The sequence below is a fragment of the Melospiza melodia genome, chromosome 13 (genome assembly GCF_035770615.1).
Source record: "Melospiza melodia melodia isolate bMelMel2 chromosome 13, bMelMel2.pri, whole genome shotgun sequence".
NCBI lineage: Eukaryota > Metazoa > Chordata > Aves > Passeriformes > Passerellidae > Melospiza > Melospiza melodia.
In genome coordinates, this window is record NC_086206.1 from 6,890,747 (window position 1) to 6,948,676 (window position 57,930).

At 41.9% G+C, this 57,930-nt stretch overlaps 1 protein-coding gene across 1 annotated transcript; it reads left to right on the top strand.

Annotated features, from left to right (window-relative positions):
• The first annotated feature begins 340 nt into the window (after positions 1-340).
• Positions 341-57,255, top strand: VAT1L (vesicle amine transport 1 like). Its single transcript, XM_063167672.1, has 9 exons — positions 341-632; positions 6,704-6,833; positions 10,584-10,799; positions 21,106-21,248; positions 23,343-23,446; positions 24,166-24,221; positions 25,850-26,044; positions 52,335-52,418; positions 54,398-57,255. Exons 1-9 carry the CDS (start codon positions 403-405, stop codon positions 54,494-54,496), a joined length of 1,257 nt encoding a protein of 418 aa, XP_063023742.1. The 5' UTR covers positions 341-402; the 3' UTR covers positions 54,497-57,255.
• Positions 57,256-57,930: the final 675 nt, after the last annotated feature.

Genomic DNA, 57,930 nt, shown 5'->3' on the forward strand with positions numbered 1-57,930 from the left:
TGACAGGACTTACTAAAGCTGCAGGAGGGGAAGTTGAGGCTGGTCATCGGGAATCATTTCTTCACAGAAAGATGATTAGACATTGGAATGGACTGACCGGGGAGGTAGTGGAGTCCCCATCCCTGGAGGTGTTTAGTGACTGGACGTGGCTGTCAGCGCCACGATGACAAGGTGGAGATGGGTGACAAGGGCGGACTGTGTGATCTCAGAGGTCCTCTCAGCCCTGGTTCTGTGGTTGCTGCCGGGGGCCGCTGCGGGCGCTGCCCGTGCCGGGCGCCGCGGGGGCGGAGGGCGCTGCGCAGCCGGTGCAGTGCGGCGGGCGGGCCCCGGCGGCTCCGCGGCCATTCCGCACGGCGGCACCGGCCTCGCAGGCGGCACCGCGGGAGCCGCCGCAGCCCCGCCATGGCCAAGGAGGGAGCGCAGCGAGCCGAGGAGACGGAGCAGATGATCGACAAGGAGGGCGGCAGGGAGGCGAACGAGGGCGGCGCGGGCGGCAGCCTGCGCGCCGGGGACGCCAAGGAGATGCGAGCCGTGGTGCTGTCCGCCTTCGGGGGGCTCAACAAGCTCCGCGTGTCCAAGAAAGCCATGCCGGAGCCGCAGGAGGGCGAGCTGAAGATCCGCGTCAAAGCCTGGTCCAGTATCGCCCCTCGCCCTCTCCTTCCCCGGGGTGCGGGCGGGTGCGGGACCCGCGGGGCCGGGCATCCATCCCTGCGCTCGGAGCGGGTGCGAGTCCCGCCGAGCCCCGGGGCCGGGCATCCATCCCTGCGCTCGGAGCGGGACCCACGGTGCCCCGGGGCCGGGCATCCATCCCTGCACTCGGAGCGGGTGCGGGACCCGCGGTGCCCCGGGGCCGGGCATCCATCCCTGCGCTCGGAGCGCTCCCTACGAGCAGCCCCAGCTCCAGCTCCGGCTCCGGCTTCCCTCACCTGTGGCTTCCCCGCGGGGCAGCCCCGCTCCCGGCCCGTCCCTGCCCGGCTCAGACCCGAGCCCGGGTTCCCGGTCCAGGGCGGGCAGCGGGGTTCGTGTGCGTTCGGCAGCGGTGCGAAGGCAAGGAAATTGTCAGTGGTATTTCACGCTACCAGCTAGGAGAAGGAGGGGGGAAAGCCTGGCCAAGTGCATTCGGGGTTTGGGCTTCTGTGAGAAATGTGGATGCCAGATTGTGCGTGTTGCTCAGCACCTGTCTCTTTCCCTTCTGACACACTGGTTGTTGTTTTTCTCCTGGGAATCACTCACTTAAGTCAGCATCCTTTTTCATCGGAGCTGCTGTGGCAGCGTGGCCAGAGCTCGGGATAATTTCCCAGTGCTAGTCCCTGTGTCCAGGTGACAAGTGGCTACTGTCTGGCAGCATCCTGAAACATGCTTTCCTATATGGCTTTTTTTCTTTCTTTTTTATTTTTTCTTTCTTTTTTTTTTTTTTTTTTTTTTTTTTTCCAGACAAGCAGAGCAGACTCTTCTTCCTAGATTGCTGGTTCTTAGTGCACATGTTCCTTTGTGAAAATATGATTAATTTTTTTGAGTGACAGAAGCCACATTAGGATCTTACTACACAACTTGATGTTTACCAAAGACTGAATTAATTTTGCCTAGGCAAGGATTTATCTTCTGTTGTCCTTTTCTGCTGTATGAAAACATGGTGCTTCTGGAAGATAAATTCCAAGGTGAAGGCTAAGTTGTTTACTTTAGAAGAAACTTGTGTTAAAAATGTTACTGCTATGGGGGAGTGAGCTTGTTTTGAATCATGTATCGGTGGATCTGCTTCAGATTTGGAATATCCTGGTAGGTTAAGGTAGCTTAGTGTCTTGACCTGTTCAGATGCTGTACTTTCCATTCTGTTCTTAATGGGGCTCATAAAGTTTGTGACCATTGTGAGTATTCCCCCTACCAACGTGTTGCCTATGAAAAATAGTGATATCCATTAGTGTGCATGAGTACTAGTAAATAATGGGTGGGATTTTTTGCATTCACATTTGATATTGGTTTTTTTTCCTCTCTACTAGCCACAATGGGAAATGCAAGAAATTCTGTGCTAAGTGAATAGAATTAATGGTTCTTGTTTCCTGTGTGTTTTTTTCCCAGCTATTGGGTTAACAAAAGTTAACATGCAAAACTAAAAATGTTGTTAGCACATGGATATATTCCTCTAAATGTGTCAGGGATTTACAGCATTTTCAGGTACCTGTATGAATTCCACTTTCATGAAACCAGTAGCTGTGCATGTGTCACAAATAGCAAGCTACCTGCACAAGAACACTTGGCTGTAAAATGGAATTGTGCAGCCACAGCTGCAGCTGCTCCCCAGGGCTGCAGTGTCTGTAGGGCTGTGCGAGTTGCAGTTGTGCTGTTTGACATCAGCAGAGCTGCTCAGCTGCTCCACAGGTCACTGCTGGGTTGCACAATGCCCCCTGTGTTTTGGGAGCTTCCCTTCCTGCTGCCTCCAGGCTGGAGAGCATCTGCTTGTCATTCCTGACTGGAAATGGCCACAGGGCTGAAATGTCACCAGGTCACCAAACTGCGCTTCCAGGCAAGGCAAAATCAATTTGCTGATGCTCTTGATGATGGACTTGGGAGACAGAGTGAGAAAGGGGCTGGCTTTGCCCAGGGCAGCGTGCACAGGTTGATGTGGGCAGTGCTGAGCACACGCAAGATGGGTTGTTCCAGTCATCAATACTTCTTACAAAACGTGTGTTCTGTTGAATCAGTTTTGTAGTTGACCACCACTAGAGATGATTATTATTATTTTTTGACTCAACAAATTGATGGAGGAAAATAAGCTTTATTTTAAGAAGGATGTGCACATGCTTGATAAATAATATACACCAGTGGAACAAGTTCTGCGTGGTCTCTGAATTCCCAATTGAATCACACGTTTAGACCCCTTAAGTTGTGTGTGTACACTTCGTAGTATGGCACTAGAAATGGAGGATATGCTGCTATTAGCAATAAGCCAGATGAATAATTCTTTTGAAGGTCTGGAATATCAGTGATCCAATTGAAAATGTGTCAGCTGAGATGAGTCATGTGTTAGGCTCATTCAGTGACTAAGAAATGGAACAGCCATCGATGTCCAAGCTGAGTCATAGCTTCTGCATATTTCCTGAAATCATTGCTGATTGATAATGATGAAGCTGTTGAAACTCCTGTGTTTGTTTGTGTTGTAATTTGCAGGCAGCAGAACGTTGGGATGCAGAGTGATGAAAAGATGAGACAAGTAGCTGGAGTGAACGGAAGCTGTATTTCAGATGGGCTGTGTGAATAAGCAATGGTGTATACCATGATTACCTCGCTCTGTTGTTCTTTTTTCTCTTATAATTATTTCTTCCCTGTACTGCTGTACATGTGCATTATGAGGAATGAGGCAGAAGTGACCCTTCTGACTTCGTGACTGTGAGATAAAGGCACTTTAAAAAAACTGGAGCAGATAAAAGAAATACTGAGTGTAACCGAGTAGTGGAAGAGAATCAGTGTTGCTCCTAAAGGCAGTCTGTTCATATGGTCCTGGTTTCTGCATAAAAAGCATGAGACCTGATAATTTTAAACCTTTCCTTTATGTATAGACATGGTTGGTTTTGTTGGGTTTTTTTTTTATTTTTAAGATTGGGTGGTTTGCTGGCTGTGGTTAAGAGGAAGGATTTTAAGAATGCAAAACTCGATGGTCCTCTTGCTTGTTCTGTGGCTTTTCATTAATTTCAGTAATTAATTTTAGTGGATTTTTACAGTGAAATAAGAAAGATCAAAAGCAGCATCTCTCCAAACCGTGTCATGGAGTGTTCTGCATGATTTGGGATTTTGAAATGGAAGGTATTGGGCATCCTCAGGGGTGTGGGATGGAACAAGGGGAAACAAATTGACTGTTCCTTTCCATACTTAAGAAAAGGGAAATAAAAATGCAGCAAAACTAAACCACAAATATAGAGAATAATATTCAAGGTCCTCAAAAGGACCTGGTGTTAAGGTAGAGTATTGCAGACTGAGAAAGTCAGATTCAGATTCAAGAGTAATTCCATTTTTGATAAAATCTGCCTCCAGTAATGCACAGTTAATCCAGTCTGTGCAGGTCACAGAGACATCCCTGCTCTGTCACAATTATCAAGATCAGTACATTGACCCTATGTCAATGTACTGATCTTGATAATTCATATCCTTCCCTATTTTCATTTGCATCCAGCTCTTGATTTAGGATTAAAAACATGCTGTGTACTGTTTGTCACTGCATTGCTTTGCCTTTACACTTCTCCCTCTGCATATGCCCTTACTAAAGTTCAGGAGTCACTTTTTGTGGCTGTACACCAGAGCAGGCTATCCTGGTTTGCAGTGGTACAAGAAATAAATTGTACTTAATCCCTAAACCTACCACTCTTCATGAGACATATTTTCTTGTGTTGTGTGCAGTCAAACTTTTCCTGAGTGTGCTGTTGACTGAATCCCAGTGAAAGAGCTGGGTGTCTTGGGTGCAGTTACAAAACTTGCCATCCATCATTAGGCCCCATTCTAAGGAAAGAAAAAAAAAAAAAGCTGAGTTGACCAATACACCATAATCATGCTTTCAGATCTACTGATCTTCAAATTTCTCCGGTAAAATAAAACTTCTGTCCTTCCTTCAACATGGAGAAGAATAGGAATAAAGGCATGTCTGAGAGAAGCAGGGATGCCACAACATGTAAGAATAAAGGAAGTGAAAGTGAATGAAGAAGAAATTCTCTATAAAGTGACTAGAAAGTATTAGAAAGCCTGGTCAATACTCCATGGTTCAACTAATAATTAAAACAATAAGAACACATGTCTTGATTATTGTTTACCTTGTGTTTTGCTTTTTCTTCCCTTATCACACCTGTTCTAGTGTGAGGCCTTGTCAGTTCATTGTAATAGAGATGAACTCCCAATATAATTTTGCTGTCCTTTGTTCTTCTTTGGGTAAAAAACCAGATGAAAAAGAAATGGAGCTAGGACAGAACAGAACTGCCAGTGTTCTGTCATTAGATGCAGAACTGAACACGTGCCTTTTCAAAAACCGACAATTTACTTCATGAGAAGGAATCTGTTTATGATCAGTGTCATGAGCAAAGAGCAATGGCCTCTGCATATCCACCTGTCTCCTTCTTGCCTACTTGTTATGGCACCACGGGGTGTGTTCTGCCCAGATTGCCACATCACAGCCCTGCCTCCAGCTGCCTTTTCTTGCAGGAATGTAGGGAAAAGTTAACTTTTTGTAAAAAGCTTGCAGTGTGGAAAGATGCATTTAAAACACCATTGCTGAAATTAATGTACTCAGACAGTGGTTGCCACCATCAGTGCTGTGGGGTTTCTGAGTTTGTGGTTTGGTTTGGAATTTTTGTCTGTTTGTTTGTTCCTCTTCTACAAACAATGGCTGCCTTGCAGGCATTTTGCTATTTGGAATTTCTCTTTCATATCAACATCACAGTGGTGATGTAGGAGTGGTCTTACCCACTGGAGAAGATGAGATATTTCCAAAATAATTTCAAATTTTCCAACTTAACTGTGAGAAAACCCCTCTGAACCTTCCATATGGTTGATATTATAAGCTTTGTGTATGAGTATGGTGAAAGTTGTGGGTTGAGGTTGCTCTAAACCCTCCACCACAATTCTGAATGCTTTCATTTGGTGGGATCTCCTTCCCCCTCCCCAGTGACCTACATCCCACGAATCCATGCTGTTGTGCTGGGGCTGGGTGTCTGCTCTGCCTGGTAATTTGTTGGGTCTGTTCTGTCTGTGTCTTGATTAGTATCTGACTAAGGCTGCATCTCACAAATCCTTGTGCCCATCAGTAATGTGATGTATCCAGGCAGTTGCTGGTGTCACATGTGTGAGCAGGACTGGCTGTGTGCTTGGCTAACCATAAAAACAGGGCTGTGTTTTGGAGCAGTGGATAAATGCTGAAGTGTATTTCAGCTAGTTAGGAGTTTTAAAGTTTTAACTATGGCATTAAGGCCAGTAATCAATATATGCACATAGTAGATAAGTGGTGCCTTTTTGCTTTCTTTTTCTTTTTCTTTTTCTTTTTCTTTTCTTTTTTTGTTCCCTGTGGCTGCCCAGAAAACCACAAAATTTTCTTTAATAAAATTGCATACAAAAGACAATACAAAAGTGCTTTAGGATTTTTGCAAAGCTGAGACTGCAGGGAAAGACCTGTATTTTTTTCTGAGCATCAAACCTGAGGACTTCAAAGACCTTAATAGCTTTTGAAAAAATGTACAAGCATGATCCAGGAAGGAACAGTTTTAAAACAAAAGCCTATCTGGTGCTTAGCAAGTTCATGCCCGAGTTTGGAATCCTGCCTGAGACAAACACAAGATGCATTCCTGGGGTCACAGTTAGACCATGTAGCTCCTAGTCCAAAATAACTATAATGTGTGAGGCCTGGGGTTTTCTTCTTAAATTGACCTGGCTTTCCTTGCCAGCTGGTAGTGCATTGGTAGCAATCAGTGTTTCAGTGTATTGAATTCTGACATGCCCTGGGTGACTGCTGAGCAGTCTGGGGCTGCTGTGCTGTCCTGGCACGTGCACCCTCTGCATCCCAAGGCTAAGCATCCCAAGGGTGGGAATGTCTGCTGGCTCCCAGTGACCCTGCAGAGCCCAGCTCTTAATGCTGCCCTGGAGTTCCCTGGCTGTGCCATCACTCAAGGCTTCCTCCTCTACTTTGATCTGTGGTAATAGTCTTGATTTGATTTTTTCCTGTGTTTTACAGTGGTTTGAACTTTATTGATTTGATGGTGCGACAGGGGAATATTGACAACCCTCCTAAGACTCCGCTTGTTCCTGGCTTTGAATGTTCTGGAATTGTAGAAGCTCTTGGAGACAGCGTGAAAGGATTTGAGGTAATATTTTTTTTTTTAATTTTCAAAGTGAGAGTTATAAGTCTCATATAAATAATCGCCAGTTTCTAATCCCTTCTGCTCTGCCAGTGACAGCAGTCTTCACCACCCTGTTGAGATTTGAAAGGTCAATTTTTCCTTGCTGCTTCCCAAGCGTGAGAATGCCCTCTTGAATTAGTTTCTGAATCCACCACTGTCATCTCCTTCAAATCCTTCCTGAAAGTCACTTGTGCCATGTGCACATCCTGATGGCTAAATAGGAACTGGAAAGCAGGAGTGATGTCCTTTAATGAAATGAAAGAAATTAAGTTAACTTGTTAGGTTTCCTTTCTTGGCCATGTTTCCTGTCATCACTGCTCTTTTACTCAAAGCCCAGGTGCTGCTGATTCTGGTTGCAGCTTTTGATCTCGAGTTAACAAAACCCTGCTTACAGTAAGCATTGCTTCCTACAACTGTGTGCATTAATGAGGTGCAGATTAAATTAGGATTCTCATTCTGGATATAGAACTTAGTCTGATTGCTCAGGAAAAATATAAATTTCACCTGAGAGGTTGTGGTAAATCACAGATATTTGATGTATATAGCAAAGTTGTCATAAGTGGTTATGGACTCTGGTATCTCTTATAGCATATAAGCAGCATTTTGTCCTGCCTCCTATTCTGTTACTGATACTAAACATCTGTATTCACTGCAAACTTGCATTTTATTACCTAAGTAGGTTGAAAATTTTGGAAATAAATCCTGAGTTAATACATGTCAATCCTATCTTAGTTATTTGCAGAGTCAGTCATGTCAAAAGGTAATCAAGTTTTCTGAATTCTTATTATATCTAGATCTTAAGAAGATATAAATATTTTTATCTAAAGACAAATTTTTCTCTTCTCTAACAGCTAAAATTTGTCAGTTGGATGAAAATAATGGCCAGTTTAGTTTCAACTATGGTGTCAGTGGTGAAATCTTCTTAGGGGATTTGTCTCAGTTCCCTTCCTGCCCCATCTCTGCCTTGAAGCAAGTTCCAATCTTTCAATGTATTTTGTTACAAACAACAACTGAATGATAATTTTGCCGTTTGAAAACCTTTTCTGCTCCAGTAGCTGTGCTCTGGCATCTGTACTTCATAGCTGTGCTCAATATCGAAGAATATCCTCTGAAAGGAGAATATTCTCTAGAAAGCCTCTGCTCCACATCAGCACTCTCATTTTAACAGTTCTTGCTATTTTAAAGGGCATCATAAGGCTGCAGCATATGGTGCTTATTTGAATAACACTGCACCTGAGTGAATAAGTGAATATAACTGTGTCTCTCTTTAGGGTGACACCTTTGTTCTGACTGTGGAACACCCTTGTGCACTGGTGTACTCCTGTCACTGAAACCAGCCCTAGAATTTCATTTTTTACACACAGCCTTCATAGCCATGGTTGTGTTTGGGTGCTCTAGAAAAGGGCCCACACTCACAGTGACAGCTGTGCATGGGTATGAGTCCATCAGCAGGAGAACTTGCTGTGAGGATGATGGAAGAACCTTCTCTTGATTTCTTTATGGAGTTCTTGCACAGAGTAGGGGCTCACCAGATGCTTGGTGTCTCCTTGACATAGATTGTTACCTCTGCCCACAGTAATGGCAAAGACTGCACACCCTGTATCTTCTGACCTCCGTTGCCTGCATAGATCTCTTCCAGTTCAAGCCCTTCTAAAATAGGTGCAATGCCTATTCCTTCTCCATTCAAAGAAACAGCTGCTTTCTGATGGTAACAGCTGTATCAGGCTTGGTCTCTCTCCAGTTTTGGGGATGATTCTCAAGAAGTGAGGTCTAATCTGACTAGGCTCTGGATAGTGTCTGTGGTAAAATGTGGTATTTAATGTTACCAAGAGGTGCCTTGGGAATCACCAAGAGGGGCTTCTCTGCATTCTTTTTGGTAATCATTTGTGATTTATGGCAAGGATATAGGGCATATTAACATCTGCACTAATGAATCCTAGCAGACTTTCTATTTTAGATGCTTCTCTAAGAGCAAAAGGGAACCACAGAGTGATTACCAGCGAGGCATTGTTAATTTGAATGTTTTTCAAAAGGAGGAAGCATTTCACTGAAATTGGAATGACAGCTCTGTTTCAGCATTATCACTCTAAAAGAGACAACCCTTCAGAACTGTCAGCAGCCCCTTAGCTTGGAGCAAACCTGCAATATCCCACAGCAAAAGTGATGACTCAGGAGACCAAAATGTGCTTGTGCTGTAAACATTTGCCTTAAGGCAAAAGTGTTGTGCTTTACTCCATACCTGTAGTTCCTGAGGCATTAGAGAGCATTGGTAGAGTGTGAGAGAGTATCAGGCAGATGAGCAAAGTTATTTTAGAGGGACAGCTGCTTTAGCTTTAGTTAAAACACAAAGGCCTGGAGTTGATGCTCTTCCTGTCTCATCCTGTGGCTCCACTGCAGAGCTCCTTTCATGTTAAGGATGTTTTGGTTGGTGTGTTCTAGAGAGGCATAGGATCTAAGGCAAGGTGAAAGATGCCATGGAGTTGCTGGTGGTGAGGAATTATTGAGTTTGTAAGCGTTGTGCCTGTGAAGATTTTAATACACACTGGCCACACATTTGCTCACTGTGGCTGTCCCTTGTAGACCCAGCAGCCCAATTTCTGCTTTCAGGTGAGTGTTGCTGTCCAAGTCTGTTGTGCCTCAGATTTTATGAGCTGAGACCATTAGCAGATGGCAGCTAATGTTTGTTACTCTTGTCCATCTGAGAAGAGTCAGTGTCTCTGCTTTAGAAACCTGCAGCTGCCATGAAGGCACATACAAACAATGGAGCCTGATGTGCCTGGACCTCTGAAGGGCTCCTAGGAGCAGCCAACTCTCTCTAATATTTACAGGAAGCCTTTTCTTCTCGATAGTGAATTATGCTTTCACTACCATATATTTTCAGAAGAAACTGAGCAGAGAAATGTTGCACTGAAAGATAATATTTCACTGCTCCTTTAAATCTTGTCAAATTCACTTTGTAGATTTAACAGTGCCTTAAAATCCAAAGGTGTAATTTTTGATGTTTAAGGTGGCTTATTTGAAGTTGTAGAACTAAATTCTGCTCTGACACATGGCTTTGGAGATTACAATCATGGCTATATCTTGGTGGAATCAGTTAATAAGAAGATAAAAACAGAGAGTGGGTACAGATGGTGTTATCTTCTGAATGAGAGCTTTTGCCACCCTTTCATGTGCTCCATCTACCACAGCACAAGGCCTTCCCTTCTCAATCCACAGAGAGGAGAAGTAGCTCTAAATTAGTGTGAGGACTGAGAAAACAAAGCAAAAATTATCTTAGGTATAATTTTCTTTATTCCATGCTTCTCACCAATATAATTATAACCTTTCCCCCTCATCTCTTTCTCTTTAGCAAAATTATTGCTAAGAATGCTGTTTTCATTCTTTACATTTGTTATTTGGGAGCTCTGCTAGCAATAGGTGATCTGTATTAATGATGATAGAAGACTGCTCTATCACAGAAGAGTGGAGCAAAAAAAAAAAAATAAAAGGAAGAGGTGGCTTTAACTTCTTTTGGTTATTTTTGTTGACATTAAAAACAGTAAAAGCCCAAAGCTGAACAGCTTGATGGCTGTTTTTCCAAAGATGTGGAGCACCACTTTCCTCAGTCAGGCAGTGTCCCACAACTTGAACAGGGGATTTGCAGCTCTCACAGTTTGCTCTCTACTGTCTCAACTGCAGTCAGATCCTCAGCGTTGTTCTCTTCCTTGTTTGCAGATTGGAGACCGAGTCATGGCTTTTGTGAACTACAACGCTTGGGCTGAAGTCGTGTGCACCCCAGTGGAGTTTGTCTACAAGATCCCAGATGACATGACTTTTTCTGAGGCTGCTGCATTTCCCATGAACTTTGTAACTGCCTACATGATGCTCTTTGAGGTTGCTAACCTGAGGGAAGGCATGTCTGTGCTGGTTCACTCAGCAGGAGGAGGGGTGGTAAGTTGGAACTTCTCTTCCTTTCCTGTCCCTGAGTAACTGAAAGTCTGATGGATCCTCATTCCTGAAATGAGCCAGAACCTGCAGTTGGATGTGATGTTCCTCTGTGTGAGGGATTGCACTGGGAGGAACTGCATCTTTCTTCCCATCAAAATGCTGATGGGAATGGTTGGCAGGAGCTTTTGGTGAAATAAAAATGTTATGGCTCCAGACTCTATGAAAATAAATCTCATGGAAAAGCCCCTAATTGGTTGTCAGCAGATCAAGGATCAAGCATTGTCTCAAATATTGCATTCCTGAAATTACACATGTTGTGCTTCTATGTTAAAGAAGGGTGTAGTGAAAAGAATAAGCTCCCTGCAAAAGGTATTTATATGTAACCATAATCCTCTTTATAGTAAATGTCCCTCTTGGAACACTCCTGCATATACAGTGTGTGAGTGTGTGTGGTGCTTTCACTGTGAAAGATTTTCTTTTCCCCTTCTTGTAGAGGGGTTGAAAGCAGTGAAAAGTTGTCATGTGAGCCCTGAGGAAAAGGTACAAATATGAAATTGCAGCCAGTGGTGGCTGCTGCATGTTGTAGCTTGGATCATTCCTGAGGAGGCATTGTGTGGCACAGGCAAAGGATGAATTTGTGGGAATACCAGGCCACACTGTGAAATAGAGAGTCAGCATTTTGTGCCCTCAGTTCCTTGAAGTATCTTTTAGGAAAAATCTCTTTCTTTTGAAGGCATTAAAGTTTTGTGCAAAACATTGTGATATTGACTGGGGAGTTTGTTTACATTTGAAATTACGCAATCCTTTTTCCTAAGACAGATTTTATGAGCTGACACCATTAGCAGACAGCAGCCTTTGAAACTGGAGTACCTTTTCTGTGTTCTTGTTATGCCTTATTTATGCTAAAATAATGTTCTGTTTTCTGCTGAGGTCTGGTGGGCAGCCCCAAACACGCCAGCCTTAATTCTGTGCCCTTAGCCCTTCTTTCAGGTTCTCATATAAATGAGGGCTGTAATCAAAGGAATAAATTCATGAGTTCCCTGTACAAGGTATTTTTAGGCAGCCATAATCCCAGTGGCAGTGAAGGGTCTGTCCTGTTGGATGCTGGTGTAAATGACTGGAATTTATAATCGTATTACAAAGCACAGCCCGGCACAGAGGCTGGGGCTGGCTATTGTTCTGTAGGGTTCAATCTCCTCCTGTGGAATTCAGGGCTGCTAAAGCAACATGAGGCATTCAGGGGAATATTCCACAGCAATCAAAGTCTCAGCTGTAGCTCTAAGGGCATTTGCCCACCTGGCACTGCACAGACCCTGTGTGGGCTGAGCATACAGAATTAACCCCAAAGCAATCCCTGCATGTACCTGTGTATCTAGAGAAGTTGAACCCCTCCTCCTTTTACAGATTCCTGTGTTTCTTTCTGATCTCACTCACCTCTGTTATTTCCTCCTCCTTATCCTGAAGGGCTGGTGATGCTCTGTTAATGCCAGTTCTCACACCCCTTCTGCTGTAGTGTTCCTGGAAGTAGCTGCTGGCTTCCTCTCTGATCCCAGCTCTTCCATGGGCAGCTTTTGGCTGGTCCTCTGCTGTGGCTGCTGCAAACCTTCTCTGGGAGAAGCTAGCGGAAGGATGGGTCCTGCTTGGCTGCCAGGAGAACAAGGAGACATCAGATCCATCACTTGCTAAGCAGTTAAATGAAGCAGAGTTCCCAAGGGAAAGGGCAGACCTGCAGGAAGAGCAGCCAGGCTGGCAGTGAGGGATGCAGGGCTGTGCAGGATCCAGGGGGACTGTGAGGAAGAGGAAGGCAGGGCTGGCCAGCCTGCAAGCCAGGGTGCTGATCACTGTGCCAGGGCAGAGATCCTCACACAGCCCCTTGTTTCTTCTAAGGGACGAGCATGGAGAGCAAGAACTGAAAATTTTCCCATTGCTTGATAGGTTTACCAAGTAAAATATCATTCTGAAGATGTGTGGATTTTTTTTTCTTTCTGCTGAGCAGACATAAAGATTTCAGAGGGGTCTGTGTTATTCTAATAATCTGTCTGTTAATCCTTTGAAAAATCTGACAGCTTCAGATCGAGCACATCATTCCCACAAAGGTCTTTGTTAATGAACAGAAAACTGGCACTGAAGCTGCTATAAAAGAGTTATTTTTGTGCTGTTGCTTTAATAGATAGAATGCCCTTCCCCACTTTAAGCAAATCTGTCCAGTTGGTTTCTAAATGTCAGAGAAATTCCAGAACACTTTAATGAGACAATAGGCTCCCTGTGGGACTAGAGGTTTCTAATTGTTCATTTCTCATTATGCAAGATCATTATTTTAGCTGCTTCAGGCAGTTTATGAAAAAGAATTTGTTGCTTCGAAAATGTTTGTGAGGTTCTTTGTTCTGGCCACTCAGTCCTCTTTAGGAGGATCCTGCAGCTTTTTCAATAAGTGGAGACAGGGAAAATTCTCTAGGACCTTTACTCTTGTGTATTATCTCAGTTTATTTATGTGGCCTTCTTTTGTTGATAGATACTTTTGGTAGTGAGGTATCTATAGCAATTGTCTTCTCATCTGTGTGATTAGTAGCTTTAATGTCTGCCAGGATGCTTTAGATAAGTCAGTTTATTTATTCCAGAAGTTCCAGGGGACAGCAGAAGATTAGGGAGAGAGAAAGGAAACATACCAAGATAAGCTGCCTTGGGAAAGGTCTCATGTGGTGTTGGGAGGTCCCCAGGAAGGGGTGGGAGATGAGAATTTGACTCCATGTTCTCAGAAGGCTGATTTATTATGATATGATATATCATATATGATATATCATATATCATATTTATTATATTATAAGACATTATATACTAAAACTGTACGAAAGAGAGAGGATACATCAGAAGGCTAGAAATGAATGAATAATAAAACCTGTGACTGACCAGTGTCCTGACACAGCTGGTCTGAGATTGGTCATTAAATCAACACAATTCACATGGAACCAATCAGAGATGCACCTGTTGGTGAGCACCCTCCCTCCAGACCACATTCCAAAGCAATCAAATAATTATTGTTGACATTTCTTTTCTGAGGTTTCTCAGGAGAAAAATGCTGAACACAGAAGATTTTTCAGGAAAGGGGCTGCTGTGGCTCTCCTGGCTCTTGTTTCCCCCTTGGGGCAGGGGCAGTGAAGAGAGATTGACTCTCAGCTCCCACCCTGGGCAGGGAAGGAGGCTGGGGATGTTTCAGGATTCTCCTCAGAGAGCACAGGGCAGGCTCACAGTGCCATTCCAGTATTCCCTTGGGCTCTGACAAGAGAAGAACACTTTTCAGGTCCTGCTGCTGACTCAGATCTAACAAAGTTCCCATTTGCTCCCCTTTCAGGCCTCTGCTTGGCAGGATGCTTGGAACTTCTGATTCAAGTGTTAAATTGAGTAGCTGGGCAGTTCAGTAATTAACAAAAAATAGAATTGTCTCCTACAAATAGAGTTTAAATGCTTTAAGCTGCAGAAACGTTCAAGTGCCCTTCTGAACTGCTTGCTAAATCAGGGAGAAAGCCAGCTAACATTAACATCATAAATACACATTAATGCTTAAAATAATGACTTTGCAAGAACATATGACTTTCTGTAGGACATCTATTGGTCTGACTTAACTGAATAACACTGCATTTAATGTTTGAAATGACTGTAAGACAATGGAAGAGCAGCTCCCTTCACAAATACACTCCCACTTCTCTCTGAAGGGAAGCAAAGTGACAACTAAAGAAATTACCCCAAAAACCTGAGGAGCAGTGTGCATCCTGCTGGGACTGCTCTGCCCCAAGAGACAGTTAGTTCTTTAAAATAAAGACAGATCTCTATGTCAGTGCATTCAGTGCAAGTCACAGCACAGGCTTGTATGAGATCATAAAGTTGTGCTCACAATTATTTGTGTAAACTGTTGAATTAGTATAAATACAGGACTGTTGTAGTAAAAGAAAATGAAAAAAAACCATGACGCTTTTCTCCTTGAGCTTCAATAAATCCAGTTCCCATTTCTGTGACATCTACCTGGAAAATTAATTCCTCCAGGGCTTTATATTTGTGAGAGAGAGCCATTATGTCCATTTTCTTGTTTGTTTGTTCTTCATGTACTTCCTATTCTGAATATTTAGAGCACAAAGCTTTGGTTATTTACCAAGATTTTGTAAACACCAGTCTCATCACTTAACTCCTCAGACTCAAGGCAGAATTATTATTATTTAGCATTATTATTATTTAGAATAATTATTTAGCAGTTTGATCTTGCAGATGCTAAAAATAATCCACCTTCCATGCCGGAGCATTGGCTGCTTCTCCTGAAGCTGCTGTCTGACCTTTCCTGTCAGGCTCAGCAGCAAAGGAAGTGCAAGCAGAGTAAGTTACAGATGCAGCTCTCATGTTTGAATTTGAAGGGTAAATCTGACTTGGCAACAGATTTAGGCCATCCTGGCAGGATTTGTTACTGCTTGGCAGGAGCCCTCTTTTTTATTGTGTCTCCCCTGCATAAATTGCAAATATTTGAGGATGTGTTCCCAGCTGAATCACTGAAGTGGTGATATTTTATCTGACAAAGAGCTGGCATTTCTTAGTGAATCCAGTCACCTGCTATCACAGACAGCATATAGGAACCCTTGCAAGAGCATGATCTAATTTCTTCCTGAAAAAAACACCTCAGTGTTTATCTGTTCAGATTCTCTCCGCTCTGTCTTACCCAGTGAGAAAACTTTCCAGGCCTTATTCATGGCCAGTTCTTTTAGAGTTAATGTATCTTTTATTTAATGATGTTATCCATTAATTAAAATTGGGTCCTCTTTCTTCTCGGGGCACTTCTTTTAGATCTTTTTGGTAGGATATATATGTTTACAGCTACAAGCAGCTCAGCATGAACTCTCTCCTTGGCCTGTATTTTTCAGGCTGCAGGCAGGTTTGTTTGCTCATATACTTTTTTTTGTAAGGTTAGATGTGTGTTTCCTGGGTCATCCTTCAGGCAGATGTGGATGTGTTTCCTGGGCTCTGAGCAGCAATAAGGTGGTGGGAGAGCCAGATCCTGTTAAAAGAGATCTCACAGCATTCCTGATCCTTTTAAATATTGCATGGGTAGGCTGCTCTGTCTGCACTTAGCAGGGAGGAGCACGTTGAACATCACTGCAGTGTTTGAGGCAGAGCTCCCTGAATGTGAGGAGTTGGAATTGACTCTTCTCCTGTGCTGGTCCAGGCCAGCCCACTGTGCCAGGGATCAATCCAGCCCACCTTGCTGACACCTCACCTGCTACCAGGGCTGCACTTGCTGCTTTCAGATTAGCAGTTCAGAGCTGTTCAGCACTTGATGAAGAGCTTTCCTCTTGTTTCATCTCCAGCATCCAAGGAAGGGATAAATCAGCTCCCACACTGTGTCACCCTGTCTGGGCTGCTCCAGGTGCCCAGCTGCTGGAGCCAGGCAGGGCAGTGGAGCCTGAGCTGCTGGGAAAGGCTTTGAGGCCATGGATGTGCTCCCTCAGCAGCACCAGAGCGTCCTGGTGCCACGGCCCAGCCCATTTCCAGACCCTGCCTCAGAGCACAATCTGCTCATCAAACACAGAACCCAGCCAGCCATGCACAGAAGGCAGTTTCCCCGAGCAGAGCAAGCTGCAGCCTTGGAGAGCCTTTCTGTTGGCCTCTCTGAGCCCTGCACTGCAGAGGACGTGTCCTGTCCCAGGTCCCAGGCAGTGCTCAGCTCTCCCCTGGCTGCTCTGCCTGTGCAGGTGGAGTTTTGGCAGAGTTTTGCTGGGGTGGCTCCCCTGAGCTGCAGAGGATTTGTGCCCCATGGAGATCCAGCCCTGAGGTTTTGATGCAGCTCAGCTGCACAGTTTTGCAAACGGGTAAGAAAAACACACCCTGCTAATTGTTGCAGAAAATGTTTTGAGGGTGAAAGAGATCATTATCTCAGGGTCACTCTCCCCCTGCCTCCTCTCCAAAACTCATCTGTGCTCTGCTGAGTGTAGCAGATGCTGCCTTATGCTTGCCCAATAATCACATTTTAGTTTGTCCACTCTGCAGTGTTCACCCAGTGTTTGGTTTCCAATTTCCCCTGCTGTAATTGGGAAATGACACCTTCAGGAGATGAAATGTTGTGTATCAGACTCCACCTAACACCAGAGAAGAGTTTTCCTGATGCCACAAGATCAGTAGATGATTCCCCTTGCAGTTTTCTTTCTGTGTTTGAGTATTTCACAGCACCTTCAGGTATGCTTAGGTGGAATGAAAGCATTTTGGAACTTGGATTCTTCTCACATCCAGTTCTAGACAAGTTTCTTGTGCAAGATTAAGTCTGAATGCTCTTTTTAAAAATGCTGTAGCACCTTTAGGCTGCAGAAATACATAACAGAAATGGTAATTCTTTACTGATGCAGTTTTGCAGGGTGGTATCTTTTACATGGTTTATTCTCTCCTGCTCCCAGGCTGCCCTCAGTTTCCACAGCAGCAAAAAGATGCTTTCTTGGAAGGATTCTTCCCCATCCCTGCTGTAATTCAGTGTGCAGCTGCAGTCAGGCTGGTGGCATTACATCAGACCCTTTTGGAAAGCCACTCACTTGTACACCTTATTTATATTTCATCCAGCATTATGTTTGTGTTAACAAGGTAATTAGATTAGTAAGTTTCATTCTGTTCATGCTTTCTATATTGACTTTTAAATATTGATGACTTCTTTTCTTTGAAATTGTTGAAATGCCCTAAACAGTCTGTTTCATTGTTACTGCCTAGAAAACTGCTTTGCCATTCTTTTAGGTGATTATCTTGGTATGAGAACTTTCCACTCCTGCAGGCTTAGACTTGGGTTTTAAAGCAATGGAATGTGAAGAATTTTTTTTCCTGGATCTAAAACTACTGTAAGGCTATAAATTTATATTAATTTCTCTAATAATAATATGTGTAGATTAGGTTGAACATACTGGTTTTATGAATCCACAGGATACCTTGAAAAGGAATCCATCAAGCAGACTGTGAAGCTGGGGAGGCATATCCAGCATTAGCAGACATCCTTCATTCCACAAGCTATTAATTTCTTTAATCTCAGCTATTCAATCCAAGCCATTAATTTCTCTAAGGTTTCACCACATGATGTTCTGCCTCACTGGGAGTGTTCAAAAAATGTGTGGATGTGGCACTTCAGGATGACTTAGTGATAAAACGTGGTGATGGTGCTGGGTTGGTGGCTGGACTTGATGGTCTTGGAGGGCTGTTCCATCCAGAATGACTCCGTGATTCTGTGATAAGTAGAATATGAAATATATGAGTATATTAAAGGTGATTAATTCCACTTTAAGGGAATATTGTGTAACCATGTCTGTCCCTTCAGTGAACCACCTGATTTATTTTCTGTTCCCAAAGGCTGCTAAATTCCATTAAAGGTAGCATTAATTGTCCAACTGATAATTATTTTTTGCCATTAAAACTTACTAGTTTTCCTAGGATCAGAAACAGGAATCTGGTCAGTACTTCTGTGTGGAAATTGGCATTGTATATGAAAAAATTAGATAAGTGAAGAATATTTTTCAACCTGTGCTTGTGTAATTTAGCATCCTCTTGGAAGGTTTTGGAGTTCATGCACCATTTCTGCTCACATGGTTCTTGCTCCCAAAGGCAGAGAGGCTGATAGCAGAGTTGGTGTGGTTTTGCTTGGGCAGGGAGGAGACAGAAAAGCCTCATGTCCCTGTTTGCCACAGGGCAGTGGTCAGGATCCAAGTGAGGGGACAGGGCTTCAGCAGCAAAACCCTTTGTGGATGCTTCATTTGTAAATCATGGCTATTCTGAGCACTGGTCTCAGTATTTGTAATTAAAATGTGTAACCTGCTGAACAGTGGTGACTAATCCAGAGGCAGCTGCATGATTTGAGGGATTAGAAAGGAGACTTAAGAGTGACTTGCATAGCCACAGTGCTGTTTTGGAGCTTAGCTGAATTCCACAGAAATTAGGGAGATGGTTGAGTTCATAGGTTGAGTTCAGTCCTGTTTTGATGGGGAAAGTGTGAACGGTCCAATTTCACCTTTTTTTCCTAGATTTCTGATGGAGAGACTAAAAATACTTTGCACAGAAATAAGTGTCAACTTCAAATTAAGATTTCAGAAAACTGCAGAACAGTGTTTTGTGGAATTCCTTCAAGACACTTCACCCAATTATAAAAGAACTGGTCATATGAGTCAGTTGTAGGCTTCAAATACCTACAGAAAGCTGGAAGGTATTCCCAGCTGATCTGGGATTTTAGATAAGCTTATCTTTGTGGGGAGGGAGAGGTGTACTATGGAGTTTGAGTCAGGATGAAAAGAGGGTATTCACATCCCAGTGTTTTTGTGCATTTTCCTATTCATCTGACTGTCAGTTTGTTAAATGTTAATCGTCTTCTACAGGATAAAAATCAACACGATTTCTTCTTGAATGTTTGACCTTTTAAACATTCAGTGGTTTTGATTCAGGATATATTCATTAGCCCTTCTCTGCCCAAGTTAGATTGAAAATGCAGAAAACTAATTAGAGAATAGATCAATAATGTCAGAATTTCATTCAACTACCATGCATTATAAATTACTGATTTATCTAAATCACTGTGGGTGTTGGGTTTCTGCGAGACACAGAAAGGGAGAAAAGAGGATTGGTTATGAAAATTACTAAGAAAAGAACAGCTACAAAATCCCCATTTTTTTTCTTTTAATTCTATATTTCATTATTTGTGGAGGCTAAAATCTGGGAATGGTTTAGAATGAGATGGTAAGTAATAGAGAAATGAAATATTAGAATAGTGAAACATTTTCTTCTTCTTGAAAACATTGCATCTTTCAAGATGAGGCCCCTCAGGACTGGATTTTTCTATGATTTTTGAGAGGAACCCAGGAAAATGATGGATAATTTTTAAAAGATGAGGTCAGTTTTGATTTGGGGTTGGATTTACCATGCCAGGAGTAAACATCATTACCTGTGAGCCTCTCTGAGCTGCTGGACAAGCTGTTCAATCTGCTGTAGTGTTCCATCCCTCATCTGCAAAGCAGGAATGAGAATGATCCCTTCTCTTGCTCTCTTTTCTGTGTGTGTTTGCTGTCTAAAGGATCCCCTAAGCTGTGCCTTGCTGAGCAAGCATTCACTGAGTACCCCAGCAGGAAACCACTCTGAAATTCCTGGGTCCCACCATATAAATAATGGCCTTGCCCTCTCTGGTGATGCTCAGCTTGGAGTTACATTCAGCAGAATGCATTGAGGATGCCAAGACCTCCAGGGTATGCAGGGTTAGCTAATTATCCTGCTTTAAATAAAACCCAAGTGCTAATGACTGGGATGTACAACTAATAATCAGGGTTTCTGGTTGGAGGGAACAGAAATGTGTTTGTCCCTGGGTGGTTTTACTAGTCATGCATACAGTTTACAAATGACAATCTTTAGGCTGTAGATGTAAGTAAGAGTCTGCTGAATTCAATCTCAAAGGTTTTTTTAGAATGACAGTGCCATTTTTTTTAACTTCTGGGTATATCCATGTGACTGTGTTGGCTCCAGTGGAATAATGTGGTTGCAAGAAGAGCTAGGGTGTGGCTACCAAACATCTGGTTTCCTCTTGTTGGTGTTTTAAGAGTAGAAAAAAAACCCTAGGGTCATAGTAAGATGACCTTTTAGGATGGCTTTTGAAATCTAGATGGCTCAGCTGTTAAGCTTCCCTTCTCTCAGCCTCATGAAATTAGAAGTTAAAATTCAGTAAAGGCCTTCTGGGGCCCAAAACTGGAAACTCAAAGTACAGAGATCTGATTGCACAAATTCTTCAATGCCCCAAGTGCTGCCTAAAGACTGGCATTACATCTCATGGACCCCACTGGGTATCTGCCCAGACCAGGAGGAAGAATGATTTTCCTGGACATGCTCTGGGCTGTTTTATCCCTTTTGCTGTTTTATCCCTTTTGCTGTTGATCAGTTTTTTCTGGGGCCCTGCCTAAGCAGACCTCTCTTAGTGTGACTGGGGGCTAGTCCTGCATTTTGAATAACCAGTATTTTTGCTGTTATCAATAAGAGGTAAAGCAGATTTTCTTTATTATGCAGGACTTGTTACAGCAACTTGCTGTCTCCCACTGAGACCATAAGGAGACATGATCTTACTGTATTAGGACTGCTTTGTCTTCAGAATATCCTTGTGATTTAGGTGTCTTCTTTCCTGTGGCTGAACTGCATTTCAGTGGAAATAAACGAGTTTGGGAAGTGCTTGCACATGCTTGGTCTCGGGTTTTGCTGTGTCAGGAGTGAATGGGCAGCTGCAAAATCTGTCAACCAATTTCCATGCCAGTGAACTAACATAATAATGTGTTTGCAGGGTCAAGCTGTTGCTCAGCTCTGTTCAACCATTCCCAATGTTACTGTTTTTGGAACAGCTTCATCTTTCAAACATGAAGCAATCAAAAACTCGGTAACTCACCTGTTTGACAGGAACGCAGACTATGTCCAAGAAGTAAAAAGGTAATCTTGTGTTTTCCTGAGTCAGGTCTGTATGGTTATCTGGTAAAGTACTATGAAAGGCACCAGGCTGATCATATTTATGGGAAGAGACTACATTTATGAGTTTGGGAGCTGTAGTTTTTTCCAGTTATTCCATCTGTCCACTAGGGACAGGATAGTAAGCATCTCCCTATGTCTTGAGAAGCAACATGAAATTTTTCAATCCCTGTCCCTATTTGGACATCTGTTGTGAGCAAAGTAAATTAATTAAGAGAAACTGAAGGTCTTAACAGAACGATGTCCTTTACCTTCATTTGCATATGTACTTGCTCACTGTAATGCACCAAATAAGATGTTTTCAGTGAATTTGTAAGGTATCCAGGTTTTGGAGTTCTCTGGTGTGCTTTTATCTGCCTGGGTTTTTATCCTCTGCCAGGGATTGATATCAGAGCACATGATGTCTGCTTTAATTTCAGAGCCTTAGATTTTGTTTGTTTGCATTCAGATTAAAATCATCCTGTTGCCTTTTGAAGTCATGGTGTGTGTTTCTGTTTATGTGCTTTCAAACACTTTGTTTTTCACTTTGTCTAGCTGTTGATACTGGTGTTGGTGGAGGTGGCAGAACTTCTCTCTGGGCTGTTAGCACTGCAGGCTGTATTGCAGGAGGAATCAGGGTGGGTACAAGAGATAAAAACCATGGGTGTAACAAGGTTAGATTAAACAAGGTGATATTAGTTTGTGCTTCTTTCCTGGCACAGAGGTGTTTAATACCAGCTCAGTGAGAAGTCCTGATTGCAAGGCAGAAGTGGCACCCTGTAGAATGTGCCAGTACCCTGATTTGTTACTCAGATCCTTCCATTTTCCCTTTGCATTGAGAAGATTTTTAATAAACCTACAGCAGTAATTCTGAGAATGCTGCTGTGACAAATTGTCTCTTGGCAGTGGCAAATCTCTTGGTTTGATGGATATTAGCTGTGTGCTGTGTCCTGCTTCAAGTGTTCACTTCTTAAAAGTCTGGTAGCAGAAGAGGATGGAGCTGTGATGGAGAAAGGACAGTGATAGGAACCTGCTTTATTGCAGGCCACTGGGGCACTCAGCAGGGAGAAAACTCAAAAAACAGAACAAAACCAAAGCAACCACCAGTGATTCCAAACAAATGAAAAAAATAAAACAAACGAAAAATCCTTAAGAGATGTTATGAATGTGGAAATGTTCATAGGGGATGAGGAGTCAGTTCAACCAGGGAAGGCACCGAAAGCTGTTTCATTGTAAAATTTTTATTTCTTTACAGTGGAGGCTCATCCAGTGGCCTGAATAGAAGCAATTTATTCTCACAAATGTGGCAGCAGTAGCAGGGAGTGAAGTTGCCTGGTTTTGCTGCTGTTTGTAACCAGTGGATGTCTGGGTCTCACCTTTGTTTTGTGAGGAAGCTGAAAGATGCATTACAAGCCTAAATCGGGATATTCAATATATTTTTTTTTCTTCTTTAGCATCATATTGACACTGCATTGACTAAGCTGTTGGAAAGTTATAAATATGCAAACTGTTTATTGAAACAGTACAAAATGGCCTGATTGGGCTGGATTTCTAGCTCTTGGTGACTTCTCTTTATGCTTGATTTAAGTTTTAGCTGATATCTAGCTGATAAAATATCTGAAGAAGAAGACTCTGCAAATAACTTTATGAGTAACTTTGTATGAAAAGAAATTAGGATAAGATCTATTTTCTCACAAATTCAGAAAAATAATATTAGATGTGAATAAGGAAAATATCCTTTTTCTCTATTCACAAAAAAGCATTCTCTGATATTTCGTTCAGTCAAAAAAGAACTTTGTATCTGTTGCCTTTTGATAATATAGTTTTACTGAAAGCCCTGAAAAATGGGGAACAAGATGGTTTCCCCCTCTTTAATGCCTAAGAGGCATGAGATGGCTAGCTGAAAAACTTGCACTGTGCCACTGAATGAGTCTCAAATGTATTTTGATGAGGGTAAAGTTTTCACAGCAAAGCCTCAACCTTAGAGTCCTTTCTAAAGTACCTGGGAAATGTTGGCATTTTGTTAACAACCAGCCCTGTGTACCTTACTGCAAAGTAAGAGATTTTTCCTTGTTTTAGAATCTCAGCAGATGGAGTAGATATTGTTTTGGACTGTCTTTGTGGAGAAAATACTGGGAAAGGCCTCAGTCTTCTCAAACCACTTGGGACTTACATTTTATATGGTGAGTGGACAAAAGCAGGTACACATTCCAAAACTAAAGTTTTGCAGAGCTTAAAAGCATCCATACCCCTTCTTCCAGAACTGGTGATTGACATGCTGTGCTTGCTCAGTTTGATCACTCCAGTCAAGAGTTTTAGTGAAGCTGACCATGGACTAAATTATTGATAAATAAATGGTAATACAAAAAAAAAAGAGATTTAAAATAATATTTAGAAAAGTAAATCCAAAATTGAAAGTGAACCTACAGTACAGATGGTTAAGCATCATTGGGTGATACAAGAGAGGGATGGTAGAAAGGCTGGGTCTCTCATTCTTGCCAAGGAAAATTCCATGCAGTTTTTGTGAGAGAGAAGCGTGAAGGACAATTTCAGGAAGAATGCTGTTGGGAAGGGATGAAGCTGAAGGGATTGCTGTGTTTATGTTTATGCTCACAATCCATGAGCAGTGCTGTGTTTATGGGAAGATGCCCAGCAGAACCTAACCTGTCCCCAGTTTGATAGATTGTCAGTGCCAGCTCAGAATTCCTGTAAACCTGGAGGGCTTTGTTGCCTTGCCCTCTTTGTTGTTTTTTATTCTCAAAATATTTCTACTAATCTCATTTATACCTGGGCATGTTGTTTTTTTCTCAAATATGAATCATAGAGATGATTTTACATGTACTAAATGGTCTGCTGCAGCTTGTAATAATAACTTGTGTGTGAATGTGCTCATCTTTTACAGGTTCATCTAACATGGTTACTGGGGAGACAAAAAGCTTCTTCAGTTTTGCAAAATCAGTAAGTGTCTCTGTGATGATGCTCTTTCCTCTAACTTTGGTCTTTTCTGTGGCATTTTCATCTTCGTCATTTTCATTTGTCTCTGCTGAGTTGTTCTTCCTGATGTTGTGTTTTTGTGCCATGTTTCCTCCTGGCAGCACAGCTGGACCAGAACTGGATCTGTGTGCATTTCACATTGCCATTGAAATTGTCTGTGGCACACAGAGCTCTTACACAGCAAAGTTTAGACTGCATTATTTATTTACTCGTGGCAAAATATCACATCCATGGGTATGATTAACTGTACCCTGAAGGGTCCTTGTATCTGAAAACACTGTTAGGACCATGCAGTGAATTAAAGGAGATGTACCTCTTAAATGGGCCTGTGCCCAGTCAATTCCAGCTTTTCAGAAGTTTGTTTCATACAGAAAAGCATTTTTCAGTTCTCCATGTTCAAGTGACATCAAAGAGATGATGATGTGGCATTTGTTTCCTAATTGATGATGTCAACAAATGCAAAGTTCAAATTTTTTTTTCTTCAGCTTTCTACAACAACTTTGCAGAAATCTTTGCAGAAATCCTAGAGATCAAAAGTAGGACAAATAAATCATATAAACTGCCAGCAAGAAATAAGTTAACCAAGAGTGAAAGCAATTCCTTCATACAGGAAAAACATAAGACAGATGTTCAGAAAAGACTTTTCCCTATGATCTTTTTGCCAAAATCTCATTTAGTGCGTCCAGCAACACCCTCTTCCCAGGAGGAATTGGCCTCAAAAGTCTCTGTGTAGCTGAAAACAAGAGAAGCCAGAGCAAGGAGCTGTTCTGTGCCTCCTACATTGTTTTAATGGTTGTAGTGGGAGGATCCCTGTCATTGTCACACACTTGTGACCAAAACAAGATAATCATTGCTATGCAGCCTTTTTACTGGTAATGTAAGAATATCCAGATGCATTTAGTGTGTAGACTAGGTTGGCCCAATGAAATAAATTTCAGCTGAAGTCTTTTTCAGATAGTATTGCTATTTATTGACAGAATAAATATGAATAAATTGAAGGAATAAAAAAACATACAAATTTTGTCTACAATTATAGCTAGTTTCTTTATGTAATTATGCTGCAAAATTAACTCATAAAAATTGTATGAAAATTCTAATTAAAAATTTACCCATTCAAATGAAATTTGCAGGGAAGTGGCATCTCTCGCTGTAAATGATGCTCTTGGGCTAAATGAAATAAAATCCTTTCATCAGACACTGCGAGGTATGCTCAAGTGTCATTAACATAATAATGGATGTAAAGCTGATAGGCAGTGCCTGGTTCCTTTGGTTCTGGGCAGAGTCAGGGCCAGGAGTGGCCATGAACATCTGGGCAATCCAAACTCCTTGCTGCCAGACCCTCCTACAAACCCAGATGTGTTCCCATCCCTCTCACACCCTGAGCTCCTCCTGCACGAGGTTGTGTTTTACTCCTGCTTGTCAGTCAGCTGCACCCTCCCTTTCCTCATCCTGGAATCAAATCCTTGCTGCTCCTCCTGGCTGCTGCTTCGTGAGTCATTTATCACATCTGCACAGGCAGCTCGCTTGTGAACTTCCCCGCACAATTCTAGAAAAATGTTTTTCTAACCATGCTGTTGTTTATTGGTTCCCAGTGGTGGCAGGTTGAGAAAGTAAATCCCATCAAGCTGTATGAGGAGAACAAAGTCATTGCTGGGTTTTCCCTCTTGAATCTGCTCTTCAAACAGAATCGAGGTGGCCTGGTCAAGGGTGTGATGGACAAACTCCTAAATCTATATAACAGTAAGAAGATCAAGCCTGTGGTTGATTCATTATGGGCTTTGGAAGAGGTAGGAGTCCTCATTTTGAAATTTCTGAAAAATAATCACTTTTAGAGGTAAAATCATATTTAAACATGTTTTCTAGTTATTAATGTCTTCTGCTTTTCAGTTTGTGCCTAAGTTGCCTCTAGAGCCCCTGCTATTTGTAAGATCCAAGATCCAAAGTTATCCAGATATTTCTCTACTAAGTGTATATTTATTGAAAATGCTAATAATAAATGTGTTTTTTCAGCCTTAGAAAACCTTCTTTTTCCTAAGTGCATGAAGCACATGACTAACAAGTGCAGAGTGAAACGCAAACAGTGGAATTGAAAACAAGTTAGATTTTTTTCCCTCAGAATGCATTTTAATACAGAAGCTTTAGTTTCAGTGCCACAGTTGTGCTAGCAAACCTTGGAAGTTTGCAGGTTTTCTGGCAGTTACTGAAAATGTGTCAAAGACAAATCAGAACTCTTAAGTGTAAGTTGCAATTGTGGACTGTGGATTTCTTATGGTTATTTTTAAAATTCCTCTAAATGCTCAGCTCTCCTTAAGGACATGCAAAGAAAGCAAGCTGCTGCCATCCTGGGCAGTTCCAAACCCCTTGTCAAAACTATAACATTTATAGTGATGCTGATGAAGGAAGAGAAGTATTTTTGGAGGTGTGAACAGACATTACCACATGAAGAAACAACACAATTATAGAGCAGCAGCAGGTTAATACTCATGGTTTCTGTGTGTGTGAGGTGCACTGAGCCTGGCACATCACTTGGGCTGTGTCTGTGATGGCTCTGCTGAGTGGGGTTGTGTCTGTAGTGTTGGATTTCACTGCTCAGAGGGTGCTGCAACAAAATCCTGTCTGTGGTGGAGCACAGTAGGAGGTGTTACCGTGAGGGAATAGTAACCACCAGCAGGCTCAGTCCACGAGCAGTGCTGTGTTTTACTGAGACTGTGGCTGTGTTTTACCAGGATTGTGAGCTGTTTTCTGAGCCAGCGTGTCCTGTGCTGTCCCTGCAGGTGCCCCAGTGCATCCCAAGGTGCCTCTTCGTGTGGCAGAGCTGCAAAGGGCCCAGCCCCTGTGGTGGCAGCTTCCCCAGGAGCCCCTTCTTTTCCTCTGAAGGGTCTGCCTGGGGCCACAGTGTCACAAGAGCACCCAGGTGTGGGATCTCAGCACCTCAGGATGGAGGTGCAGAGTAGCCAAGAACACCCTTGGGGGGCTCGGGAGTCCTGGAATGTTGCCAGAAGTGTCTGGTGGCTGGACTTTGATCCTACACAGGAGACGACACCTGTATGAGGATGGGAGGATTTCACTGGGGTGAATGGTGAAGGGATAAGTTAATTAGAGTGTGAGACACAGGGTTTAGGATTTCTGTACAGGAGGGTCTCAAGAAGTAAGATGGAGGAATTGGGGCGTGTCCTGTCCTTCTTCTTCTTCTTCTTGGCCTCCATCTTCTGTGGTGATGTTGGCGCTTTGGGATTGGTTATTACTAGAAGAGCACCGGTTAATAAGGGTAGAAGGTATTGGGGAAAAATTATAAATATTGTATACGTAACTTCGGGTATAAAGATAAGTGACCACCCCGGGGGCTCTCAGTGTGCTCATGGCTGGCTGCTGTGCAGACCTCTGTCGGGCTGAAAGAAAATCTTTTAGATAAACAATTAATAAACACCGAGACCGAGAAAAGATCAGAAGTCTCTCCTCGTCCTTTGAAGCGCCGGGCTGTCCAAGGCCACCCTGGGCCTTTCCAGGCCACCTAAACAGCCAAGAAACCGACACCCAGGGGCACTGGGGACACTGAGGGCTCTCCTTGGCACCCACCTGCTCCAGGAATGGCAGCTGTTGTGATAAAGAGCAGCTGCTCAGGCCAGACCAAATCCTGTGCTGCTGCCTGAAAGGGAGAGCCCTTTGCAGAGCAGCATGAACCAGAAATAGGAGCAGATTTATGGTTTTGATGTGTCTTTTTGAATTTAATTATTAAGTAAGCTTATGAAGGAGCTTAAAAATGTAAGTGGCACAGGTCTCTAGACAGGCATTCTGCAATTTCTTTGTTCATGTAAAATACATACTTTTCATATACTGGTGAGTAAGAGAAGGATAATTAAAATAGTAACAATAGCTTAAAGAATACTTGATTGAGGACATGCCATAACATGAAAAATTGCACATGGCAGGCTGATCTCAATAGTCAGCATGATGGGAATTTGTTGGGAGAATTCTGTTTGATAACATTTCATCTAACATTTGGCAGTAGCTTGCTCCATCCCCACCAGTAGATTGTGATATGTGTAAATACATCTGTTGTAAAGCACAGTCTGAAACTCCAGCTCATTTGTCACACCTGCTGGCTTTCCATGAGCTGTCTGGGAATTGGCAGAGGAACTGTCTGGCTGTACCTTAAGGGATATGGTAGTGCAAGAGTTGTTTATTTGATTGCAAAGTATTACTGAAATATTACTCATCCAGGGCATTATCGTTGTTGGGGTATATTTTTGTGGTCATGAAAGTAACGTAGGACTGACTCTCAATTAATATGATACACAGAGAATGTGTCATAGCTGAGGACTAAAGAGAAATAGACTGAAAAAAGGTTGGTGCATTTCTGTTCTGTTTTGGTAGGTTTTCATTTTTAATTCCAGAGCTTGAGCATCTCCTTTCAGAGGTGGACATTTGATTGGTTTTCACTTCTTGTTGGGTAAGCTTGATGAGCTCCAAATGTCCACTTTATGTGCCCTCTCCCAGTATGGTTTATTAGAGACTAAACCAATATATGACCAACTTTTACCAGGTTTCCTAAGGAAACTGCCTGACCCATCAGAGCACTGAGGATGTGCATTAACTAGAGAGTGGCAGAAAGGGGGACTCCCTACATGGCATTTGAAAATGAATGGCTGATTAATTTTCTGTGGAGGAATATTGCCTTTTCCAGAGCCTTGTGGGGGAGTTCATGTGTCCCTTGTCTAGCAATTCCACCTTAGAGGTTATCTTGAATCCAGTTGGAGTCATTCAAAATGAAAATATTGTAAGGAAAATTCTCAAAGGAGCCTCAACTATGGGACACCTTTCCAAATGTTTTATTTTAAATACCTGAATGTATAATCACATGCATAATAGGTTTGATCTCTGTATGAAAGGCATCTCCCCAGCACATCCCTTCAGTTCTCTTTATTCACTCTGCATCTGCATTTGTTTTCATGTATTCCTTTGTGAAAATATCAATTCACAAATTAATGCAGGCTCTAAAGCCAACGTGGCAGACACCTGGTTTTGTTCCAGAGCTATATCTCAGTACAAATGCTGCTCTTTTCAGTCCTCTATCAGTTTCCATCCACCTGTCAGAGCAGAGGACAATGAGTTATATGCACTGGGGTGTTCCCCTTTGCTGCTCAAGGCTGGTTTCCTTGCATGATGACCCCAAAGCTGAGGGCTTTATGTTCCAGTGCATGTGAGAACAGCCAGAGACAGGCTTTGTGTCAGGTTACATCGGTCTTCATGAAGTGTAAAAAAAATACTTCATTCTTCTAAAGGCCTGCTATGGTTCCTTGAACAGCATTTATTTCTTAGTAATTTCTGCAGGAGCACACAGTTTGAATTTTAAAGAATATACTGATGAGAGAATATTGTAATGGCAATTTCAAGTGGCTATAATACAGAACTTAGAGAAAGTTATTAGATTCCCATTTGCCTATTATGCAGCCTGCGTTAATGATGTCCAGTTGATTGTCAAATTATTTTATAGCTAGAACAGCTCAGAAGTTATTAGATGGACTTAATTTGATGCTGTTCCTGTTGAAGCATGAAGGTTTGCCTGAGTGTCCATGAGATCATTCTCATTAGGATATAAACCCTTCAGGTGTTGGATTTCTGTGCTTTAGGGCTGCATCCAAAGGCCAGGAAGTCTGGGGGAGGATTCCTGGTTGCAGTGGGCTTTGCTTTGGGGTAAGCACTGCCCTGCCTCTGCAGTGCAGGCTGCTTGAACAAATTTGCCGCCCGACTGAAAAGAGGAACTTAGAAGTGGCTCAGTTTTCCTCAGTGCATCAGATTACTGCTGACACAAGGGAGCTCTGGATCCAGACTCTAGACTGCTGCTGTGGAGCAAAACTATTTGTATTGCTGTGTTAGCTGCTGCTGTTTGTTTGGGAAGGGTAATTTTAATCTCAAACTTACATCCATAAATCCCAGTAAAGCCAAGTCTTCTCTCAAGTAGGCAATTAGAACCACTTTATTGTGGAAAAGTAAGAAGAATTTAACTAAAAGTGACAGTAACAAAATCCACAGATACTTTAAAATGGAAATACAACTTGGGAATTGCTCATCATGAGATGAATGAAGTCATACAATAAATTAGCTGCTGGTGAGATATCTTGCTGCTTTGCAACTATTTGTTTATGCATTCAAGTGTTTAAAAGATGAGATGATTTGTAGTGGCACATGCTTAAAATGCTGCTCTGTAGTAAAAAGCTGATTGTCTGGTAGGATTGCATTTCATTACAAACAGAGTTTAAAACAGAATTTGTATTCAGTGAATATTTTTTGATCTTTCTAGTTGTTTCTTGGTTAGTGCCTGTTTACCACTCGTCTTCATTCTGATTAATTTGTACTGTGCATTTATGCATTAGCATTCTCCTGAGGGTCTGGGAGTATTTGGCTTTACACAGTAGTCAATTAGTAAGCAGGATGAAAACTGGCAGTTCTCAAAAAAATCTAGTGTGTTGAGTAAAAACATGCACGTTGCACTTTTCTATTAAAATTCTGTGGTTTTCATCTCTTTAGAGTTGCAAAAGAAAATTTATGTTCAAGGTAGATTGACACAGAAGTTATATGTGCCTTCTTTGGTGATTTACAGCAGTCAGAGTTAGCACTGAGCATGTGTAAAACAAACCCTACAAATTCTTGCCCGGGAACTGCCAGTCATGGTCAAAGTCATCAAAATATCTGGGGCACCTTTCCCTGTACCTGAAGCTGCTTGTTTCAGAAGGGACTCTCAGCAGTCAGAAAGTTTTCAGACTTGGGCATTTTGATCCATGTGGGTGAGGAGTGAGAGTATGGAAGAACATCCTGCCCACAGGTCTGTGCCATGTCCCAAAGGAGTCGCTGCATTCCTCACTCTCAGAGGGTTTGAAGCAGTGCCTGCCATGGAGCAGTGATGGCACCAAAGGCTCCTGTCCCTTAGGGTCAGCAAGAGTGGTGAGACACTGAAACCTGTGCAATAGAGCTGTTAGTTACTCTTAAAAACTAAGAGGGTGATGTGATGATGTCCTGGTACAAAGTATGCATGTCACCAGGTGTCACTGGTTTGCAGTGATAATGCAATAATGCCTTTAGCAGCACCTCACTTAGTGAACAGTCATGCCAAAGCCATGGCCCAGACCCAGGAGTACACCATGGCCCTCGCCTGTGATCAAAATCAGTGGAATTGAGCACTAAATATTACAGATCATGATATGACTGTCAGAGAGCTCAAGTGACTGTGCCTTGTGGTCAGTACATAAAATATTTTTAACTGGAAAGAGCCCTGCACCTTAATTTAGTTTGTAATGAACAGTGCACTGAGTCACTGGGGGTTTTTTGGCTGAATAATTATGAGACATCTCCCTGTGAGGTTTGTATTATTTTTCCTTTGTGTGCAAATAACACTGATAGATAATGCAGAGAACAGACACATGTGAGAACAGCGACATATGAGAAAATGTGCCTTTTAAAGGAATTACTGTATCAGTAGGTCTGGCTGTAAATATAGTGATTATCTAAGTGAGATTTCCTGCTCTTGAAGCTTTTCTGTGGTAGTTTGCTAAGGAAACCCAAGCTGTGTTTAAGAACCTGAAGCTAAAGGAGTGCAGCTGATCACATTCCAGTGACATTATAGAATACCTGCTGGTACAAAAATTTCCTGTAAAAGGCACATTTTGTCATAGGTAGTTCTCACACTCTGTTCTCTGCATTAACTCTCAGTGTTGTTAGCAGGCAAAGGAAAAGAGGAGGAGCCCTGCTTTAAGATTTCAGCTTTATTGAATTCCAATCCAGGGACAAGACCCGGATGAAGGAACATTTTCCATACAGAATTTATGGCACATTTTGGGGAGGGCAAAGCAACCACAATATGTCTGGTTTTAGCACTGCTCACTGGCTTCCAAGGGTTCAGGTACTGTAAACCCATGTTTTTCCACTGAACTCATCCTCTCCTGTAAATTACCACCTCAGTGCAGGCTGTTAAATATCAGCAATATCATTATTTGAGAGGCAGGGGGATGGGAAATCTCAAACCCATGATAGCAGAATAATAACAGTGAACCCCCTAAAGGAGAGACTTTAATTTCATCAAAAGCTATTTATGCATTTCTGTGATCTTGGCTTCAGGGCAAAAAGCCTGCCATGTATCACTGGAGTGAGACCTAGAGAAAATTGACCCATTAGTTACTTTTAATGTAGAAAGAGAGCAATCTAATAATACCAGATTGGGCTGGTATCTTGTTAGGAATACTAAATACCATCCCAGGTCTAATTTTTTTCCTAATAGTTACAATGTCATAATAATGAGTGCAGGTTTTTTTGTCCTTCCTGCTTGATGAAAACATTCTCCAGCAGAACAAATTATGCCTTTTTTGAAGTCAAGGACTTCTACAGTGTTTATTCTTCAGGGTATACAAAACAACAGAGTACCAATAAAAGTGGAAGTAAATTTATAACCAAAGTAATAACCCACTCTGAAATACAGAAAAGATTAATTTTTTCATAAGCATAAAACAATTTACTTTGCAGTCCTGTGGTGTCGGAGGAGGGAAGTGCAGCTCATTCTGTGAAACCTCACACGAGCTTGGCAGTGTCTGTGCTGTGCTTGCTCCTCCAGCACCACAGAGCACACTCTGCTTGTTTTGAGTATTTCTCTGACAGAACAACTTCTTTGCAGTTGTTCATGAGCAGCTTTCCTGATGGACAGGGGTTACCTCTGCAGATATCCTGGCCTCTGATGCTGCCTTGGATCTCTCTTTGTTCTTCATCTGACTGGATGAAATAAATACTTGTAGCTCAAAGTAAATTTAAATGCTTTATCTGTTCATCACCATTGTTTCCTTGTACACACACAGGTCTAACACAAGATATCAAAGCACACAAAAATGCATGGAGCTGTGTCTTACTGATGTAACAGGCTTGAAAATGGAGATGTTGGGAAAGCAGACTGAGGAACAAAACTTGAATAATTCAGGGCAGCTTGACTCTGTGTTCACAAACAAATTATACACAGAATTATACACAGAGGCCAAATCTCTTGCAAAGATACTTCAGAGAAAGACCATATCTTTTAAATGTGGGGAATCTCAGACTCATGGAATGGTTTGGGTCGATACAAGACTTTAAAGCTCATCCCATTCCACCCCTGCCATGGCAGGGACACCTTCCCCTGTCCCAGGCTGCTCCAGCCCCAGTGTCCAGCCTGGCCTTGGGCACTGCCAGGGATCCAGGGGCAGCCCCAGCTGCTCTGGGCACCCTGTGCCAGGGCCTGCCCACCCTCACAGGGAACAATTCCTCATTGCCAAGATCCCACCCAGCCCTGCCCTCTGGCACTGGCAGCCATTCCCTGGCTCCTGTCCCTCCATCCTTGTCCCCAGCCCCTCTCCAGCTCTCCTGGAGCCCCTTTAGGCACTGGAAGGGGCTCTGAGCTCTCCCTGGAGCCTCCTCTTCTCCAGGCTAAGGGGAAAGCTATTCCAACTAAATTTTACCTTGCTAACTTTAAATACAATGAACACAAATTCTAAAGGAATGAAAACTGGGCCGTGATCTTTAATTTAGGCTTGGCAAAGATTTTTTCCCAAGATGTCTATCTGAAATAAATATTAATTAAAATTCCAAATTATTTTGTTGCTGTATGCTTAGATGAATGAAACATATCTTGGAAGTACAGGAGATTAATTAGTTATTGCGGTTTTTTTCCCCTCTAAAACATTCTGTATACCTGACTATGGGAACTTTGCTGCTCTTGGGTGAATTATTAAGTTCCTACAAAGTGCCTATAAAATTTCATTTGCTTTTCTTATGCTTTTAATTCTGTTTAACAGGACTTCATGTTACTTCATAATTCATTCTACCCTTCCTACCCCTATCAGGAAGCAATAGCATAACCCAGCAGTCTTTTTACATTCCCCCACTGTTGATGGCAATGGTTATGATTTCATTAAAAACCAGGGATAGAAACAAGACAAGAGTTTGATACAGGCATGGTGGCTCTGTAATAAGGCCTCAAATACATGACATTAACTGTGATTACCACAAAATCTGATTGGGTAAATGAGCTGTTTTAGGAAACTCAGACTTGTTAAGTATGTAAGCAGAAGTCAATTCTTTTCAATTGCTGTATATTATTCATAAGCACTGTATGCAATTCAAGCTACATGAAAGGAATTTAATTAGACAAGTAATTTATTTCTGCTCTATGCTTTCTAGCATTTCTTTACAGCCTCTGAAATTTAGCTTGTGTTCTCTAGCCTGCCAGTTAAATACCTGTATTTAAACAACAACATAGAGTCTTCAGAATGTTCCTTTGTGCACAGTGAGCATATCTGTGCTGCAGTACCCATTTAGTAGATGAATAACCAAAGAGATGGTGGATGTCATTGCCTGCCTGGTGCCATGCAGCACAGGAGTGGAAAGATCATGGATCAGCCTGGAAATCTCTAATTGCCAGAGAATTCTCTAATTCTGGTCTCTCCCAGCCATAGCCCTGGGCTGTGCCTCAGTATCTCCTGGAGCCTTGTGTTGCTCAGTGCCTTAATGGGGCTCTGATGGACAGAGGTGTGAGTTCTACCAGAGGTCAGTGAGCTCCTTCCTTCCAGGGAAATGGCATTTCCTCGCACTGGAATGAAGTGGCAAACAGGGAAATGTGTTTTGGCAGCGTTTCTGGTGAGCATTGATCCTGTGCTCACATTTGCTGTTGCAAAGGGTAGAAGCTGACCAGCCTGAGACTGAACCTCTCTGCATTTACATAAATACAGCCTGCAGCCACAGCTCTTTCCTGATCTACTTAGTGAGCACTCTGCTGAGAATTAATTAGTTCTGGAGACACAGAGGGGCAGAAAACACTTGGTGGAAGGCATGAGACACGGGTTGAAAGTGCACTGGTGAGTCATGGTTGTGTTTCTGGGGCAGGCCAGGCTGTCACTGCTGCTCGCCCTTGTGTGCCTCAACAGCTCCTGCAGCTGCAAGGAAAGGGGAATAAAAAGTAGATTTGGTTCCTGATGGATAGTGCAAGGGCAGGGGGAAATAGGCAGGGAAATAATATAGGAATCATTGATGGATTCCTCTGAAGAAAAAGTGTGCACTATTAAAGATAAACTAGTCACATGCTTGCAGTTAATTAAATTAGCAACTGGAGGCTGTATGGGGAGAGCTGCTTTGCCATTTATTAGAAAAATAAGGACAAAGCTGTTATATTGAGCAAGCTGCTGATTAATTACTGTGAAGAAGCAGTATTTTACAGGAGTGGTCTGAAACATATTAGCTGGCTTCTAAGTAATAAATTGGCAGACATTCCTTATGTGTGGAGCTGAACTGGTGATGCTGCTCCCCTGCAAGGAAATAGATACCTGGTTAGGGAAAGCTTTACTGTGGACATCAGTGGCACCAACATTTGTGCATAGCCCCAGAAGACAGAGTTCATTTCTTCTGTCTTTATTTTGTATATTTGGCTTTAACACAGTTGTTTTACACTTCATTTTTGCTGTCTGTGTCATGAAATGTAAGCACTCCTCAAGGGTGTCATGGGATCATTTCCCTATTCAAAAACAATTTCTACATTCTCCCCGAAGTATCAGAGAACAAAAGCTACTTGCTTTTATATCCCTGATCCAAGTGTGCTTCAATCCTTTCCTTTTTATTTCTGCCTGATAATGCAAGGAAATATCTGCCTGACTTCTTCCAGTCTTGCATGTGGATGAAATATATGCCAATATATTATGGCATCCACCAGCAGAAATAGTTTCAAATGAATTCTAAGAGAAAGTTTACTGTGTCTCCTGCTCCACAGAGCTGGTGGTAGCACTAATTGGCAAGGAATTCTGCAGGGTTGGAACAATGAGTGTTTGCTGTCACTCAGAAATAATTGCTGGATGCTGTGAGTGAGACTCACTAAAAAAAACCGGTAATAGAGGGAAAATATTGGAAAGAAAGTTTTCAAAGCCACATTTAGAAGCGCTTTCACTCTTGTGCTGGGCTCTGATAACGTCTGTGTAGTTTCAGCCACAGAGCCTGTGAACAGAACCTTGGATTCCCCTCTGTCAAAAAATTCTGCTCAGGCTCCTTTGTTAATTAGTTGGGTGTTTGGGAGGAAAGCTCTTGGTCACTGAAGTTAGGCTGGCAGGGAGTGCTAATGTGAGAAATTCAGCTTTTCTCTAGGGATAGCATGAACCACAAATCTGAGGTTTGTGTTAGCAATTCCTCCTGGTTGTTTACATTCTCTGAGAAACCCCTTTTAGTCAGCATTCAGATTAAAGAAAGACCTATTTTCACAGATGCTAAGGATTAAAAAAAAAAAAATAGAAATAATGAAGTCTACTCGGTGATGTTGAGAGAATTGAGAGTGTCATCTGTATGTCTGGCACAACAGAGAGTACCAACAAGTTGGATTCCTCCTGCCTTTGAAATATTTCCATTTTCAGGCTGATGCTTTTGGGTCAGGTTTTGGCCTTTTGATTTGCAAAAAAACAATCAGATTAATTATTTTTTTGTTTTTCTGGCTGTAATCTATGAGTCTCTTACTCCATTAATCAATGAATGCCCAGAAATCCACTTAAGAAGTTGCTGAAAAGAGTCAAAAGGGAAGTGGGAGATAAGAATAATGAAAATATCTCTATATATATTTAAATCTGATGCGTCCATTTTGTCTAAATGATTCTGCACTGGCAGCATCATCACTGAGGCCATTTCTGTTGACTGGCAGGGAGCAGAAAGGTTAACAGAGCAGAAGGAAAATTCATACCCTGCTGCATTGCTGTGGTGAGAAACAGCAGCACAGGCTGTGCCTGGAGCATTTCTGCTGTAAATTCCAGATCACATCTTTCAGCTTTGAGGAATTTTGGGTGCTTGGCCTATAAAGAGAGAACACTGACATCAGCTTTTAGCTGCAGTAGAAGGATGTTCAGATGTTAATAGATACTGAACTCTGGTACAGTAAATTAAATTAAATGGGGCTTTTTGGTTTTAGAAATGCCTTTCTTAGGTGAGAATTCTAGCTCATTTCCTGGGATCAGCTTATTTATGGGTGTATGTGTGTAACAGTGGCCAAAGAAAAAGTAAATTATTAGTTCCAGCAGCAGAGCCAATTCTGTCTCTCAACAGCTGATCATATTAATGACTAGTTTTGGAAGACTGGTAGAAATTTTGGAAATCTCTTGAACAGTAGCACAAAATTACTCTCCAGGGTTATTTTAATGTATTTTTTCTTTGGTATTAGAGGTCTGATTAGGTTACTAGATTGCCTTTATTGCAAAGAAAATATAGGTTTTGTGTTCTGTTTCACACAACTTTGCTAAGATCCAAAAAAAGGCATCAAAAATCAAAACTATCAAAATAACACTTCATTTTAGTGCATAACAATTGTTAATCAAGATAATTGTTCTCACCTAATGATAATGGCTCATATATTCTTTTCACTCATTTTAAACACAGATGAATTTTAAAAGCAAAATTACTCTTGGGCATAAAGATATCTCTTAGCATAATATAATCTAAATTTAATGTGATAATTGAGAGTTCTATGTGGTATTGCAGCTTAGTAATAATATTATTGCTGATTACAGATAATGATTTAAATTTACACCGAGGCAGTGAAGCAGATACATTGTCAATACTAAAAGACACCTAAATATACATTAACCAGTTGGGAATGATTGAACTCAAAAGTATTTTGTAGGGAAAAACTGTGTGTTATGAGCACTGACTTTGAGAAAACAATACTGAGAGGAAGCAATGCAATTTTAGAGTTTCAAATGAGCTCTGATTTTCCAGAGTTTTGATTGTACAGAAAAGGACAGTTGGAGTACCAAAGCTCAGGCTTGGAAGGTGATGTTACAGTGTAATACGTGTTACAGTGCTCACATCTGAAAATGTTGGGCCATACCTGTGAGAAATGAAGCCTCACACATCACAGGCAGCTCCAAATCTTTGTTTAAATAAATTCAGTTTAGTAGAATAGCGACTGTGTAAAAGTGAATTCCTGACCACCACCAAATATCCACCTTGAGAAGAACCTGAAGGGGGTTTTTTATATGCTGTGATTGTGTCCTGGCTAAAATATCTTAAAGATCCTACACTTTCCTGAGCAAGAAGGGCATAACCTTTGAGTTCTTTAGCAGCTGTAACACAATCCTGTATCTTCCCCTTCAATCTGAAGTGTGATGGTGTTCACAGGGATTTTCAGATTGGGGAAGAGACGAGGATCTGACTCCATGTTTCAGAAGGCTGATTTGTTATTTTATGATATATATTACATTAGAACTATACTAAAAGAATAGAAGAAAAGGTTTCATCAGAAGGCTGGCTAAGAATAGAATAGAAAAGAATGATAACAAAGGTTTGTGTCTTGGACAGAGAGTCTGAGCCAGCTGACTGTGATTGGCCATTAATTAGAAACATCCAACATGGACCAATCCCAGATGCACCTGTTGCATTCCACAGCAGCAGATAACCATTGTTTACATTTTGTTCCTGAGGCCTCTCAGCTTCTCAGGAGGAAAAATCCTAAGGAAAGGATTTTCCATAAAAGATGTCTGCAACACTGAAGGAAGCATAGTTCTCAGAGTTCCTGCAGTTAAACCTCTTTGCAGTTAAGCACAACGTGTGTTACTGAGGTTCTGCCCATTCCCTGCATTGCTGGGGCTCATGCACAAACCTGGAAATTGCACAGAATTAGGGGAGAAGCTGCCTGGGCTGCAGCAGGGATGCTCTGTCACACTTGTGCTCAGCTCTGTGCTGCCCATTCCTGCACTCTGAGCTCAGGGGAGTGCTGAGCTCAATCAGTGCTCACACACCAGCATCACACTTGCTGTAAGCTAAATCAATTTTATTGCAGTCACACTGGTACAATGCTAATGGGGAGTTACGGTCTTTATTACAGCCTTAAAATGAGATATTTTTTTAACAGTGCCAGGAGAAATATTAAGTAATAAAGCAAATAGAACTGCAATATATATTGTAAAACTGTCAAGCAGCAAACAAGAAAATTCAAATACCTTTCATCTTGCCTGGATGAATTATTTCAATCTTGCTGTAAAGTGATGTAGCTCAAACTGAGGATAAGCATGAATCACTCTCTCTATCATAACAACTGTATTACAGTTTAATACAACAGAGGGTTTTGTTTTTGTTCAGTTTTAATAAAGTTACAGAGTGGCATCCAATGGTAAGATCTCACTTGGCAAGCTTTTTCAATGATTGAAAAATACTGTGATAAGGTACAAAAAATTAGGTTGGCAATCCTCATGGCACTACTTTCTGTAACAAAAAAAAAATTACACAAGGAAATCAAAAGAGAAGTATTTTCTTATTTGTATCATTAGGGACCTTTGGTATTTACCTTGACGAGTTTCAGGGATTTACATAATTAGTTTCCTGATTAGGGATAGATTTTACTGAAGATAATCCATTGTTACAAAATAACACAGAGATAGTTTTCAAAGTCACAGCATTAATGTGTTCTGCTAATCTGATCCCAGTAGGTGGATTTTTACATGAAGCTTCTCAGACTTTAGAAATTAGAGTGTCAAGACTTTTTACTGATTACCATGTGGAAGACTGAATGTTTACTGTATTTTGTAATCACTAAGTTTAGTTCCTGTGGTTTTGGAGTAGTGATTCTGGAATAAAGCACAATTTCTGCTCCTTAGTAGTAATAAAGGAAGACTTAGAATTTTTTTGAATACATGGATAAATCATATAGGATTTTGTCATCTTTCTATTAATTATTTTAATATCCCATATTGTGAAATAAGTTGATCAAAAGAGAGCTTAAGGACAAGTCTGAGGAATATGTAATAGAGGGTCTGTGGGTGAAAAATACTTGACTCATTTGAATCATTTAGAAAGTAAGATGCGAGGCTAAAGAGGCTTCCATGACTATTCCAAAGCCATGCTGGTCACAGGTTTTGTGCCAGACTTTCAAAATATTCACCTGCCCTTTGAGAAAGGTGCAGGACAAGGACATGTTTTCATAGGTCATGTGGAAGAAAGTGAGGGAAGTTGAAGGGAGGAAAAAGGGAAACTGCTCTCATGCGGGTTGTGGTGCTTGAAGTGTGGCTTCAAAAGTGTTGATGAGAAATGCAAGAAAAATTGTTGGTGCTGCTGAGAGATGGAAAAACCTCTGATAGACTGTAGAAATGAGTTTTGTGTGAAGATCCAGTTATTGGATAGTGGCTCTAGTGAATCACAGAACTGGAATAAACCTGACAGACAAGTCAGGTGGAACTAATACAAACCATCAGCATGGAGTGCTGGTAAAATAATAGGAGATATAAAAGGACATGGCTTGTGGAAAGTTTTCTGTAGTTTTGCATCTTCCTGAAAGAAAGAAAATCCTCTCTAGTGAAGTACATACAATGAAATACCTCCTCTATATAAAATAAACTCTTTTGTGGTGAATAGACAGAGATTTGAGTAAACAGATGCTGATGAAAGCTTGGAAAGCAGCAAGAAAGTAATTACCTGTGGAGTTTTGGTTTTGTTGTACCTTTGCAGAAGGGGCTTGGAAGGGCTTTTGGTTTAAAACATAAAACTAAAAAGAAATATGTTTTTTACACCCTAGTAGCGAGGAATGGATAGTACAAATTATCTTATGCTTACAGGCACAAGCCCAAAGGGCATGTGGAGATCTGTGTCACAGACATCCTTTCATGAAAAATCCTTTCCTTAGGATTTTTCCTCCTGAGAAGCGGAGAGACCTCAGGAACAAAATGTAAACATTGATTATCTGCTGCTGTGGAATGCAACAGGTGCATCTGGGATTGGTCTCATGTGGTTGTTTCTAATTAATGGCCAATCACAGTCAGCTGGCTTGGACACTGTCCAAGACAGAAGCTTTTGTTATCACTCTTTTTCTTTCTATTCTTAGCTAGCCTTCTGATGGAACCTTTTCTTCTATTTTTTAGTATATTTATAATGTAATATATATCATAAAATTACAAATCAGCCTTCTGAAACATGGAGTCAGATCCTCATCTTCTCCCTCATCCAAGAACCCCAGTGAACACCAGCACAGATCTGCATCACAAGGAGCTCAGAGCCTCAGGGTTTCATTCACACCACTGCGCAGCTTCTGAGAGGACAAGGACTGCTGGTTTGAGAGAGACAATGAAAGGAGCAGCACCTGGAAGAGGCACTCGGAGTTTTGTGCCATCCCTTACATTATTTGACCCCAGTAATGTTGGGAGTTGTAATAGCCTGAACACAGGGGTTCAGGCTATAATAGTTGTAATAGTTGTAATAGCCTGAACACAGGGAAGGGCCCCTGACCCCTGCTGGTGCAGTTTTTCTCCAGATGATTTTCATAGAGATCACAGGGCAACATTGTTGTGAGTTTAAAACCTGATGGCATGGAGCTTGATAGTCAGAAACAGCATAAGATGTCTTTTTTTTTTTTTTTTTTAATGCATAGTGATGAATTTAATAAAGTTTATTTCCTGCCATAATTTGTTATAGGAGATTGTGATGGAGTACAGGAATACAGCACACTGAGCATCATGTATTAATCCAATTTAGGCTGCACACTGCTGCACCCTGACAGAGTACAGAGGGTCTCTTTTCCCTGTGACTGCCAAAATTCATTTGCAGCTAAAGGAATCTTCCCCACCATAAGAGCTGCAGCATCTCTGAATTCCCCAAACTCCAGGGGTGTCTGGGCCATCCCTGTGTGCACACCTGGCTGCAGTTTAACACAAGATGCATTCATGCCAGAAAGGTGCCATGCAGGGGATGAGTCTGAGCTCCTCTGCTTGTGGCTTTGATGTGCTCAAAACCATTTTCCTGGCATTGGGACCATGCTTCTGTAATTTCTACCATCACTTCCAAAGGTTCAGCCAGTCCTGGGGAGCCAGTGGCTCACAGCAATAGAGTAGGAGTTCTGGCTTTGTTGCTGCTCTAAAAGAAATACCAGTGCAGGACCCTAAAGCTGCACCCTGATTCACAGGATGTGTCTTTTCTCAAGCTCAAGTGCGTTCCAGGGATTTCATCACCAAATTTCTACTCACAGAAACAACTTTTGACTCTGAAAGGAATAAGGTATCATTTTCTATAGTAATGCAGGAAAAATATTACTTTCCTTCAAGCTTATCTTAATAATAAGTGTTGCTGAGAAAAGATGTGCCAGTGTAAATCAAATGGAGTGTCCATTGTGGCTCTATGCAGTTTCTGAGATAATGCACAGTCCCACAGCAATATCCATTCTATAGCACTTTGCTGCAAAAAAGTTTGTTTTCAGCTATCAGTGCTGAATGCCCCTGAGCTGTTCTATCCTGCTGGAATTCCCTGTGTTGATGGATCAAATTTCAGGCTCTTCTCCTCTTTTATCATGTAGAAAAGCTCACACCAAACTGATAATCTAGGCACTGCTCTTTAGTACTTCTAAATATTTAATTTGTTGTTGATTCTGCCTTTTTTTCCTGCTTTATCCCTGTTGACTCTGTAAGTAAAGGCTGGCAAGATTTGGCTCAGTTATTCTGTAATTACAAGGCTTTAAATCTCTTTTTCTTTGAATTTTCCTGAGACAAAACAAATACTCATTGACGTCAGCAGGAGCTTGCAGGAGTAGGGAAGGGGTGCAAACAGCAGAGCTCTGCAGCTGCAGCTCTCCATCCAGAAGATGTATCACTTAATAGGTATCTTCAGCAGCCAAGGGAGGACTCTCAGTTTGCCTGTAGCATCAGTTTTTATTCCTTTGACATTTTTTTCAGCTTGGGTCTGGTTTTAGTCTTGCTGCCATGGCAACACTCAGAGAGGCTGAAAGGTGCTCTGGAGAAAAGGTCTCTCCTCACTGGCAGGCAGCAGAAGGGAATAGAGGCCATTGCTGCTGTTTGCAGCTGCAAACAGCACTGGAGGGATGAAAGGGATACAGAAAGTGTTTTCTGTTTGCACATTTGCAGGCAAAACCTTTGGTGCAAAAGTTCAGTGTGGCAGAGCATGAACAGAGGTGTTGGATAAAATCATTTCTGCTTTCAGATGGCTTTGAGCAGGACAGGACACGACATGATGTGACATGACATGGAAACAGACTTCATGATCCAAGTTTTTCCTGTAGGAAAAACACTCTAATCAGCTCAAAATCATTGCTAGTGATACTGAATTTTTACATTTTGATTGTATCCATGTTTTCTACATGCCCATGTAGGAGTTTATGAAAATTGGGCCCTGCATACCCCGAGTTTGATGTGTCTTCTTACATATGCTCAGTGCTCAATTTCTGCATCTTCAGAGCTGGCTGCATTCACCACAGGCAGGAATAGAGCCTATTCAAAATCCTGTAAATATTATGCTGCTTTTCCATCTGCCATGCAAGCTGCTGCATACCCTCAGCCTCCAGGAGAGCAGAGTCTGGGAGGTCTCTTCAGAATTAATGGAGTAGGTGAGGCAGGAGAATCCAGGCTGGCTGCAGATGTGGGACTGCCAGTCTCCCATGTACCCAGCTCCCACACAAACAGGTAATTGAAGGATTTTGTCACAGCAGATAAAGCAATTTAACACTAGAAGCACTTTTCTGCTGGCTAGTCTGCTACACAGTGCAAGGGAAATATTCCTGTCAGGAATACAGATCATTCCCAGGGAAGTGTGCTGTGCTGAATACAGGTTACTCCATTGCTCTCAAGGGAAATAATCCCCCACAGCAAAGGATGGCTTTGTCCAAATTACTGTGTCTGGTAGGATAACTGTCACTAATCACACAGGAAAACTGTTTTTTTACAAAAGCTTGTACAGAAGACAGCCCGAGAAAGGGAAGTATTGCAAACTCACTTAAAAAAAATAAAAACAAAAAGGCTTTGAAAAAAAAACCAGCATGTTTCCCACTGAAATATTACCACACAACATCATACTGTACAAACATGAGAGAGACATTTCAAGATTATCAAGGAGAAAACAACAGGGTTAAATTTTGACAGATGCCTGTTTTGGGAGGAGAAGGGAGTTGTGAGCAGAGGAGCCAAGGGCTGCTGACATGTGTGTGTGTCCTGGCTGCCCAGGGAGCTGAGGTGCTGTGCTGCACTAATCACACACCATGGCTGTCCCCTCACTGAGCCCAGGGCACCCAGCAGGGCTGGCTGGCTGCACAGGGACATTTCCATTTCCCTCTGCTGCACAGGGACATTTCCATTTCCATTTCCCTCTGCTGCACAGGGACATTTCCATTTCCCAGGGACATTTCCATTTCCCTCTGCTGCACAGGGACATTTCCATTTCCCAGGGACATTTCCCTTTCCCTCTGCTGCACAGGGACATTTCCATTTCCATTTCCCTCGGCTGCACAGGGACATTTCCATTTCCCAGGGACATTTCCATTTCCCTTTGCTGCACAGGGACATTTCCATTTCCATTTCCATTTCCCTTTGCTGCACAAGGACATTTCCATTTCCCAGGGACATTTCCCTTTCCCTCTGCTGCACAGGGACATTTCCCTTTCCCTCTGCTGCACAGGGACATTTCTATTTCCCAGGGACATTTCCCTTTCCCTCTGCTGCACAGGGACATTTCCCTTTCCCTCTGCTGCACAGGGACATTTCTATTTCCCAGGGACATTTCCATTTCCCTCTGCTGCACAGGGACATTTCCATTTCCAAGGGACATTTCCCTTTCCCTCTGCTGCACAGGGACATTTCCATTTCCCTCTGCTGCACAGGGACATTTCTATTTCCATTTCCATTTCCATTTCCCTCTGCCCAGAGCTCCCCTGCCCTGCCAGCCTGGCAGGGGCTGCAGGGAGTGGAGCACCACAGGCTCCCTCAGAGCTGCCAGCAGGTTCAGGAGCTGCTGCCCTTGGTTCCTGCAGCCTCTTCCCTGCCACAGACCAGACAGACAAAACCCACAAGTCAGATGATGGGGTTTTTCTTTGCACTGTTAGTTTTAAAAGCCATGTATACCAAAAACATGAAAGGAAACTCTTCTCCTGGTCTGAGAAGTGCATCTGCAATTAGAATGCAGCTCACAAAGCATATTAAAGACAGCATAGCTTTGTAATAGAACACAGCAGTGAGCCTGATAAAAATTATTCTGCTCTATAGCACTAATGAAAGCTATAGTATTAAAACTTGGCTTATGTGGGATCTCAGCTAGAATCAACTGCAGTGTGCCTCTTTTTTTCTTCATTACTGTCTAGAAATAATGCTTAAATAATTATTCTTGATATTATTGTTTGTAATTCTAATAGAAGTAGCTCTGGGCTCAGTGCAGTATGAGCAGCAACAGAACAGAGTCAGCCCTGGAATGAAAAATGGGCATGTTTTTAATTCAGATTATTTTTTCATAAATGTGAAGGAGATTTGGATCATTACCTGTGACACTTGGGTTGCCAAAGTAACCTTGCCTAGCCAGCTGATGTTTGCACAGCTCATGGCACTGTCACCATGGAGACCTGTCCATGTGATTTTGCAGGATGATGCAGTTGCAGGCGTCTCAGAGAGGAATTAATTGTCGGTGAGCAATGCTCGTGCAGACAGCCCTGCCCTGCAGACAGAGCCTGCACTCAAACACCAGCTCAATCTTTCATTTGTGTTTTAGCTGCATAGAGAGGAGCAGGGCAGGGGTTACAGGAGGGAGCTCCCTGGGCTGCCCTAAGGCAAACACTGAGTTCTCCTGATGGAAAGTTCATGCTCAGAGTGGGAGGAGTGGTCAGAGAGTGCTGATCTGTGTAAAAGCCATGCTTGAATGATAATATTCATTTACAGAACATTTGTTTGATTGATTGAAGGCTATGGAACTCCCCAGGTTTCCTTTTTCTCCTCCCAGTACCTGCTCCCCCTCATTCGTGTGTGACCTGGTGATGTCAGGGAAATTACAGCAGTAGAGCAAGGGCTGAAATCTGTCTGTATACAAAGGATATTCAAAATTCTCCTCCAAAAGTAGCTGTCATGCTGTGCATTCCATTCTGACCTCTGATGAACCTCACAATGGGACTGTGAAGTGGATTTTGGATCTGTTTTGCACAACACCAAACCAAAGACCACACAAGCATTTTGATAAGAGATATGGTTCTGTTTCTGATGGTTAAGCAGGCTAAAGGGTGCTCCCTCCTTCCTCCCCATATTCTCTGGAGAACAGAAGTCAGCCAGGCTGAAGATGAAGTCATTTTGCTGAGGTGAAATGCTTTGTTCCACTTCATTTACTCAATTATGAATGTGCTGGATGGCAACAGCAGGTCAGAAGGTGCTGCTGCTATTTCTGGGTGCTGCAGCTGTGGTGAGCAGGCTGCAGCAGGAGCAGGTGGGGGTTCTGTGACATAACATACACCCCTCAATGACACACAGACCAGGCTTCAGAAACTGCCCAAGAGCCAGGAGTGAATGGGTGAGCCAGCAGCAGAGCAGTGTCACTGGGTTTGGGGCACGCAGTGACATTGACATTGGGGAACTGCTGTAAAGAATCCCTGGAGCACCAGCTTTGGAGATGTCTGTGTTGGGCACTCTCTTATGTGAAAAAAAACCACCCAAAAACGGATGTTTAAAAATAATACTGGGCAGAAGTGCCCACAGGAGGGGGTGTAGGCAGAAGGGACTTGGGTTGGTGACCAGATGCAGGGAATGAATGTTGCTCCTTTTGTTTTTGCTTTTGGTCTGAAGAATCAGCTGGAGGATTAAAGGGGGAGGGGTGTAGCTGGAAAAGCAGGGCTTTAGGCTGATGTGTGCAGCACAGCTTAAAATTTATGAGGGGATTATTTCATGGCTAGAAGGGAGCAGTCATGACATGCTGGAAGGCTTGGACATTTTCAGTGTGTAAGCAGAGGATGAAAGGTGATTCTTTGAGATGATGTATAAAAATAAACAGTAATCTTGAACCTAAAGGTGTGGAACTAATGAGAGGGAAAATTGCAATTGTAGATCATAAGCTGAGCTGATGCTCTGCTTCACTGTGCCCATCTGGTAAGGAGGGATGTTTCCTTTGGGTGCTGATAACCTTTCTGACAGCTCATGATACAGTGTTGGAATGACTGGGGAGTTTTACAGATTACACTGAGATAATTGAATTAATATCACTCCTGGTTTGGATTAAATTTGTAATCTTAGCATAAGATTCTTTAGCCTTTCATATCATGACCCGATTTATCAAAAGGGGAGTGAAAGATTCCTTTATTGTGGGTAGAAATCCTTTCCAATACCTCAGGGAATAACATTGTCATCAGAGGGCCTCAAGAAAAGAAAGGGCAAAGCCCTCTGCCAATAAACCTGCCTTAGCTGACAGTGAGAGGTAAAGAAGCTGCCTGCAAAAATGGAATTGTAATCTGTAAATGGGAGTTTGTGCAACAGACTGCCTCCAGCCTCATGCAGCTAAAGGAAATCCACTCTTCTCCTGCACCAGTGTCTTTCAAGGGCTTTTTTTTTCCTGAAGTTAATGTAGAACTTCACTAAAAAAAAAAATCAATAAAATTAATCACATTACTGAGCTGAACAGCTTCATGTAGGATGATGAAAACATTGTGTTGTGACATTTCCGCTAGGAAGCTTTTCCATGGCATGTTGCCCTCATTGTTTCTCCCTCCTAAAATCCACATTACTTTTGTGGGCCTGGAGCCCCCAGTGTGTTATGCTGGCAGAGCCAGTGGTTTCATGATCCAGATTCCCAGCCTCTTTCATTTTACTCCTGAGACTGGTTCCTTGTAAGAGCCAAATACAGAAATGGATCATTATGTTTAAAATAACATCCGAAGGCTTGAAAATAGCATCCATTTCTTAGGTAGGCTGCATTTCTCTTTCACACTGAGAAATGGTGCTGCAGATAATTAGTAATACATTTTCCACTTAAATTTCCCTGTATTTATAAAGCAGTAGACTGCTCTTGCTATGTTCTAACAGCAAAATGAAGTTCCAGAGCCAACTGAATGTCAGCAAGAATTTATGAATACGTCAGTAGAGATTACTGTTGACTCTTGATTTTGAATGCAAGCAGACAACAAAGTTAGTTTGGTAGTAAAATGGGTAAGTAAGTGGGGGCCTGACTATAGCAATACAAAGTTGGAGCATAATTGCTTGTTTCAGGCGTGTATTATTTATAGAGGATCAGACTTGCACTCAGGAAAGTGTCTCTATTCAGGAACTTTCCAAAGGAAAAGGAACCAGGACAGCAGAGGTGGAGACCTGAAATGAAAGACTTAAGATGAAAAAACAGACAAGAAATCTGTCCCAGTTACTGATTCCACCTGGGAAAAGTAAAAACAAACAAGAGAAATCCAAGGAGAACATAGGGGAAAAAAGGAGAATTAAGGCAGATGTACAGTATGTATTTCAGGGGGAAAAAAGAGTCTTTTAGTTGATTTTAAATTGACTGGTTTTACACCCTGACATCAAAAGCTGTGGAAAAGCAGAGTAATCAGAAGCTGGCTGCAAATATCCAGATACAATGCCAGCATGTTATATTAGTTCTGTTTGGAATAGACCTTGGTTTTCATTGTTTTAGCATTGCAGGTAATGTTTAAGTAAAAATTGTGTAGTGCCTGCTATTTTTAATTTCAATAGGAAAACCTTTTTTCGTCTGGTCAGAGTGGTTACAGGTAATAACATGCTTAATTTGGAGCTTTTGTAACCTATATTTCTCAAAGAGAAATTATTGCAAATTAGTCAGGAACACTGACAGAGACTTCATTAAACTTCTCTAAGTCATTTGTGGGTATATTGTGATTCCTGAAAGCTGGTTTCTTACTTGCTGTGGTAGTGCTTCACTATCTGCTATTATTAGTACTTTACTATGTAGAAGGAAGAAACTGACATAATTATTGTTCTCTTTTTTCTATGCAAGCTTTTATTTTACTTAGAAGGAAAATTGCTGTCAGCTCACTAAAGACAGAATAACTGCAATAAAATCATGCCATGCTCCCAGAGCATTCACAGGTGCTGTGTTCAGGAGTGGGAGATAGTTTATGACTGTTACTGTAGAGGATTCCCTTTTGCTTTCCATGAAATAAAAACTTTGCAAATCATTAACTGAAAAGAAATTGAAATATGGGTTTTCTTGAGAGATGTATCAATATATATATCAATATATATCAATTCAGGGTATCATTGCCAGGACCAGTGGTCCACTAATGTGCAATAGTTGTGGTTCCATTGCAGAGCTTGATAGAAATTGTGTCAGTCTGGGGGCTCTCAAGGCTAAAATCTGTATTTTGGCACTAGGTCAGACACAGACCCTCTCAGGGCTGAGCCATCCTGAAAGCAAGCACAGGACAATGGAATTCTGTCCTTTATTCCAGTGGAAACTCTTCATATCAGTAAACACCTCTTTGCACTGTTTCTAATACAGGACCCCTCTGAGGATGATACTGCACAAGAATAATTTAAATTAACTCATCCACAGGAACAAAAGTAAATTCCATTTACTTGGCCTTGAGCTGACAAATGCAAACAATATAGCAACCAATGTGGAATAATTGGTGAAAAGAGATTCAGGGATTCTTCTTACAGAATGCTGCAAGAAGAGGGAAACCCTTGTGATTCTTTCTGCTGGAAGGGATGTTTATTTTGAATTAAACTTCAGCCACTTCAGAGAACCTCCAGAAAATTCCAGAATTTCTACATGCCTCCCTGTAAAACCAATTAAGCCTGAGTCTGGTTTTAACCAAGCACAGAGGGCTGCACTGTCTTCATTAGGAATATGCAAACACTGAGGCACAAACTCACAGAAGCTCCTCCCTCTGTGAAAGGCACAGAAAAAACCTAAAAGTTTCCCCATAGTCTGTGCAGAACAATTGAACCATACTTGCACAGCAAAGAAGGTTTTCAATCCTCTCTGTCCCCTATAGGAGAAGAGGGAATGGTTTTAATAGGCACCTTGGGAAACAAGTAGATGCAGTCTTGGTTGAACAAGTGGACTGCTAGCAGCCATAAACATAAAATTACTCATTTCTGAAATAGATCATGGTCTCCTAACTCAGACATCATGTGCTGAATGGCATTACACTAGGACAGAGCTGGACTGCCTGGCTAGGTAAGTTGCAAATAGCACTAAAAGGCACAGATGTTGTATCAGCTTTTCAAATTCTTCTCAATGTTTTTATATATTTTAATAGCTCCATCTGGATTCCATAGCCACTATTATTGTTACAAGTTTTATTGTTCCCTGTGCCTCTGCCTGCTGTTTGCATTTGCAAGTTCCTTACAAGTGTCTTGGAAACAACTCCTGAACCTTTCTCCAGGGGCTTCAATTTGATATTGTGAAAAAAGCAGGGAAAGCACATTTTCTCAAATTTGCCTTGCTAAATACGATGTGGTACAAATTAAAATAAATGTTGCATGCCCTGCTTTCCACATGATGTTCTGGTTATAAATTTCAGTGGACAGGCAAGTGTGTTTGCTGATTTCTCCAATTCTGTTGTTTATTCTGTGCTGTAACCTCCTAAAAGCTTGATTTGGGTAATAACAGACATAAAAATTATACGGCTGCTGCTTCTCCAGCATCAGGGTTGGATAAAGGAATATTATTCACAGTGCAGAGCTAGTCTGACAAGATAGTTGAGTGTTGTTTATGCTCTAAGGTAGCTTCATAAAAGGTATTGTGATTTTGTGGACCACCCTTGAGGTCAGCCTGCTATCCAGTGGGATTCATAAGATTGTGTTTGTGTTTTCTGAGGTGAATTTACAATAATGCCCTAAATTAGAAAGCCATTGCTTTTGCAGTGCAATTTTTCTTTTGTTCTAATAGAATTTTTCTTAAGTCTGGTATTTAATAATTGAGGGAACGCCTCTAAAATTCAGGGGGTAATTCTGAGTTCACTGCAGTCAGCTTCCCAAGTAAGGCAGACAGATGGGAAAGACATTTTGTGCTGTGCCCAACATCCATTCAATTTAATTGGAAGTTGAATGCTGTATAATCTTTAAAAATCACATACCTCCTTCTGTATTAGACATTCAGGGAATATTCTGGGGGCCTGGACCCCAATTCAGGCTTTTAAATGTACTGTGAGACCCATCAGGTCCCAGCTCAGCATTTTCTTTCAAACATAAATGCCATTATTCTTAAAATATTCAATAGAACTGTGTCACAGGTGCTAAATCCTATTAACATAAAACTCATTTTTGTCTCAACTGACCCTGTTATTCTGGCAAAGAGCAGCATGATGAGGATATGGGAGACCCTTTATGGGCACATTTTCAGTTCCTGAAGTTTCCCATGGTGAAAGTGAGGAAACTCTTGACATCTTCCAATTTTTAATGATTTATAGCACCACAGATTTGAAGAGACCTTAAAACTCATCTCATTCCAACCCCCTGCCATGGCAGGGACACGTCCCAGGTGCTCCAGCCCCAGTGTCCAGCCTGGCCTTGGGCACTGCCAGGGATGCAGGGGCAGCCCCAGCTGCTCTGGGCACTCTGTGACCCAGCAGTGGTCTGTGTGCTGCACATTAAACATTCAGTGCACCACACTCACACACAAATTCAATTTACCAACAATGAGCTCTCCTGAGTTGGGAAAGTTCATACATCACAACAAGCTTCTCTCCAGTGCACTTGTAAGAAGAGGTTCTTGTGCCTTTCTCACAGGCACTAATTGCAGCCAGCTGTTAAACAGATGGGTTTGGTGATGTGGTAGGACAACAGTTATTTAACATTTTTATTTAAAAAATAAGGAAAAAAATGACAAAAAAAAAGGAAATAAATGTTTTCCTAGGCAGCAAAACCCACAGTATTGCATTAATCCCAGCCATAGCCTGGGCAGGGCATTTCCTCTGTGGTAACCCATAAGAAATTGAAAAACATCAAAGGTCAATTAGAAAAATGTTTCATATTTTCAGTGAAAGTAGGATGTCTTGATAAATAATCTGCAAAGCTGGAGTGCAATGAACAACCCTTTAGAATTACCTCCCTGAGCCTGTGTTTCTCCCTGCACCTCAGCTATCCATCACTTTGGTTCTGCATTAAACTTACGGATGTGTTCTGCTATTCAGATGCTGCCCTCAGGACTCACATCCTATTTTGGCAAACACAATGCAAAAGCCAGGCCTTACAAACTCACTCTTGGTCTTTTCTTAAGCAGCTCTTTGAGTGACCATGCACAGAGCACACCCTAAATGTTTCACTGGTTTTGGAAGGGAGGGACTCAGGGTTCTCCCAGGGTGTGACTGAAGGTTATCAACAGTAATCTTTCTTTCAGGTGAAGGAGGCCATGCAGAGAATCCATGACCGAGGAAATATAGGAAAACTCATTCTGGATGTGGAGAAGGCACCCACTCCCCTGGTGAGTGCCAAGCACAGACATGATGTACAGCCAGGCATGGTACAGCCTGGCAGTGACTGCTGGACACATGTCCCTTGTCATGCTTCTTTGACACTGATTTCTTCTAAACCTGTAGCATCCAGATACCACCAGTAACCATAAATTCTGCATTTAACCCCAGTGAAATGTACTGGCTGAAGTGCCAGCAGTTACTTCTCTCTACTGAATCACTCTCTGCTTCTCCAAAAACGTGCCAGCAAGTGTTGGATTAGGGTAAAACTGCCACGTCTCTTTCTGCCCTTGTGAGGAAAACAGACTTTTCTCAAACTAAAAAATTCCTCTATTAATAGGTGGGTTGAACAGGAAAAAAAAAACATTCAATATTGCTGCAGTGGGCAAACATAAAAGTGTTATCTGATGCCCATAGTAAAGTTAGAGTATACTTTTGGTAGGAATTTAATTTGTGTAATATATGAAGTATAACACGTAAATATGTCCAGAAATACCCTGAAGGAAGATAGTAGTGATGGAGCTCTGATTCACTAGATTTGGAGCACTTAGGATGGTCCAGAAACCTTTCAGAGAGCAGTGCTAAATGAAAGCCAGGCTCTCCTGAGCATTCACTGATGGTGGAGGAAAGAGCACTAAAGAAGGTAATACAAACCTGACTTTAAATCAATACTGATGTGTGAAGTTTGCTTTCAGACCTGAGAAACCTCCTGTTTCAAAAGAAAAGAAAGAACCAAACCTAGAGTTAAGCTCTTACTCACTCTAAAACTGCCCCCCAGTCTCATACAAACTCCCTGCAAGGAAAAGGAAGGCTTTGAGGACCTCATATGTGGAACAATACACTTTCATCAAAGGCTGTTAACTCAAAAATATGGGTAACTTCAGAGCAATGGTTTTTCTGCATTAAAATCAGGCTGTGTTTGAGATTTGGATTTCCACAGAGGCTAATAATCAATCAGGGAAGGAACATCATTGCATTTCTCTTTAAAAAGTAAATGGGTCCCTTGCTTATTTAGTTTTGAAGTAGTTATGAGCTAATACAAGAATCTTTTTGTGTCCTAAGAGAGGACTAATAATAATAATAATATAATCAGTCAGGGAAGGAACATCATTGCATTTCTCTTTAGAAGGAAATGGGTCCCTTGCTTATGGTTTGAAGTAGTTATAAGCTAATACAAGAATCTTCTTGTGTCCTAAGAGAGGTAACATGGGTGTATAAGAGAATCCAGTCACACCAATGTGTGCTGTCAAACATTACCCCCATCCAGTGAACCAGACTCTTGTGCCTCCACAGACCTGTCACACTGTCAGGGTGAAGTGCTGGAGGGTCCTGCACCTTTACACAGCTTGTAATAAATATTTACACATGAAAAAACACTGTGTACTCCTTAAATGCTGTTCTGAGCTACAGATTCCTGCAATTGCCTACTGCCTGTGCAGGCATCTTTAGTAAAATATGAAAATATGAAAATGCAGTTTCTTCCCACTCCTGTATGATCTGGGATCTGCACTCTGTCGTGGGTGTATCCTGCCAGCATCTAGATCTGGAAAGTTTCATTAGTTTTTAACGTACAAAAGAAAGGAAATTGCCCCCTGACTTTACACACTGTCTCAGATGGGGCCATCCATTAGAGCAGGTACAGGAGTTGTAACCCAGAGGTGCCACATTCTGTGAACTTCCTACACAGCTGTGTTTCCTACCCAAGGCCCTTACTATCAGTTTACTACAAGAGCACAGAGCAGAGTCCTCGTGTGCAGCTGTCCTCCAGACAGCCTTCTGTCAGGAAATGGAGCTGTGAGCCGTGGGGGAGCAGCTTGCAGGCTTGGCTGGCAGTGTGCAGAGGCTGTGCACAGACAGAACGCTCGTTCTCCTGTGGCAGCCCTCTCTCCTCGAGTTTCCAAAGTCTCTTTGTGCAGTGAGTCCAGGTGAAATGAGGAGGAGCCAAGGGGTGAGCAAGGTGCAGTGATGTCCTTGATGTTTCCCGGTGCAGATGGCCAACGACAGCACGGAGACGAGCGAGGCTGGCGAGGAGGAGGAGGACCACGAGGGCGACAACGAGAACAAGGAGCGCATGCCCTTCATCCAGTAGCACCAGAGCTGGGCAGGCAGCAGGAGCCGAGAGGAGAAGGGGACGAGGCTGGGAAATCTCTTCTGTGCATCAGTGAACAAATGCTGTAGTACAGTGTGTGTTGTATTTGTTTGCAGTCAGCTGAGCTATGAGCTGTTGATCATTGTTGTTTTGAACTCAAGTGCCATTCTCATCCAGTGCAGTATTACCACGTTTCTGTGTAACGCCCGGTTTCCCTGTAGGAGTCCCATGGATTTTTCTGTTCTTGTTTGAAAGCCTTATTAACTTACTGTGTAATTTTAGATGGGCATCTTTCTCATGCAAATTCCGACATCTTGCATAAAGTTAATTGGGAGGTTTGGGCTTTTTTTTTGCAAGTTGGAAACAGTAAAAATAATAAAAAAAAATCCCTACTTGCTGTCTGAAAGATTCTAGTAACTGGAGGGATAATTTTCTATTTCTGGATTTTCAGTGTTAAAATGGTTTTCCTTTAATGAACCACAAATAAAAGTTGCAACAAAGATTACTTTTTATTTTCTTCAGTCATACTTCATCTTTTCACAAGCAATCTTATCTTCATTTTCAAAAGTACCTCATCTAGAATCATGGAATCTGAAATTGTGCAAGAAATCATTGATTGAGAGGCTTTGATCAACATCTTTTGGTAAGGACATACTGACTCATATGTCAAATTCAAACCAATTTTAAATTTCATTTTTAAATTGCATTGGTAAGGATCACTTATCAGGATGTGGAAAGAAATTTGGTGATGGAGTTTATTGCTCTGAAATTGCTAATGTGTAGTCAACTGTCAGGCTGGAGCTGAACTCCTGCAGAAGTTAACCCTGTAAAAAATGAGGTTTAGGCCTTAATCCCACCACAAATCATATACAGGGATAACTTCTATCTAAGTGAATTGTTCTATCAAAAGCTCTGCTCCTTATGTACAGTTACATTTATAATTATTTACAGGATAAAGTATTCAGAGACCAGCTAGTCTTATCTACCTCCCACTAGTGGAAACTATATCTAAACAAGAAAAAAGTTAATATTTTTTTCCACGTCCTTCCCCTATCCAAACAGCAGCTACTCAGGTCCTCAACTGTCTTGTTAAAACAGTTATTTTAAAATTACTGTGAACACGTACAGTAGAAGTGCTGAAGGACTAGCAGAGACCTTGCATAATGCCTACAGCTTCAAATAAATATTTATTTTTTCAAAAGAAGGTATTTTCCCAGACATGATTAGCTGTTAGCCCAAATCTACTAGTAGCATGTTACGATAGAAGTTAAAAATTAATACAGAAAAATGAAAAGTGGGGGCTTCTCAGGGTTTTCTCAGTGTGAGAGGACTTCTGGGTCTGGATGACTTTTATGTGTGGTTTTAGAAGATTCTCATTAGGTTTTTTCTGTTTGTTTGGTTTTGCTGCCTGAGTATTAATGTCCATCTCTTTACACTGTGCTCATGAAGTCGCTGTCAGATAATTGTGCAGATGGTTCATTCTGAAGGAGTTCCCCTTGGGTCAAACAAATTCAAAAATAACAGCAAGAAATAACTGTGGGGAAAAATGCCAAAAAGCTGTTGAACTATTGATCCAACCAGAACTTCATTTTTCTCTTCACTTCATTATAGTTCAGTTTATTTTCAAGCTGGACTTTCCTCTACTTCCAGTGCCATTTTGGGCCCAAACAGGGACTTTATCCACAGAAGAAAATACGTATTCAATGAGAGTTTTCCATTTATTGGGCTTGCCAGTTGGACTTTTAAGAAGGGCCATTAGGTTTTCATGACTCATCAGCTGACAGCAGTAGGAAACATGCCCAATTTTGTTTTGCAGCTAGTGTAATGATGTTGTCCTGCAACAGACCTTAACATAACTAGGAATTTTGATTTGACGCCAAAGTGAGCAATATTGCTGGTGACCTTCGAGCTGGCAGTAAGTGGCATTCTCAAGGCCTTAAATTAGTAGGGCAAGATGAATAGCAAACCCATTCTTCTGTTCTAAACCACAGTCTGGTGGGCTCTGCTTCTAAATTACCCTGCAAGACAAATATGGGTGATCTTGGTCATGGCCACAGACACCACAGGGACAACAATCACATAATTTTTGGCTAGTTCTTTCTGGTTTTGTTAGCAAGGCAAAAAATACTCTTCATGCTAATTCATACCAATTTTAGGGCCATTTTCTGGTCAGAAGAATATCAGGTAATTGCAGTGAGTACCAAGGAGTGCTGCTGGAAGTACCTGAGTGCAGTGCAGCTGAGTGTGACCATCAGCAAGCTAAACTCTGCTCTGTGCTTTGCTGGTATCAACAGGGCACGGAGGGAGGTTGCTGCTGATATTAATGGAAGTTTTCCAGGCATCCATTCTGGAAGCAGGGTGTGTGCTAGCAGAATTTGGCCCACAAGCCCTAAGTACCTTTCAGGAGACCACAAGCAGTAGTGTCACACTGGCTGGGGTGGAGGCTGTGCTGGTCAAACTGGTGAAGCCAAGGCTTGTCACTGACCAAGTCTTACTGTAGCAGAAATGAAGGGTTGTGATTACTACTGACAGTGTTGTTTAAACAACTCTGAGACAATTGGATAGTTTCTTCAAGTGAAACAAATTATTTCTCAAATTGCCTTAAAGGAACTGTGAAAGCTTCTTTAACTTAAGCCTGATTGAAGTGAACTGAAACACTGTTTAATTGTATTTGTTGCTTTAGAGCTTTTGTTATATTGTGCCTACAAAGCAAATTATGTTTACACAAAAATATAAATAAAATGTTGAGCATAGCATTATCCTTGGTCTCTATGTTTTATTCTAGTGTTATTGTCACTTTAGGGAACTGACTTGGAACTGCTTAAGAGGAAAATGTGAGGGGGTCTTATTTTCCATTTTGGTCACTGTGGGATATACAAATAATTTATTTTGACTATTACAGAGTAAATGGAGGTTATTAAAACTGCTGTGTGCTGCTTTACAGACCATTAACAATGTAGATCTAAAATTTGGAATGTCACGGTCTAAGAAATTCAAAACATTATATAGACACCTTTTACTAAGTGTTTAGGGAAGTGTATTTTGATACAAAGAGAAAGTAGGACTCAGACTGCCACAAAAGTTATCCTCAGAGATAACTCCTTTCAGAAATTAGTACTCCCTAAGGGAATAATCTTAAAATAGAATCCAAAAGCCATCATAACTTTCAGAAAGCAGGAGGACATGACTGAGTTTTGAATCCCACTCTCCTGGGCCTTGCTTTCAACCCAGGGTTCCATGTCTTTGGAACTTAATTAGTAACTGGTGATGGTTACCAAGCCCTACAGCCATCTCCAGCCTGCACTGGAGTTCATGGCTTTAAAGGTCTCCCTACACAAGGCAAAGAAGTGAATGAACATCAGTTTAATATCTAAACAAAGAGGGAGTGTTGGCTTTGGTTCATTTTAGTCATGCAGGACACATTCCAAAGCCTG

Coding starts and splice junctions, on each gene's coding strand:
- VAT1L (XM_063167672.1), top strand. CDS start 403: ATGGCCAAGGAGGGAGCGCAGCGAGCCGAGGAGACGGAGCAGATGATC. Junction 6,834..10,583: donor ACAGCGTGAAAGGATTTGAG/GTAATATTTTTT, acceptor CCTTGTTTGCAG/ATTGGAGACCGAGTCATGGC. Junction 21,249..23,342: donor TATGTCCAAGAAGTAAAAAG/GTAATCTTGTGT, acceptor TCCTTGTTTTAG/AATCTCAGCAGATGGAGTAG.